Source organism: Miniopterus schreibersii (genome assembly GCF_964146895.1).
Source record: "Miniopterus schreibersii genome assembly, chromosome: X".
NCBI lineage: Eukaryota > Metazoa > Chordata > Mammalia > Chiroptera > Miniopteridae > Miniopterus > Miniopterus schreibersii.
In genome coordinates, this window is record NC_138104.1 from 32919384 (window position 1) to 32991472 (window position 72089).

The 72089-nt window shown below is 39.0% G+C and overlaps 1 pseudogene across 1 annotated transcript; it reads right to left on the reverse strand.

Moving 5' to 3' along the window:
- Positions 1-9328: 9328 nt before the first annotated feature.
- On the reverse strand, positions 9329-9745 carry LOC308551239 (TATA box-binding protein-like 1 pseudogene; annotated as a pseudogene). The gene has a single exon. The product of its transcript is annotated as a TATA box-binding protein-like 1 pseudogene (transcript).
- Positions 9746-72089: the final 62344 nt, after the last annotated feature.

Sequence of the window (72089 nt, forward strand, 5' to 3'; positions counted from 1 at the left end):
CTTTTACAGGAATTATCTCATTGAATCTTCACAGCAACTTCAGGTTGAAGGTACCAATGTTTGTAGTTGGAGAAAACCAATTCTCAGTGAGGTTAATCTGCTCACCTAAGGGCATGTAAGGCGAGGAAAAAGCTGAAGCTTGAGCAGGTGACAGTCCAATGTTAAGTGCACTGTCCATGGTAGCCCAGCTTCTTTAAAAATTGAGTACCTGCAGAAGCATCTATTCAAATGGGACTCCAATTGGGGAACAGAGAGCAGGGGGAAAGTAACACAGTATCCCATTAGTACCAGAAAACTAGAGAATGAATGACTTTCTCAGGCTCGCTAGCTGTCATCCAGGCCAGAGCAGCCCCTGAGTTATGGAAATTTTTATGTGAGAGGAAGGAAACGGCTTGAAGAACAGATTCAGATTTTGAAAACTAACAAACAATCATTAACACAGACTAGAAAAGACACATTAGGAAATATATGCTCATTAAATATAGTCGGTATCCCTAAGATATTTTACTCCCATAAAAAATTACTTTTAATTAGAAATAGACATTTTACTTCTTTTATTTTGCTCTGTTTCCGTCATTTAGACGAGCACCGGCTATATATAAACATGTTAGAAAGATGTACACTGGGCATGTGTGTATGGATCTTGGATTGTGTGTTTTGTGTTTTGAATTATATTTTGAATATTAGAGGGGGTTAGAGTAAAATTCACATGTGCTGTTTCCTCGGAAAGAGCTCTGAATTTCTCTCTCTCTGTCCTATATTCTTACCACAAAGAGTTTAGGCCTTTGCATTTTATTTCTGATTTCCTTCTGATGAAACACTGCTTTTCGTTGCATTTCCTTTCTTACTCCTGCTACAAAATTACCCTCCAATGTGGCTCTGGAACACCTTCTCCATCCATTTCTGCAAATGAAATTAGTTTGCTTTAGGTCCCACATCAGTAAGTCCCGTGCAGTTGTTTAGCTATGATTGTAGCTCCTCTTTGCCCCAGGTGCTTAGGTCGCCCACTGCTCTGGAATCCCTTTCTTTCTGCGCTTCCTTCTCAATGTATCGTTTGGAGGACACTTCAGTGTCGAAAGACTGATGCTCAACCAGTTCGTTTCCTCCCACCAAAGCAGCACAATGCCTCCTGCTTATCTTGGCCTCATTTCTTTTCTTTGGAGATATGTGTTAGAAAACAACCTACTGTATTTTTCACAGTTGCAGATAAACTAACCCTGCTTTTCAACATATTTCATGTTGTCATTTTATTTCTCTTCTGGAAAGAAATGAGATTTTGTATTCTTGTTAAAAGGACAGAAGATCAGTCTGTGCCTGAATCCTGATCCGAGTTCTGTTTCCATTTCCATCTGGCCATTTCTATGAAATACTTCAGAGTGGGTGACTTGATTTTTTTTTTTTTTGAACCCTCTCCATTTCTCAACTTGCAAAGTAGGTAGAATAATGTGACTGTATATGCATCTCAGTGGTATATGAAAAATAGTGAGGGTTGCTATTATTTAGCATAACTGAAATTTCCTGTTAGAGGAGGTCCATATTGCTTGTATTACTTATAATTAAAGTTGAAACTTTACACGTCTACATGTACAAAATCAAGTGAATAGATAAGTCCAATTAAATATCTCATAAAGCTCAATGTAGCATTTTGTAGTTAAGAAATCACTTTCCCATTAATTATCTTTTAAAAATAATTTCATTAACCTACCCATTTCACATGTACCCGTATCCTTGCTCTCCAAACATATTCATGTACAACTCACAGATTTTTTATAATAGGCTCAGGTAATTAAAGCAAAGGTGAATGGTTTGGATAATTGTCTCCATTTTACATTTCAGATTGCATGGGTGCACATACACTTAAAGTATTCTTTTTTTCTTTTCATTTAAGCTATATTTTTGTCAAATTTAAGTTCAGTCTACTCCAAGTCTTTATAGTAGTTTACCTTCCATTCTTAATTTGATGATGTGAGTCAGTAATTTTTTGTTGTTGTTAATCCTCAACTCTGAGGATTTTTTCCATTGATTTTAGAGAGAGTGGAAGGAGGGGAAAGAGGGGGGAAGAGAGGAACATCGATGTGAGAGAGACATATCAATTGATTGCCTCCTGCACGCACCCTGGCCAGGGCTGGGGATCGAACCTGCAACCCAGATACGTGCTCTTGACTGGAATTGAACCCTCTACCCTTTGATGCTTGGCTGACGCTTGGCCGACGCTTGGCCGACGCTTGGCCGACGCTCTAACCACTGAACCACACCGGCTAAGGCAGAGTTGCTGTTTGCTGTATGGAAAATTTCCAGCTACTGAGCTACCTAGTTTTTCCTTAGCAAGATCCTTCCCAAGGCTGCAATCGCTGTGCAATTAGCGGTTACGATGCCTTCAGCTTTAAGGACCAGAAAATCTAGACAAAGGTGGGATAAGCAGTGGAGACATTTATTTCCCCCACCATTAAAAACCATCAGAGTAGACATAACCTCTGCAGGTCATTCCATTGGCTCGGTGACAGCATCAAGGACTCAGGATCTTTCCATTATTCTGTTCTAGCTTAGTCTTCAGGCTCTTTTTCCTCAGGGCCACTAGATGGCTGCCCCAGAATGGTCAATGTCCAGTGGGTTAAGGGGCAGGTTATTATTATTTTTCGTTATATCTCTTTTTAAGAAGAAACATTTCTTTGCCATAAGCCTCTAATGAATCTTTGTTTATATCTCATTAGCCAAAAGGGAATCACACACTGACCAGAGTTAAAAGGTCACTGTACAGTTGACTCTTAAACAACACGGTTTCCAGCTGCACAGGTCCACTTATACAAGGATTTTTAAAACTAAATATTGTAAATGTATTTTCTCTTATGATTTTCTTAATAACATTTTCTGTTCTGTAGCTTACCTTATTGTAAGAATACAGTATATAATACATATAGCATACTAAATATGTCTTCATCGACTGTTTATGTAATTGGTAAGGCTTCCAGTCAACAGTAGTCTATTAGTAGTTAAGTTTTTGAGGAGCCAAAAGTTATATGTGGATATTTGAATGTGCAGGGGGTCAGCACCTCTAATCCCCATGTTGTTCACGGGTCAATAGTAATTAGATAAAATGCTCAGTACTTACCCCTGAATCACATGCTGGAGGGATAGGATTTTTGTATTATACTGTGGTTCTAGCAGCAAGTCAGAAGGGAACACTGTTAGGTAGACTATCAACAGCGTCTGCTCTCTAGGAACTTGCAACCTCCCTCTAGGGTTCTTCCTAATAAACTTCCATGAGGATATTCCTGGCAGCCTGTTCACTTATTCTTTGAAAATGGAGTTTTCTTTGAGAATTTCTTATATTGCTTTTGGGGTTTTTTTGTTTTTTAAATTTTTTAATTTAATTTAATTTTTAAAATTTGTCTTTATTGTTAAAAATATTACAGATATCCCCCCTTTTCCCCCCATTGGTCCCCTCCATCCCACATATACTGCCCCCCAGGCCTTCACCACAGTATTATCTGTGTCCATGGGTTATGCATATATGCATATAAGTTCTTTGGTTAATCTCTCCCACCCCTACCCCCTACCCGCCTTCCCAATGAGATCCCTCAATCTGTTCCATGCTTCTGTGTCTCTGGATCTATTTTGTTCCTCAGGCTATTTTGTTTATTAAATTCCACATATGAGTGACATCATGTAAAACCGAATCAGGAAAAATCAGGCTGAATAGGCTAATAACAACTGATGAAATTGAAGCAGTAATTAAAAAACTCCCAGAGGACAAAAGCCCTGGTCCAGAGGGCTTCACAGGGGAGCTTCCTAATTCTTTAAGTTGTAGGGTTAGATAGTTGATTAAAAATGTTTCTTGCTTTTTGAGATAGGCCTGCAGTGCTATGAACTTCCCTCTCAGGACTGCTATCTCTGTGTCTCATTGATTTGGGGTTGTTGTGTGATCATTTTCATTTGTTTCCAGGAAGTTTTTGATTTCTTTCTTGATCTTATTGGTAACCCATTCATTGCTTAATAACATGCTATTTAGCCTCCATGTGTATGAATGTTTTTGAGTGTTTTTACTGTAGTTGATTTCTAATTTCATGCCATTGTGATCCAAGATGCTTGATATGATTTCAATCTTTTTGAACTTGTAGAGGCTTGTTTTGTGTCCCAACATGTGGTCTATCTTTGAGAATGTCCCATGTGTGCTTGAGAGGAATGTATATTCTGCAGCTTTGGGGTGAAATGTTTTGTAAATATCAATTAAATCCATCTGATCTAGTGTGCCATTTAGAGTCACTGTTTCTGTGTTGACTTTTTGTCTGGAAGATTTATCCAGCGAAATCAGTGGCTATATTGCTTTTGAAAGTAGGCCTAAAACAGGGCCCTGACATTTGTCTTTATGTCACCCATATTACTTGACTTTGATTACTCATATGCATCTAATAAAAAGCACTAGTGAGTGGAGAAGCATATGAGAAATACATAAAATCTATTGAGAAGTAAACATGGAACCCCCCTAAAATAAAATAGTATGAAACAAACAAAATGTTAGCTATTATACATTTCATCATTATATGTTTAATTTTCAATATCCTGGATGACCAGTAATTGTTTGCATCTTCTCATGGGCTTATTGTTCATGCACATGTCTTCTACCGTGAAGTATCTTCTCAGAACTCATCCAGATTTATTTATTGTGCTGTTGATTGTCTTTTTATTATTAAGTTATAAGAAGTATTTATATATTCCAGATACAAATCCTTGACAGATATGTGAATTGTGAACCTTTTCTTCCAATCTCTGGCATGCTTTCTTCTTTCTTTTCCTTTCCTTTCCTTTCCTTTCTTTCCTTTCCTTTCCTTTCCTTTCCTTTCCTTTCCTTTCCTTTCCTTTCCTTTCCTTTCCTTCCTTTCCTTTCCTTTCCTTTCCTTTCCTTTCCTTTCCTTTCCTTTCCTTTCCTTTCCTTTCCTTTCCTTTCCTTTCCTTTCCTTTCCTTTCCTTTCCTTTCCTTTCCTTTCCTTTCCTTTCCTTTCCTTTCCTTTCCTTTCCTTTCCTTTCCTTTCCTTTCCTTTCCTTTCCTTTCCTTTCCTTTCCTTTCCTTTCCTTTCCTTTCCTTTCCTTTCCTTTCCTTTCCTTTCCTTTCCTTTCCTTTCATCATTAATTTTCTTTATTTTTTAAAAAATATGTCTTTATTGATTTCAAAGAAAGGAAGGGAGAGAGAGAGAAACATCATTGATGAGAGAGTCATGGATCGGCTGCCTCTTGCACGGCCCCTGCTGGGAATTGAGCCCGCAACCCGGGCATGTGCCCTGACTGGGAATTGAACCTTGATCTCCTGGATCCTAGGTCAATGCTCAACCGGTGAGCCACAGCGGCCAGGCTTTCGTTTTCTTAACAGTATTTCAAAGAGTTGAAGTTTTAAATTTTTACAAAGTACAATTTATTGTTCTCTTTTGTGATATGTGCCTTTTGTGTATTATATAAGTGCTCTTTGCCTACTTCTAAGTTGCAAAGAAGTCCTCCTTTGTTGCCTTCTTTAATGTGGTCAGAAAACTTTTTCCTTAAAGGGTCAGATAGCAAATATTTTAGGCTTTGAGATCTACATATGGTCTCTGTTGCATATGTTTTCCTCTCCTTTCCTCATCTCCTATAAAAATGTAAAAAATTATCCTTAACTTGAGTGTTGTGCCAAAACAGACTGTATGTCAAACATGATCCATGGCCATGGTTTTGCTTCCTTCTGTTCTCAAAGATTTGTGGCTTTAGCTTTAATGTTTGACCCACGATCCATCCATTTCAAAAATAATTTTTGTATTTAGTGTAGATAAAGTTGATATTCATGTCTTTTCTTTTTAAAATTTCTTTTTCTTTTTTAAAATGTTTTTACTGATTTCAGAGAGAGGAAAGAAGATGGAGAGAGAGAGAAACATAAATAATGCAAGAAAGTAATTGATTGTCTGCCTCCTGCATGCTCCCCACTGGGGATCAAGCCCACAACCTGGGCATGTGCCCTGACCAGGAACAGTATGACGCCCCCCAGTTCATGGATTGATGCTCAACCACTGAGCCACGCCAGCTGGGCTAAAATTTATTTTTCAATTACACTTGACATGCAATATTAAATTAGTTTCAGGTGTACAACATAGTGATTACACATTTGTATACCTTATGAAGTGGTCACCCCATAAGTCTAGCACCCATCTAACACCAGATGTACCTATTACAATGTTATTGATTATATTCTCTATGCTGTACTTTACATCCTTGTGACCATTTTAATAACTGGCAATTTGTACTTTTTAATCCTTTTCAGCTTTTTCACCCGTCCCCCTAACCCCTGTTTCCCTCTCACCTGGTGACCACCAATTTGTTCTCTGTATCTATAAGTTTCATTCTGTTTTGTTTGTTCACTCATTTTGCAAATCATACAGTATTTGTCATTCTCTGTCTGACTTATTTCACTTAGCGTAATACCCTCCAGGTCCATCCACGTTGTCGCAAATGGTCAGATTCTTTTGTATTCTCCTATGTATATCTAAGTTTCAGCGCCTGTAGTTTGGAAAGACTAGGATTTCCTTGGTGAATTACCTTGGCACCTTTGGCAAAAATCTACTGACCTTATTAGTGTGGATCTATTTCTGGATTCTCACAGCTGTTTCATTGATCTTTATGTCTAGTCTTAGTCGTATAGCATACTGTGCTGATTGACCTCTTTCACTGAGGTCAATCAGTTGAATCTTTCAACTATACATAGCACCTCTTTATCTCACTTGCATTATCTCTGTTCCATCCTTAAGACCTCCCATAATTGCTCCTTTTAAGCCTGGCCCCTACACATTCTCCCGGTACATGGATAATGTTGTAGTTGGTTAATGATTTGGGTAGTTTTAGCTTACTCTCTCTTTGATTTCCTTGCTTTTAGGATTGACTCCTAATTTTGAACTACTGTGCTGGCCTCCAGCTGTGTCTGCTAACACGAAGCACATAAGGATTTAGCTTTCTGCCACTGGAGCTACAGGTGACTGGGAATGTCTTTCTGTTACTATGTTATAATTTAATTCTATTGTGGTTAGAGAACATTGTCCTTATGATTTGTTATTTTATAATTAATTGAAATTTATGAGGCTCAATTTATGGCTATTTCATGTGAACTTAAAACAAATCTGTGTTCTTCCCCTGTTGGGTAAGGATTCTACAAGATTTCCATCTGTTCAAGTGGGTGTTTGAGTCGTTTGGGACCTCTTTGTTGTAGCACCCTGATTTTCTCTCTACTTGTTCTACTGATTACAAAAAAAAAAAAAAGGGAATTTGAGATTTGAGATTTCCAACCACAATTTGGGCTTTTTCTATTTCTCCATTTAGTTCTATCATGTATTTTAAAGCTCTATAATTAGGTGCATACACATGTAGAACTGTTACATTCTCTGGCTGAACTGACATATTATTATTAGGAAATATCTTTTCTCCTGGCAGTATTTTTTCCTTTGAAGTCTAACTTGTCTGATAAAGCCACTCCATTTATATTATGAATAGTGTTTTCATGGTGTTATCTTTCTGCATTCTTTTACATTGAAATTATCTGTTTTTATCTTTGAAGTGCCTGTTGTAGGTCAGACCAGTTGTCCTCTTGAATCCATTCCACCTCTGTCTTTTAACTGGAGTATTTAGACTATTTATCTTTGATGCAATTAGTAATATAGTTGGGTTTAAAACTTTCATTATGTTTTTTATTACATGTCCCATATATTTTGTCCTATGGTTTACGATATGTACATTTACATTTTTATAGGCTACCTTTAAATACTGTTATCCCACTTAATGCATAATATGAAATCTCTATAAAAGTATGCTCCCCACCCTGGCTGGGTGGCTCAGTTGGTTGGAGTGTCATCCCGTACACCAAAAGGTTGCGGGTTCCATTCCCAGTCAGGGCACATACCTGGGTTGCAGATTCGACCCTTGGTCAGGGCACGTACAGGAGGCAACCAACTGATGTTTCTCACATCAGTGTTTCCCTCTCTCTCTCCTTTCTTCTCTCTCTAAAGTCAATAAAAGCATATCCTGGGGTGAGGATTAAAAAAACACACATAGCTCAGCTGGGCAGGGCTCAGCGGTTGATCATCGGCCTAGGATCCAGGAGATCGCGGTTCAATTACCGGTCAGGGCACATGCCCGGGTTGTGGGCTCGATCCCCAGTGGGGGGCGTGCAGGAGCCAACCGATCAATGACTCTCTCATCATTGATGTTTCTCTCTCTCTCTCCCTCTCCCTTCCTCTCTCTGAAATAAATAAAGATACATTAAAAAAAACACACCACACACATAGAAAATAGTATGCTTCCCACTTCAACATATGGTATAAAAGCACAATAGTTTGATGCGATTTTTACTTTAAACAATCAGTTATCCTTTAAAGAAATAAATGTAGCTACTGTTTCCTTCTGCTTGAAAATTTCTTTCAGAAGTTCAGTAGTGACGATTTAGTTACTACAGATTATATCAGTGTATTTTGGTCTGAAAAGATATTTTGCCTTCAGATCTAAAGGCTATTTTTACTGGGTATAAAATTTTTCTTTCACGGTTTTCTATCTTTCAGTGCTTTGATACCATATCATTCACTGTCTTCTGATTGCTAAGATTCTGATCAAAAGCCTGGCCTTACTCTGACCTTTGTGCCTCTGGAGAGATCTTAGCTACAAAAATATCAAAGCAAGTTTCAATTACATGTCAGTTACATTAGTGGATATTTTTTCATGTGTCACTAAGGCTCAGTTCTATGTTTTCAGTGTTTTTTCCTTTCTGTGCTTCAATTCAGACAATTTCTGTTGCTATGTCCTCAGATTCACTAAACTTTTCTTCTGCAATGTCTGATTTAAGGCCATTCTGTGTATGTTCATTTTATTTTATTATTTTTTTCCTTTTCCAATCTTTTATTTGTGCACATTCAATTGAAAAAGATAAATTTTACAGGTTCTTTGGTGCCCATATTCAGCATACAAAAATGTAAAAGACTATTCACAAGTAAAACACATTAGCTCAAACTGGAAAAAAATAACAACAAAACAATTTAAGGTAGAGCACACTGTGACAGCTCTGCTTGTGGGGACATGAGAATTACTGGGAAAATAAATAGAATGTCCTTTTGTAAAGCAGCAGTGTCATGTCTTGTAAACTTCCTTTTTATATTACAGCAAAGTTTGAAATAAAATCCAAAGGGACTGGAGCTTACACTGTAGCCGTAAATGAATAAAAGAGTCTATTTCTTCAATTACTGTTGGTCCAGTTTTCCTCTGGTTTGGAGTCCAATGTGCAGCAGGTGTTAAAAGGTGCTCAGTTAAGGATTCTAACCAATTAAGTGATGAATTATAAAATCTCTTTCCTGCTTTCAAACACAAATGGGTAAATCTGTTCCACAGCAGTAGCAACAGCCTTTGCACTGGGCCCTGTCCCTGGGATACTTCCTGCTGAAAAAATCTGTAATGTGGCTCCTGGAGACTTTATCCCATAGCATGTAGCAGTATAAAGTTCAGGTTCATAACTGGCACGAGGTCTGTTGTTCTTTGTGACTTCTGGCAAATGGATTTCAAATGGCATGTTACACACTGCTAAAACGTTAACAACCTTAAAATCTGTAAATATTACCCGGAAACCTAGTTTCTGGAGACTGCGGGCTAAACGCCTGGCGCCAAATTTAGCTGCAGCTTCACTTGTTGCTCCAGTGCAAATGATTCTTTCCGAGGATCAAACTATAGCTGTAGTTCTCGGTTTTCTAAGTTCCATTAATACTTTTCCAACACCACGATGCTTATAAATTACATTTGCTCCCTCCAAAGCAACCTGCCAAATGGCACCTTGTTCTAAAAACACAGACTACATTTGTAATTGGAATGTCCAACGCAGCATCACCATCTGCATCCACCGGGGTAGTTTAAAAACTTAGCTTCCCACCATGAAGATCACATCCATGGGAAGAAGGGGTGGCGCTGGACGGGAAGAATGAGCTGCAGGACAGGGATGGTGACAAGGCCACGCGCTCCCCAGTCTCCCTGCAACTCCCGCGGCACCACGGCCCCCGCCGGTTGCTAGGAGCCCCCAGCCCCGGGCTCCCTCCTACGCGCTTTGTTGTTCAGGGTACGGGGTGTGTATCTTCATTTTAGATATAGTAGTTTTCATCTCTAAAGATTCTACTTGCCTCTTTCCCCTTCCATTGCTCCCCTAATAGTGATTATTTGTTATAGTAGTTACTGCACACTTCCTTTTTATTACGCCATCATGTATGTGATGTCAGCTTCTTTTGTCATTGATTGGCCCTTCTCCTGCTTATGGGTCTTATTTTCATTCCTCCTCACCTGCCTATTAATTTTGATGGGATGTGGGTCACTGTAATTTTACATTTTTGAGTGGTAGCTTTTATGTTATCTTAAAAAATGTTTTTGGGTTTTTGTTTTATATATATATCTTTATTGATTTCAGAGAGAGGAAGGGAGAGGGAGAGAGAGAAACATCAATGATGAGAGTCATTGATCGGCTGCCTCCCGCACCTCCCCTGCTGGGGATCGAGCCCACAACCCAGGCCTGTGCCCTGACCGGGAATCGAACTGGGATCTCCGGGATCCTAGGTCCATGCTCAACTGCTGAGCCACAGTGGCCAGGCTTAAAAAAATGTAGGACTTGTTATGGCAAGCAATTAAATTGCTTGTACAACAGCTTGTTCCTTTCAAGTTTGTCTTTTAAGCCTTTTTAGAGTGCTTCTAAATAGTCTTTAGTGCTGGTTTCGCCTTCTTACTAGAGGTTGGCATTCCTTTGGTCTCTACTGAATGCCCTAGCTATTCAACGAGGACTGTCCAATCTTGCTGGCCAAAATTTGAAATTCTCCCCAATCTGTGTGAGGTCCTCAGTTACAGTTTCTCAATGGTTATTTGCCTCGCCGCATGTTGTTTCTGTCTTTTCATGTGTGGCCTAATATTCAGCAGCAGACCCAAGTAGATCCCTATGCAGAATCTTGCAGCACTTTTCTGCGAGCCTGCTATCTGTCCAGTGGAGAGCCCTGTGAATTCCGGCCCCAGCAGCCTGCCTAACTCCAACTTCTGTCTCCTCAGTTCAGTGAACGTCTGCCACGGACCTCTGCAACGCTGTTACTTAGGTTTTCCTTTCCCACACCCTGGTTTAAGAAAGAGCCTCTCAGCGTAGAACCAGAATGATCATCAGGTATCATCTCTTTTGTTTCCATTCTCTCTTGAATTCTAGTCCTGCACCACCCTTTGACCAATTCTTAAATATCGTGGTTTCATATTTATGGTCCAGTTTTCTCGTTGTTTGCGTTAGGAAGGCAAGTGTGGTTCCTGTTGCCCCATCATGGCTAGAACCAGATCTTTCTCCTAGGCTTTGGCTTGTGTTGGAGCTCCTTGCCATGGAGCAACAACGCAGGACAAAAGAACACAACACACTTTCAGAGCTGAAGCTCAAGCCTGTATAGTAAGATTTCCCTCCACAACTTTTGATGAGACCACCTGGAAATAAAAACGCCTATAGGAAATAGTACGTTTATCATTGCAGTCAACAACAAAAGCGAAAGAGGAAGCATTTTTCAAGACTGAATTAAAACACGGGGAGAACACAATATATAGGCTTTTTCAAACCAAAATAACCACAATTTCTCACAGAGGGTGAAAACTGAGCCTGTGACACTGAAAGAGGAATTTAACTTGAATAGACTTTCTGTGTTCGTGAGGATTGAAAAACAGAAACTGGCTTTGTTCTTATTTTCCACAGTGTCATAATTGGAATTTTAGCTGCTTGTGTTACATGATTACTTATGGCATTTTCTAGTTCTGATATTTTGTAACTGTATGAAATATTTTTAAGTGCCCATTATATTGAAAACTGGCCTGGATGGTTTGTGGAACGGAAATGTACAGTCTGTGCCTTCCATGAGATTTTTATACATTAGTGTGGGAAGTAAGAGAAATATAACCGAATATGCAAACCTATGGTAAGAGGCAGAGTACTGTGAGTGACTAAAATACGAATAATGAAAGAGCCATGACAATTATAGAGATGATGTTTTTGTGAAGGAGCCTGGGAAGGTATCAATGAGGAATTGGCTTTTGATCTGGGCCTTCACGAGTGGATTAGCTTTTGTTAGATGGGTGTGAGTAACAGGGTCTTTCTTGTAGAAGAACTTGGTCAGAGCCTTTGATATTACGGTATTTCGTATGTATATTGCCAAGATGAGTGTTGCATCTGGATACATGCACTTGTATATTTTTAATGAAGTGATATTAAAAATCATTTGGGCCTGGCTGGGTGTGGCTCAGCTGTTAAGCGTTGACCTAGGATCCAGGCGATCAGGGTTTGATTCCAGGTCAGGGCACATGCCCGGGCTGCGGCCTGCAGCCGATCAATGGCTCTCTCATCATTGATGTTTCTAGCTTTCTCTCTCCCTCTCCTTTCCTCTCTCTGAAATCAATAAAGATATATTAAAAAAAAAAATCATTTGGGCTTGCCTGGCAGGTGGGGCTCAGTTGATTGAGCATCTTCCCATGTCCCATGCACCAGGAGGTCACCAGTTCAATTCCCAGTCAGGACACATGCCTCGGTTGCAGGCCCGATCCCCAGTAGGGGTCACGCAGGAGGCAGCCGATCGATGTTTCTCTTTTGTCAACGTTTCTATCTCTTTCTCCCTCTCCTTTCCTTTCTCTGAAATCAATAAAAACATATTTTTTTACAAAATCATTTGAGCATACAGGTGAAATTGGACTATTAAAATGTATCCCAAGAACTCTCTTAATAGAGATGTTAAAACAGGGCAAATGTCAGTGCTCTTTGATCTTGTATTTTGTTCAATTTTTTGCCACTCATTAAACTTTAACTGGGCCCCACCAGCATGGTTCAGCAGTGGAGCATCGACCTAGGAACCAGGAGATCCAGGTTTGAGTCCCTGTCAGGACACGTGCCCAGGTTGTGGGCTTGATCCCCTGTGCGGGACATGTAGGAGGCTGCCGATGAATGAATGACTCTCTCATCATTGATGTTTCTCTCTCTCTACCCCCCTCCTTTCCTCTCTCTGAAATCGATAAAGGCATATTTAAAAAAGAAACAAAAAACTTTAACTGGAAGACTTATCATAGAAAATAATCCCTATAAGGTACACACACTTTTATTTTTCTTAAAAAATGTTAATGTTAACAGTTTGATTCATTACAATGAAGGGTTTTCAATGTTATTTGGCTCTATAGAACCTGAAAGACTGTAAGAATTTTCAAAAACCACAAGAACAAATTATTGAGTGTTTCCTATATCCCAGCTGCTAGGTTAGACAGCTTATATGAATTCTCATCTCATTTAAATCTTCACAACAACCATATAAGATAATTAGTATTATGATTTCCCTCTTGTACATGAAGATACTGAGGCACAGAGAATTTCAGTGAACTGCGCAAGATCACAGAGCCAGTAACTGGCAGAGCAGAATTTTTCTGATTCAATAATCCACATTTTTAACTACTGCTGCACTACAGACTGATATGCTTGTATTAGTTAGCTACTAATATTCAGTTAATAACAATAATATTATTTGTCAAGAATTTACTATATAGCAGGCATTATTTTAAGCACTTTACATCCATTATTTTATTTAATTCTCACTACTAACTGGTGACACAGAGAGTATAATACCCATTTCAGAGATGATGGAAGTGAAAACTCAGAGATTTACCTAAGTTCATAGAGTTAGGGAGTTCTTCAGTAGCATTAAAGACTAGATCAGTCTCCTTCTAAGACTAGTGTTTTTAAGCACTTTTATTCATTGCCCCATGTTCTAGTATTTTGATTGACTTAATGCAATTTCTAATGGTACATAATGTATATAATGCAAAACTTTCTTATGGGAATTAAAAATGTCAATAAACCAGCATCTGAGGAAGGCTGGGGTAGAAAGTGTTTCCATCACTAGATCCCACCTCGGAGGAAGTCTGGGCATGTCAGACTCCAGCTGGTTGTGTTATGATATAATGATTGAAGAACAACTCTGTGAAAACCCTCAAGCCCAGTCTTGGTGAAACAAATAGGGGTCACTCCTAGAAATCATTTTAACAGTGTGCATTCTCACGCCAGAAATATTAATAAAATTATTCACATTTAACCATGGATATTAAGTCAAGTAATCTTATATGCATAACGAAGGGTTTGAAAACCAGGTTTCAGTTTATAAATAAATACTTCTTGCAAATTTTCTACAACAAAAATGAATTAAGATACAATTGCATTGGTAATCCCTAGGAATCACAGCCCCTAATTTTTAGGATATCCTAGAACACAGTTTTCTTCATCTGTTATGTTGACATTACGTATAGTTTTGGCACTTAATTCCATTCAGGTGTGCATTGATTTAGTATTTGTTAAACATTATGAGAGTTGTGTGTAAAGGGAAAATTCCCAGATGCAGATTTGCTGAGCAGGATATCTCAGAGATTCCAAAAGGTTCTGAACAAGCAGAGTTTTGAGTGTAAATTTTATTACCTTATATGACAGAATTTTTATTTTTGTTTGTGTTTAGACTGATTAGTACAGAATTAAAGAATTTTGTAAAGGTTTGTTTAAATGAGACCACAGCAGGGAGAAATTTTCGCCATTAGGCATGATGTTCTCTATTGAAATGTGCTTCTTTTCTATGTAAACAATGTAAATTTTACATCTATTAGGCAAAATATAATTACGAATACAATTTTTAGTGTGCCTTGAATAGATAATATTTAGCACATGTGTAGGTGTAGGATAAATATATATTGTAAGTTTAACACATTATTCCATGCCAACTGGAAAAAAAGAAAGCAAGTGGCTTATTTACATGAAAAAAATTAATATACTAGAGTCCAGTTTTAATGCATCCATTTTAATAATAATGCGAATTTTAAAAGGTAACCAGATAAAACACACATCAAGACTGTAACACAGTTCAAGAATTTGTCCCCAGATGAAAATTTTAAAATAAAAACTTCAATTTTATCATCACCTTCCCACCCCTCCTTGCTTCTTGCATGGTAAAAACTGTGACTTCTTGAAGATGATCACCAAGCTACTTAGAGCTTTCCATCTTCTGCGATTTTCCTTCTGAGTAGCTATCTTTCTGCAGAAACAAATTGACCCTTTTCTCACCATCAAAATTTATGTAAAAGTCATGAGAGGAAATAGAGTTAAAGAAAGGATCAACTCTGTTTACTTCATAGTTTTAAAATATATGATTCCCTGTGCTCTCCTCTAAGATCTGCATTGTTTTAGAGCTAAAGAGTTAGCGCTGAAGAGTGTAGGGATGGGAGGGGGCCGGGGGGCTGGGGAAGCAGAAACGGGGGAATGAATTTGTACCGAATTTGCATTTAGGCTGAGAAGGTTTTAAAGCCAGACAGTTAGTGTTATAGAATTGTAATTTATGAGCGGCCTGCTGTCTTTACACATTCTAGCAAGACACCTTAAGTCTGATTGATGAGAACATGCTTAAGAAAAACTTTGAAAAATCACAGGATAAAAGCAAAAGTAATAATGAAATATTGACTGCTTTAAAATAAACTTTGTTCTGACCCCCAGATATGCCATTTGGTACACAGGGTATTATTACAATGACTGGCAGGCAGCCAGTTGCACAGGGTAAGTTCACAATGCATCATTTTAAAGCTCATTAACATCTCTATATTAATATAGTTTTGCAGGCTCTCTCCTTCCTTCCATCATTTCATCTGGCACATTTTTGGTAAGGGGAAATTGTTTTAGTCACCGCTGTTCATATATTTATTTTGATGAGAGGTATATAGACTTAGTATTAGCTTCAGCATAAATAATGATGCAATATTAGCATCTCTTTGAATGTCATATGTTGAGTTGCAACCGGTACACAAAGCCAGGTACATAAAGCTTGACCAGCAATTTCTAGAGACTGGAAAAGATCCTTTTAGTAATAATTTTCAATTCCTCAGTTTCTACTGCCATGGGTGGTAGGAAATGGAATCCTTTTTTGTTCTTACAACAGTCTGTATTTTCTACATCAGGAGCTTATTTGCTTCCTTCGGTTAGAAATGATTTTATTCATCCACATTCATCAAAGATATCATTATTTAGTTATTTGTTGGCTTACTTGTTTATTGTGTATTTCTATCTTGCTCTATAAATTCCATAAGATCAGAGATCTCTCTTGTTCAGCGTTGAATCCTTAGCACATAGTATAATGATGCCACATTATAGACGCTGAATAAATATTTGTTGAATGAGTAAATGCATGGGTATCGGCTACAATGAGCAAAAGAGACAAGAGGGTTTCCAAAAGCAAGGTTGTCAATGGTAGCAATGTAGCTAGCCTGTAAATACAGATAAACAGTTACAATTAGTTCATATTTAATAAAATGTGTAGTCCAAACATAGAGATATTAATGTTTGCTTTTTTACAAGAGTGTAAAATTACACATACATGCACAAGGTGGCATAATAAAACATCCATCAACTTGGCTGCTTTTGTCTTTATCTTTTGTATAATAGTCAGCCTTTGATGAACTTACAACCTTCACTGAATGACCAGTACCTGGCGGACCCTATAATAATATAGGCTTTCTATGAAAATGAGGGGATAACTAGGAATTGTTTTTTTTAAAATATATCTTTATTGATTTCAGAGAGAGGAAGGGAGAGGGAGAGAGAGAGAGAGAAATATCAGTGATGAGAGAGTGATTGATTGGCTGCCTCTTGCACGCCCCCTGCTGGGGATCGAGTCCACAATCCGGGCATGCGCCCTGACCAGGAATCAAACCAGGATCTCCTGGATCGTAGGTCTCAGTGGCTCAACCACTGAGCCACACCCGGCCTGGCGATTTTTTTTAAATAATATTCTTTTTATTGAGCGTATGTAGTTTTCTCCCTTTCATTCAAATGCCTCATTGGAAATGTCAGTAAAGGAATCCAAAATGTAATAAATTCATAACAGCATCAAGAATGAGAGGACAAGGCATTAATGCACTTGAAATGCATGTGCATTTGTGGATTATGGAAGACAGATACATCCTACTGATGGATAAACTACATCAAGAGCTACTGCCCAGTATAGACACAGGAGAGAGCTATGGGACAGATGGCAGTGTGATAAAAAGGCTGCAAATTCAGCATAAGTAGGTACAAAGAGTGACAAGTGGAGTAATGATCAAATTGATTACTTTAGTACACTTAAACTAGTCGTGCCCTCCACATGTGAAGTTATGAAATTTAATCTTAGCTTAAAATCACAGATCTGAATTATAGAAAATAAGACAATCTGCCTGAAAATACTTAGTTCTCTTAACATGGATATTGGAATCTCACAGGAAAGCCTTCCTAATTTTGTAACGGAGTGGGAGTGCTTGCTCATTTTTCAGCCACAAACTCACATAAAAGCAGCTTGTCCATTATATACTCTCCCTGCACACATCGAGCTGTGATCTCTGTCACTCGAATGATAAAACGGCTGGGGAAACAGACATGTAAACACAGAGGAAATCTAGACTGCCTAGTCTTCGATTCACAAATATAAATGAACAACTAAGAATCAAGAGGTATTTGAGGAAAAACCCCTTTTCCCCTTTTTGGTAGAGCGAGCGTGAATGAATGAATGGAATAATTGATCTTAGAGGCATCACATAAAATCTAAGTAACAAATATTCCTGTCCTCAGAAATATTTGAGAAATAATACAATACATAAAATATGATCAGATTGCTATAAAAAGAATCAGATACAAAGCAGAGATGTCTTAGAAGTTAAAAAATTTAATTGCCAAACTAAAAAAAAAATCAATAAAAGAGTTAGAAAAATTGAGGCACAGAAAAAATGGAAAAAAAAGTCAGAGATGGAAAATATGAGTGCAAACATTCCAACATTTATTTGGAATTCTAGAGAAAACAGCTAATACAAGCAGTAACAATCAAATAAAAAATAGAACAATTTCTAGAAGAAATAGTCCTAGAATTAAAGCAGCATCTAAGTTTGCAGATTGAAAGGGACTATGGAGCAAGGATAAGATTTAAATATCAAGAATGAAGAGATTCTGGCTGGTGTGGCCCAGCAGTTGAGCATCGACCTAGGATCCAGGAGATTGAGGTTTGATTCCCAGTCAGGGCACAGGCCTGGGTTGCGGGCTCGATCCCCAGCAGGGGGCGTGCAGGAGGCAGCCGATCAATGACTCTCTCATCGTTAATGTTTCTCTCTCCCTCTCCCTTCCTCTCTCTGAAATCAATAAAGCTATTTAAAAAAAAAAAAAAAAGAATGAAGAGAATATCCTAAATATATGCCAAGATAAAAAATATATACAAAGGAATATAAATGAAATTGACATCAGAATTCTCGTTAGTTACACTGGAAGATAGAAGAGAATGAAAGAATGCATGTAAGTTCCGAAGGAAAATGATTTTGAACTTGGAATTCCATACCTAGATAAACTAGCATTTAGATACAGGCGAAAAGGAGATATTTTCAGACATATAACTTATATATGTCCTATGATGTTTCTCAGTCTTTTATGGAGTAAGAAAAAAATTGAGAGTTTAGTATCTTCCTAGGCACAAATTAGAAGTTAAGAAAGATTTGTGTCCTTTCTGCAAGAATTTAGAATGAGTTTTGAAAAACATTTGAATAACTGTGAGGCAGTATTTTGTGTGCTTGAGAATATAAAAACCAGTCTACTTGTGTTGTATTCCTGGTAGATTACTTCTTAGCTGTTTTTCCCTGTGTAAGTTACTTAATCAGACCTTCATTTCTACATCAGTAATATGGGGATATTAATAACCTGTTTTGAACACAATATTTTGACTATATACCTGCTAGGTTGTTGTGATAATTCAATAATGTGATCCATACAAGCTGATGAAATGAGTCTCTGACTCAAAGTAAATACTCAGTAGAGGTTAACTATTATTGTCCACTTTTAAGATAACCTCAAACTTCAAAATATAATCATCAACGAAATTATTTTTATCATAAAATTGCTATTTAGGAATTGAGCAACTATGATAATGTTATATTCTTATTTTTGTTAAATATGTTTTTATTGATTTCAGAGAGAGGAAGGGAGAGGGAGAGAGAGCTAAGAACATCAGTGATGAGAGAGGGTCGTTGATCAGCTGGGCTGCCTCCTGCACGCCCCCTGCTGGGGATTGAGCCTGCAACCTGGGCATGTGCCCTGACCTGGAATCGAACCGTGACCTCCTGGTTCATGCGTCGATGTTCAACCACTGAGCCACGCCAGCTGGGCTGCTGTATTCTTATTTTATTCTGATATGCTTGTAAGTATATTAGCTGGAAATATGTGTAAGTGTGGTAAATGCCTGTGGAGGGCCTCCTAGAGATAAGAGCTGCTTTCTTATATTTTGGTATTGGTTATCATTTTGTCCTGATATTTATCATTCAACCTCACAAGACATTGTATTACAGAAATATAGTCCTGTGCACTTCTTTGTTATTTTAATATGATAATTGATACATTTACAATTGATTACATTTTGTTGTGTCATAATGTTTCACAATGTTGTGCTTTTCAGAAATATTGTCTTGTTTAATTTTTTCAGTCTTGTATATGTTAAGAGACAGTGTATTTTGTAATTATTTAAATGTGAATCTACACCAATTATTTAAATTGCAAATTTTATTTTTTAAATATCAGCCAGAAACCTTGGGTTACCAAACTGCATCCTTGAAAGTCTCAAGGAAAGGCAATTAATATTCCAGGCAAAATTACAGTATTAAATCTTAGGTGAACTTAAAGAATTACATCTCATTTCCTCTTTCTGTAAAGAAAGACTTACATAAAATTGATCCAAAAATCACATTAAGTTGTTACTGACCTATTCTCAGAAAAATGCTGTTGTTGAAAAGAGGACTGGGAATGGATGGCTCTCGTTATTTTAAAAAAATCAATTTAATGACTTAGCTTATGAATGTCTTCAAATATTTCCACCATGTATATTTTAATTCTGCATGTGGAAGAGGTAAACTGTCAATGACAGTTACCAGTATATGCTCCCTCCACCTTTTTTTTTTTAATCCTCACCTGAGAGCGTGTTTATTGACTTGAGAGAGAGAGAAAGAGAGAGAGAGAGAGAAACATCGATCCGTTGCCTCCTGTACACACCCCTCCTGGGGATCAAACCTGCAACTTTTTTGGTGTACAGGGGCGACACTCCAATCAGCTAAGCCACCAGGCCGGGAGAGGGAAAGTACAGATGGTAGATGGGAGAAAGACAATGAAATAGTCAAATAGAGTAGCAAGATTGTACCAAAATATAAAGTGAATTTGGTGGGAGCTTATTTTTACAGGAAAAAATTGTGTCAGAAGTATATTTTAAGTGCGTATAGTCAAATCAGTACCAAAAGTTTAGGTGTGATCTAGTTGTTGGTCTAAAGAAAGCATTGATTCAGTTGGAAGGGTTGTATCGAAAACTATAATCTCGTACCGTTAACAAAAATCCAAAATAGGGCCTACACAGAACAAAGAGATTGGACTATTATTCAAAATCAGGATTAAATAAATCTGTTGTAGAAAAGACAGAACATACAAATTCTTATTTAGAGACCATGGGGACAAACAAAAACATGAATAAACATAAGTATCTCTACAGAGGGGAAGTCATGGTATAATAGGATGAGTGTTGATTACTGAAAAGAAATACAACACAACCTTTATTTATGAATATTTCATGAAAATAAAAATATAATTTGCAAAAACAATTATTAATAATATCAATAATAATAATAATACTTAAAAAGATGAGAAATCTCCAAATTTTTAACATAAATTAGATCTGGTTGATAGGAGGTTTAAGGGAATGAAATGGCGGGTAAATTTGTCATTTTACAATAGAAGAGAGAAGTACAGGTTAAATAAGTCTCAGGTTAAAAATAGCAAATGTTTATGTAATATCTGTTAGATCTGAACAAATACATGATCTGGTACATGTGAGATGCAGTGATTGAACAGGGAACTCCTAGGAGAAGAGAAATTAAATGGGAGAGGGCACAGATGGGATAAAAGGGTAAGAAATAATAAAGGAAACACATTTTAAGTAAAGACAGGTATATTTATACCAACGTTGATTTTTATTCTTTACAAAGAGTCTATATAATTTTTATTAAGCTTCTGAGTGAATGTGCAATAATCTTGAAAATTGATGTCTAATGTTTGCTGGAAACGGAGATATTTATTTCAATAACATTATTGATTTGAGACACATTGAGCAAATATTTTAATTTTCGTGCATTTTTTTGTTTTCTTTAGTATAGTTTTAATGACATCATACGATGACCTGTGGTTCCATTATCATATTTCATGAAATCTATGCTAGGCCACTATGATGGTGGCTGGGATGCCAAATATATAAGATTAGTAAAACATCCATGAATAATGTAATTGGAGGTAATAAACTTCTTGTTTACTATTTCAAATGAGAAACTTCATGTCATCACTGTTAATCACTTTTTTTTACCCTAGAATGTTAGTGTACTTTTTGCATTCTGAATAAGTGAAACGTTAATTTTTTACCTTAATATAATACCTGTTAGTATCATATATGCAGTTTTTACAGGTATCCTTAGGGACTTGACTTTTGCTTTCCTCTCTTGCCGCTATGTTTGAGATGATTTCCTCTCACCTAATGGTGCTGTCTGTTTATAGGGTTTTCGTATAGGCTTTCTCATTAGTGATGCTAGTATTAGTCCTAGCTTCTGTATCACTGAATTTGTGGCAAAGTAGACTTACAACTGGAGCTCTTTTTGGTAATTAAAAGACTCTTTCACCCCTGTCCCCCTTTCGCTTAACTTTCCTGGAAAGCAATTGTTTATGATAGGGAAATGCTTCAGTTCTCCCAGCTAATAAGTTGGCATAACCCATGAGTAGCAAATTCAGAGATTCTAATTAAACTTCATTACAATTATATAGTTAAATATATTACACTCAGCATTCTAGATTTTTTAAAATTAAGGCTATTATAACGATATATTGCTTTGTTCCAAAGAGCATGTGCCTCTACTTTATGAGTTTGGATGGAAGCCATCATAAAATGAGGAGTAAGATTTAAAGTTGGGTTTCAAACTACCTGAGAAGTGCCCTGACATTAGAGAATAAATTGGTAGTTTTGAAAACTAATAATGACTTCTGTTTTGGAAGATGATGCATGGCGATTATTTTAAAATTCAAGCAATCCGGAAGAGCATGTAGAAGAAAATATAACCATTTTTTGCAAAACCCCATCATCTATCAATAACTATTATTGATAGTTGATGAAAAATATTGCAGATAATACATCACATTTATGCAGATATACAGATTGAAAAGATAAAGGAAAAGCCAGAAATCTACATAAAATGATAGACATGGAAGGACAGAAGGATAACTGAATAGACTGATGACTGGGTAAGTGGATCAATATAACTGTTTCTCCAAAATGGGGGTGTCTCTCTCTCTCTCTCTCTCTCTCTTTCTCTTGCTCTCGTTCTCCTAATCTCTCTCTCTCTTCCTTTGTGATTTACCTATTGCAGGGGTATGCTCTAATCCCTAGCTCTTTATGCTTGGTGTATCTACTATCCATTTTTGCTTTGAGATTACCATGAAGCTTGCATAAAACATAATAGTTGGTTTTAATCTGATAACAACTTACCTTCACTAGTGTGTGTAAACTCTGCACTTTTATTTTCACTCCTCTATTGATGTGCTATTGATGGCCCACTTTACATCTTTACATCTTTTTATATTGTGCATCGAATAAATTATTGTAGCTATAGTGTTATTTTTAATATTGTTTTTAAACTTTTGTATTAGAGATAAAAGTGAATTATACAGCCTCATTACAGTAGTGGATTATTATGAATTTGACTCTGCTCTTACCTTAACCAGTTAGTTTTATACTTTTATACCTGTTTGTTGCTTAGTGTCCTTTTATTTCAACTTGAAGAACCCTCTTTAGCATTTCTAATAAGTCAGGTCTAGTGGTCATGAACTCCCTTAGCTTTTGTTTGACTGGGAATGGCTTTACCTCCCCTTCATTTCTGGACAGTTTTGCTGAATATAGTATTAAATATAGTATTATTAGTTAACAGTCATTATAATGATAGAGATATTAACCCTTTGACTGTGATATATTTTAGAAATTTCTTCCCAGTTTGCAAGTTATCTTTTGATTTTCAGTTTGAGTGTTTGTGATCCTTTACAAAATTTTATATAGTCAAATTTATCAGTCTTGTCTTTTATTGAATCTGGATTTTGAGACATAGGTGAAAAGTTTTCCCTACATCCAAAATTTTTGTAGTAATGGTTTCATTTTTTACATTTCGACCTTTGACCTATTTGGAGTTTATTTCTATGTATGGCATGAAACAGGCTGTCTCTTTATCTTCTAAAATGACTAAGTGGTTGTTCCAGCACCATTTGAAAAATTAATCTGTCTTTGTCCCAGTGATCTGAGATGCCACATTATCATATCCTAAATTTTCATGTATGCTTCGATCTGTTTCTGGACTTCTCATGCTGTCCCACTGGGCTGTTGGCGTATTCATACACCAGGACTGCATTATTTTTCTAACAGAGGTCCATAGTATGCTCGAAATGTATGGTCCTCCCTGATCACCCCTTTTAGGTGTGTTTTTTTCTCACCGTTTACTGTTTTTTTTCTGTCTGTGTGCTTCCATATGGACTTTTAGTATCAACTTTTGGGCACAAGGAAAAAAGAAGTTGCTGATTTTTTAAATTGAGATTTTTCTTACTTTAGGAATTATCTTAGAGAGAACTGACATCTTTATGTTGTTGCGCCATCTTATTCAAGGGAAAGGGATGTTTTTGCATATCCTTTGTTATATCTTTCATGAGTGTTTTAAAATTGTCCTCATGTAGGTTCTGCACATTTCTCGTTAATTTTATTCCTAAGTATTTCATCTTGTTTCTCTTCTACGTGGGGATCTCTCTACCATTATATTTTCTAACTGTTATTGTTTGTGTTTGTTGTAGAGGTTATTAATTTCTATATGATGATTTTATGTCTTGCTATCTTACTGAATTAGTTTATTGTTTGAGTTAGTTTTAATGTTGAGTCTCTAGACTTTTCCAGATGTCATCTGCAAACACAGGTATTTTTTCCTTCTTATATTTCAATTCTTATTACTTCAGATTAATTGTTCTTTTGTAATCGCGTTGGGTAATACCTTGTACAGTGCTGAATAGTAGAGGAAGTAGTGGGCATCTTTGCATTTTTCTTGATCTGAGTCAAAATGGTTATAATGTTTTCCTATTAAGTAAGATGCTGGCCTTAGGGCTAAAAAAGCAGAGATGGGGCCCGGCCGGGCGTGGCTCAGCGGTTAAGCATTGCCCTAGGATCCAGGAGATCGTGGTTCGATTCCCGGTCAGGGCACAGGCCCGGGTTGGGTGCTCGATCCCCAGCAGGGGGCGTGCGGGAGGCAGCCGATCAATGACTCTCTCATCACTGATGTTTTGATCTCTCTCTCCCTCTCCCTTCCTCTCTCCGAAATCAATAAAGATATACTTTTAATAAATAAAAATAAAGCACAGATGGAAACAAGAAGACCAGTTACAAGTCTATGGCAGTAGAGGTGACGGCAGTGGAGATGCAGAGAAGCAGACAGATTTGAGATATATTTCTAGGTAGCAGCAGCCTACTTAGAAGTGGATGTGTCATAGGAGAGGAAAGGGAAACGTTAACATTAAAGCTTTTAATTCAAGCAACTGGGTGTGTGTTTATATTGTCTTCTCATAAATATTGTAGGATCCTTGATAGTAAGCAGCTGTAGTGTAGTGGTTAAAATTTCATGCTTTGGAATCCAATTGCCTTGATTTCAGTTCAGCCTCTAGCACTTACTATATGGTCTTAAACAAGTTACTTAATCACTCTAAGCCTTGACTTTCTTCCCCATGTGCACAAAAGATGCTGCTGCTAATACCTAGAGCACAAGGTGTTTATAAGGATTAAATGAAATAAGAAAAAACAAGCGTAAATAGCAACAATAACAAGAAACCCTCAGCTTGCATATACAGCGCTTGGATACATAAGGCCTCAATAACGTAGCTACGAAGATGACGATGAAGATGCTGCTGATAGTTCTGTGTCATTAATACCACCTGGTGGCTACAGGTACTCCAGAAGTACCATCGGATCAATGATTGGGCTCAATATTGCCCCGTGATGTAAGAGTCCATCTTAGGTCATCGTCTCACATTGCAAATTCCTGTGAGCATTCTGCCTTATATCAGGTTAATGTTTACTTTTTAGAACAATGAAACTTTTAAAGTGCAGTAAACTAAAGGTATTCTTAAAAAATCTCAGGTTCTTTCTCTGGTGAGACTATATATTTGATAAATAGACCTGGTAAAAGCTACTGGTAAAACATAGGCAGGTTAATCAATTCCAAAGCTGTATTTGTGTTGGTGCACACCAGTTTGCCCGAAACAGATATAATTTGTATTTGAAAAAAAAAAAAAAAGGCAAAATTTCTCTGGCACCAAATCGACAAGGTGACTGCCTTTTAATATGTTGTCACTTGTGTGGCAGCCTGGGAGGTAAGAGTGGGTGTTATCATTCTGTACTTTTCTGTGAACTTGAGTAAGAATTCCATTTCTGAGCAGTGGGTTTCATATTGTCATTTACTTGGTTAAATTCCCATGAAGTAAAGAAAAATGCACTGTATGTCATTCAGGATGCTCTTGCTGGGAAGAATTTTAAGTAAAAACGCCATATACACTCTATTGTCTAGAAATAGCTCATTACTTATCAAAAAAAAAAAAAACCACAAAAAACTTAGTTGCTTCTACTCGTTAAATTTTTTTTAATTTATCTTTATTGTTGAAAGTATTACAGGTGTCCCATTTTGCCCCCCAATTGACCCCCTCCACCTCGCTCCCAGCCCCTCCCCAGGCCTTCACCCTGTCATTGTCTGTGTCCATGGGTTAGGCACATATGCATATAACTTCTTTGGTTAATCTCTTCCCACCCTCCACCTCCCTTCCCTCTTCCCTCTGAAATATGACCGTTTGTTGCCTGCATCAAATCTGGATCTATTTAGTTCCTCAGATTCTTTTGTTCATTAGCTTCTTGTTAAAGAAGACCCTTCAACATTTCTCATTAAATTTTGAATCTGAATATAGTTCTTATAGCAAGTTATTCTTTTTAAAAGAATAGATATTTTTATTGATTTCAGAGAGAGGAAGGGAGAAGGAGAGAGAGAGAAACACCAGTGATGGGTCATTGATCACTGCCTCCTGCGCGCCCCCTGCTGGGGATCGAGCCCGCAACCCGGGCCTGTGCCCTGACTGGGAATCGAACTGCGATCTCCTGGATCCTGGGTCGATGCTCAACCGCTGAGCCACGCCAGCTGAGGGCAAGTTAGTCTCTTAAAGGGTGGTGCTCCTGATGCCCCTGTAGCTTCAGACACTACATCCACACACAGTTCTATTTCATGTTGAATTTTTTAAGTATTCGCACATTCTTATGGCTAGAGATGCAAGGAAAGGATGCAAATTCACTTTCAAGTCGAAATGTCTTTATAAATTGTCTGTGTCATCCAGCTGCATGAAAGTGCGAGGCGATTATTTATTGCCTTCGGAGTGACGGTCATGACATCTGGTGTCGAGGGAAAGACAACGAGGCCCAGATCCTGCTGCGGTTTTGTCTCCGCTGCTTCCGAGCGAAGCCAGCGGGCGCTTGGTGCGTGAAATGACGACGGTCTATAAACTTTGATAATTTCATTCCGCGGGAGCCTTCACCTTTGTCGTCTGGAGTATAACAGCCACAGTGACGTGAAGAAAATTTTCAATACGCACTACGATTTTCAAGTCCCTTTTACCTCGTACATCTGTGTAACAAGATTATGAGTCGCGATTTCCCCTTTGATCGGAAGGGCATTAGTGATGGGCATCCTTACTGTTTGGCTTCTCCTGCCACATTGTGCATTTCGTTCTGCGTGGAATATAAACATTCTTGTATCGGTCATTGGGAGTCTTACGTCTGGGAGTTCAGAGCGGTTATCTCTGGCGAACAGAAAGCCATTTCCCGAGCTGTGATTATGCTTAATGGTTCATAAATGTCCGCATCACCATGCCCCCGGTTACTTTTCCTGCTTGTGCATTTTCATCCCTACTAGTTATTCTGTAACATCCCTTGCATGATGGAAATCCTTCATCCTGTATCCCTGAGCCGGAGTGTCGAATTTACATTAGATTTTCTTGCTGTCTATACTGTAATCAATTTTTAGATACTTTTTAAGAAGACCCGGTGGTCAGACGGATTCTAATACTGCATTTAAAAAGAAGAGCGTCTATGCATATGACCTTATTTGCGTTATGCTGATCATGGAAGATAAATCTAGTGTTAAAATGAAGTAAAAACAATGAATGTTATTCAAAAATAAATAGACAGGCCGTGCTCTCACAATACAGCCCCGTAAAAGCTGTTGTTCGTGTCCTTTGTAAAGCAAATACTGAAACCTTGTTTTTTGGACCTTGCTCCTGCTGAAAGGATCCAGAGAACAATGGTTTCTCCAAACAGAAATGGAAGTTTTGGCTTTAATTTCTCAGTTGGGGATAGGAGGATTTTTTTGAGACACATCATTACAATAGGAGTTAGATCCTAGCACAGACCTAGTAGGTTGTTTTCATAGATCAAGGACGTGGAGAGGGATGGGAATCGGGAAGAGAAACTTACATGAAACTAGCATATGATGTGAGGTTGATTTTGAAGCCCCGCGACTCAGGCATAGGGCTGAACACGTTACTAGAAAATGCAGAGACACCCAATTTGAATCAGGAAAGTGAGACTGAGCATCCAGATTTCTGGTACAAAACTCCTTTGCCATGAAATCTTTCCGTGTTCGGTAAAGACGATCTCATTTTCAGTTTCTGCCAATCAGAATTTTGTACCTTCTGTCCAGATTCCCTGGTTCAGGGCATGTGACCCAAGCTGGCTCAATCAGGGGGACATGCTGGGACAGAAGAATAGTTTTTGGTCTGTAAAATAGTAGCTATTTCACCGCCTTGCATTGAGAAAGTCTGCACGCTAAAAGGGGCAGAGCTTGAGAGACACGCTGATCAAATGGCACCTCGAGCCTCTCCTGCCTTTGGACTTTTCCTTATATGAACAAATAAATCCCCTCATTTGTTTAAAGAGTTTGAATTATGTTTTCTGTTGTTCAGAGCATTCAAAGCCCCAAACTGGTTGAGAAGGGTGTGAGTGAACCTCAGGAAGCTGGTGAATGCTGATTTTCCTAAAGATTGGATATGGGAAGGGCTGGAGCCACAGGAAGTCCAGTTTTCAGCAAAACTGCATCATCCTTTCAGAAAGGAAGTCTCTGGGGTCATTCGCACACTTTCAAAGCAACACCACCATCACCACAAATGAGTGGGGGGGGGGGGGACACTGGCATGAAAAGGAGGAACAAAACACTGGAAATGCTGTTGAATCAGGAAAGTCTGATTTTAACCTGAGAACTGTCCGCCCTCTCCCAATAGAAAGGATCACCTTTCTCTGCGCCTCTGAACAGTTTTCTGTTCCGGCTGCATCCTCTTGCTGGGTTTTTCTTTCAGTCTTTTTAGTTTTGTCTTTTAAGGGTTAAACAGCAACAAATCATTGCAAGGTATTTTAACAACTACCTTAAGGCACTTGGAAAGGGCATTTAAGTAGTGGAACATGAGTCTTGAGCAAGGCTTTTCCAACCCGTCAGAGTCACCTATGGAGCTTTTAAAACCCCAGACCTCACAACCTGGAAATCTGATGCAAGGAACTATTTCACATCTGGAAAAACTGACTTAAGGAAGGTCAGCCACTATTTCCTATATATTTTCATGGGTTTAGATTCCCCAAACCAGAAAATCTTCCTTCTAATAATATAGTATTTTAAACCAAGTAATGATATGCAGTTGTCATTTACATTCTCATTTAAAGTATCTGTGCAGCTGCCCTGGACAGTTTTGCTCAGTGGTTAGAGCATCAGCCCATGGACTGAAGGGTCCCGGGTTCGATTCTGGCCAAGGGCATGTTACCTGGGTTGCAGGCCCAATCCCCGGCCCCAGTCAGTTTGAGAGCAGGAGGCAACCAACCGATGTGTCTCTCTCACATGGATGTTTCTCTCTCTCTGCCCCCCCTTCCACTCTCTCTGAAAAGCAAAGGAAAAAATATCCTCAGGTGGGGATAAAAAAAAAATATATCTGTGCAGCTGGTTATATTAGGTCTTGATTCCATCAGTATGGCTTATACTACTATAAACTGATTTTTTTAAAAATATATATCTTTACTGATCTCAGAGAGAGAAAAGGAGGGGGAGAGAGAGAGACAGAAACATCAATGATGAGAGAGTCATTGATCGGCTGCCTAGCCCGCAACCTGGGCCTGTGCCCTGACTGGGAATCGAACCCTGATCGCCTGGATCCTACTTCGATGCTCAACCGCTGAGCCACATCCAGCCAGGCTATAAACTGATATTTTAAAGCTGCGTCAAGGGCAGGGATTTGACTTAAGATAGACCTAGATTCTAAACCTGATCAATTAATCAGTAATTTGATTCTACCTCAATTCCCTCATTTATAAAGTATAAATCCTATGACTTCTTCAAAGACTTTTGTAGGAAATAAGTATGATGAAGTTATGTAAAACACCACAGAATTTTATATAAAGTAGAGGCTAGTAAATTGTAGTTTTTGTTATTTGAATTATCTATTTAGTTCATTTACATATCATTTAAAAAATAAGACCTATAAAAATAGTATTTGTTTTAGGACGATTATGGAAAATTACCAGTTTAGAGAAACTTGGTGTAGCAAAGATGGGCCAATCAGTTTAAATTCTTTTTTTAAAAAAATATATCTTTATTGATTTCAGAGAGAGAAAGATAGAAACATCAATGATGAGAGTCATTGATCGGCTGCCTCCCGCACGCCCCCTACAGGGGATGGAGCCCTCAACCCGGGCATGTGCTCTGACCGGGAATCGAACCTCCACCTCCTGGATCCTAGGTGGACGCTCAACCGCTGAGCCACGCCAGCCAGGCCCAGACCAATCAGTTTAGTTCTTGCAGCCCCAGCCAGGTTGTCAGTGGAAGAAAAGCTAAAGGCTCAGTGCCTCAAAGCTCCTGAGAGTAGCATAGTGATCTTTAAAATTCTGCCGCCTGCTATGATTTATATTTCTCCTGAAACAGAAATTATGTGAGAAAGAAAATAAGGGAAAAGGTCATAGTTGCTTTGTGTTATGCGTATGTTGTGGACAAGGTACATCATTACTCACACTTAATGAAGTAATAAGACCGTGAACGTGGCAATGATCAATTAAATAACAGTGTAAGCATTAATACAATAAGGGTCTAAAGATTCTAGGTAAGTTATACAGTTAGATTTACTCTAATCTGTTGTATGGTATGTTATAACTATCATTCACCATATAATTACACCCTAGAGAACCTTAATTACAAAATTAAATGATTAGATAGAAGTGTGGTGCTAGACCAAAGAAATATTACGCTATAATAACTCTTCACCTCCTCCCTGCTAATTTGAAAACAGATTGAATGAGAACAAGAGTATTATGCTCAGTGTGGTGTTCTTGAATTATTTTCTCTCTTTTTTTAATGCCACTGCTATCTGTCCGGCGTCTCTGAAGCACCCTGAAGGTTTATGAGTTTTTTTTCACATAGGCAGAGGAAGAACTTGGGACTCAAGAGGACTATGTACAAGATCATAATATTAATTCAAATCTAGTGGAAGGGAAAGAGAAACTCGTATATTAGAGACAGTGGTTGTGTCTGGTCATTATATGACTGTTGAAAATCCATAGTGTATAGAATAGGTTTTCTTGGGAACCATTTTTTTTACTTATGAGGTCATTATAGAAGCAGGAAGTTTGGACATATTTTTGTTGACTGTTTCCAGAAAAAATATGTTGTGATCTCTGCTTTTCTGTTGTCATTGTTCACTTTTCATTAGGTTAGTGACATTAAAGTCAAACACCGCCTATTATTTTGTGCTTTCTTGTTGATGAGCTCTTAACCGGGATCCATTAAGATGTCAATTTATTTCACTTAAAGTTTGTTTTCAGCATCTATTTATATAATATATTTTGTCTCCTGTAACTTTTCTGTGGTTCAAAACAGTAGGGAACTTAAAATTAAAATGAGTCAGCACTCAATCTGAAAAACAGGAAATCACACTAGTTATATCAGGGAGAAAGAGATTTAACCCAAGGAGTAAGGGGCTTACAGAACCATTGGAAAGGTGGAAGACTGAACGTCAGAGGGGATGTCACTAGCACTCAGGTTCACTGCCACAGAGAATCAGAGTCACTACCATGCGGAATTAAGAAACTGAAGGAATCCTCTGCAGACTTCACAGCTCCTCTTCAATCCTAACCTATTGCAGCTTTCCCTCATACGGACAAAGGGAAGCTGAAGTCCTATCAGTTACTGTACCCATCTCTGGATGATCTTAATGCCTTTTCTAGTGCAGCCACATGCCACTTTTGATATCCTGCAGCCTTAAGACTAAACTATAAGGTTAACCACCAACCACTAATACTTCTTCTTCATGTGTTAGGGGAAGGAAAGAGACAAACCAACAACAACCAGACATTATGTCCACTGCAGTCTTCATTTCTACAACTCATAGTTGAAATTTCGAGCTTCCTTTCTTTACTACCCATTTCATGTTCATATGCTATCAACTAAGTCTTTTGCTGGCATGACTACTGGGTGGTGTGGGAAGCCAAGACTTCATTCCAGAGGAGTCTCAGCTCTTAGCGGTGCTGCTGGCGTTGGGTTTTTGGTTATCTTCCATGACCTGAGACCCCTGTATGGAAGTACTAAGAGTCACTCTATAAAATCCTTTGGTTTCCAGATGTCTCCTCTTGTCTTGAGGAGCAGCAACTCTACTTTCCCATTGAAAATCTGGATCAATCACTTCAGGCAGCATAATATTTCAATATGGTGATGCTAATTTTCTACAATGATTATCAAAGTACTTGTATTTTCTTCTTTTTCTTCTGATATTACATGATGCCAATATATCCATATTGGATGGTGAGGTTTTCTGTTTTGATTCCGGTATAAGTCATTTTATAGATCGCCTTTATTTAAAAATAGCTTCATTGAAATTTTCTACTGGAACAGATGGGTTAGCAAATTTCAAACTGTCTGAGATGGATGCGTAGGTTACCCTACTTTTTTCTACTCACCAACAAACAAAAAAATGCAATCTTGAGAAATAAGAAAGTACCATAGAGCTGGATATTTACTTCTTTGGGTAGCAATTTATATTATAGAAGACATTTTATAGACTTACCAACATGAAGTAGTCTGTAAGAATATAATTTGGTCTTTCAAGATGTGTTTTTGACATAAGCTTTGTATAGAAGACGGTAAGTTATTCAGAATAAGAATTTTTTTAACTGACAGGTATTATTGGGACCATTCCTTTGAGAGGAGTTTGGAACATGAATAATTGGGCATTAGCAACAAGCCTGTTGTTTCTGAACAGCCTCCTTTTTCTCAGAACTATTTACTTATCAACTGGTCATTTACATAAAAATGTTAAAAGTTAAAGCCTTCATCTAAAAGTTTTTTTTTCTTTATTGTTGAAAGTATTACGGATGTCCCCTTTTCCCCCCCACTGAACCCCTCCACCAGGCATCCACCCCTGCCCCCCTCAGGTCTTCTCCACACTATTGTCTGTGTCCATAGGTCATGTATATATGCATCTAAGTTCTTTGATTAATCCCGCCCCCTCCACCTTCCCTCTGAAATTCGTCCAACTGCTCCATGGTTTTATGTCTCTGTATCTATTATGTTCATCAGTTTATTTTGTTCATCAGATTCCACATATGAGTGAGATCATGTGATACTTGTCTTTCTCTGACTGGCTTATTTCACTTAGCATAATACTGTCTAGTTCCCTCCATGCTGTCCCAAAGGGTAAGAGATCTTTCTTTCTTACAGCTGCATAGTATTCTAAGGTGTAAATGTGCCACAACTTTTTTATCCACTCAGCTACTGATGGGCGCTTGGGCTGTGTCCAGAGCTTAGCTGTTGTAAATTGTGCTGCTATGAGCAATGGGGTACATAAGCTCTTTCTAATTGGTGTTTTGGGTTTCTTAGGATATATTCCTAGACGTGGGATCCCTGGGTCAAATGGCAGGTCAATTTTTGTCTTTTGAGAAAACTCCACACTGCTTTCCATAGTGGCTACACCAGTCTGCATTCCCACCAGCAGGGTACTAGGGTTCCCCTTTCTCCACACCCTCGCCAGCACTTGTCATTTGATGATTTGTGAATGGCAGCCATTCTGACAGGTGTGAGGTGATATCTCATTGTTGTTTTAATTTGCATCTCTCTGATGATTAGTGATGTTGAACATTTTTTCATATGTTTCTTGGCCATCTGTATTTCCATTTTGGAGGTGTCTAAGTCTTTTGCCCATTTTTTAATTGGATTGTTTGTCTTCTTTTTGTTAAGTTCTATGAGTTCCTTATATGTTTTGGATATTAACCTTTTATCAGATGTGTCGTTGGCAAATATGTTCTCCCATACAGTGGGCTCCCTTTTTGTTTCGTTGGTGTTTTCTTTCACTGTGCAGAAGCTTTTTATTTTGATGCAGTCCTATTTGTTTATTTTCTCCTTTTTTTCCCTTGCCCTAGGAGATGTATTGGCAAACATATTGCTAGGAGAGATGGCTGAGATTTTGCTGCCTATGCTTTCTTCTAGGATTTTTATGGTTCTGTGACCTACATTTAAGTTTTTTATTCATTTTGAGTTTATTCTGGTGTATGGTGTGAGTTGGTGGTCTAACTTCATTTTTTTGCATGTAGCTGTCCAGTTTCCCCAGCCCAATTTATTGAAAAGACTGTCTTTACTCCATTGTATGTTCTTGCCTCTTTTGTCAAATATTAATTGAGCATAAAGGCTTGGTTCTATTTCTGGGCTCTCTGTTCTGCTCTACTGATCTATATGTCTGTTCTTGTGCCAGTACCAGGCTGTTTTGATTACAGTGGCTTCGTAGTATAACTTGATATCTGGTATTGTGATCCCTCCAACTCTGTTTTTCTTTCTCAAGATTGCTGTGGCTATTGATGGTCTTTTTTGGTTCCATATAAATTTTTGGAGTGTTTGTTCTAGATCTGTGAAATATGCCGTTGGTGTTTTAATGAGGTTGTATTGATTTTATAGATTGCTTTGGGTAATATGGACATTTTTATGATGTTAATTCTTATAATCCATGAACACCATATATTCTTCCACTTGTTTATATCTTCTTCTATCTCTTTTTTCAATGTCTTGTAGTTTTCCACATGTAGGTCTTTTAGCACCTTGGTTAGGTTTATTCCTAAATATCATAATTTTTTTTTGTTGCAATGGTAAATAGGATTGCTTTTTTAGTTTCCCTTTCTGTGAGCTTGCTATTGGTGTATAAAAATGCCAGGGATTTCTGGGTGTTAATTTTGTATCCTGCTACATCACCAAATTCATTTATTAAATCTAGTACTTTTTTGGTGGAGTCTTTAGGGTTTTCTATGCACAATATCATGTCATCTGCGAATAATGACAGTTTTACTCCCTCCTTTCCAATTGAGATGCCTTTTATGTTTTCTTCTTGTCTGATCGCTGTGGCTAGGACTTCCAGTACTATGTTGAATCAGACTGGTGAAAGCGGACACTCCTGTCTTGTTCCTGTTCTTAGGGAAAATTGTTTTAGTTTTAGCCCGTTGAGTATGATGTTGGCTGTAGGTTTGTCATATAGGCCTTCATTATGTTGAGATATGATCCCTCTATTCCCACTTTGCTGAGAGTTTTTATCAAAAATGGGTGTTGGCTTTTGTGATATGCTTTTTCTGCATCTCTTGGTATGATCATGTGATTTTTGTCTTTCAATTTGTTTATGTGACGTATCGCATTTATTGATATGTGAATATTGTACCAGCCTTGCATCCCTGGAATAAATCCCACTTGGTCATGATGTATGATCTTTTTAATATATTGCTGGATCCAATTTGCTAGTATTTTGTTGAGGATTTTAACATCTATGTTCATCAGGGTTCGTGGCCTGTAATTCTCTTTCTTTGTAGTGTCTAAAAATATGGAATGCTTCACAAATTTGCATGTCATCCTCGAGCAGGAGCCATGCTAATCTTCTCTATACCTTTCTAATTTTTGTATATGTGCTGCAGAAGTGAGCACCATCTAGAAGTTTTAAAGTGCAAGATATGCAGATATTAGTACACACTTAAAAAGTTGACGTGACGGATAAGTAAAGTTCACCAGGTGAAAAGATATATAGGGGTGGGAAATCAGGAGAGTTTTCCTGGGAAAGCCACAACACTAGAATTGAAGGAAGCTAAGAATGTGTGGGGAACAAGGAGAGGTTATGAAGAAGAGATGTTGGAGAGGTAAATTAGACGCGCTCTTTAAAGACCTTGTAAAAAAAAAAAAAAAGAATTTGTACTATGGCAGGAGCATGGAGAATATATTAGAAGGAAGTAAGCCTGGGACAAGGGAGCTCAGTTGGGAGGTTGTTGTAGGTGTCCAGACAGAAATTGAGAGCAACCTGGACTGGGATATTGGGAGTGGAAATTCAGATAAGTAGACACATTTAAGAGTTTATTTAGAAGGTAAAATAGATGGTTGAATGGATGGAATGTTTAAGACATTCGCTTAGACAATGGTAGATGGAATACTGTAAGCCCAAAAGCATATTTATCTTTGATTTTGTTCTTTGGTCCATAAAGCTAATTACAAGAAGAACAAAGGATGCACAAGGAAAGGATATGTACCATATAAGAAAACAAACAAACAAGCCATACAAGAAAGCAAAAGATATGTACCCTATATTCTTTTTTTTAAAATGTATCTTTATTGACTTTGGAGAGAGGAAGGGAGAGGGAGAGAGAGAGAGAGAAACATCAATGATTAGAGTCATTGATCAGCTGCCTCCCACATGCCCACTGCTGGGGATCGAACCTGCAACCCGAGCATGTGCCCTAACCGGGAATCAAACCACAATCTCCTGGGTCATAGGTCAATGCTCAACTGCTGAACCATGCTGGCAAGGCACCATATATTCTTTTGTTCCCACTTCCTGATATGAATTCATGAACCCACGCTGCCCTTACTCCCATATCCAAAACACACAAATATTGCCCGGGAAACTTTAGCACTGGTTTTCAAATGCTAGTCTATCTACAGATAGGCCAATTCAGAATAATGCTGAAGGGAAGCATGAACTCAAAATACAGATTTCTGGATGCTGTATGCTAAATCAACATCCATTGTAGGAGGCCCTGAAACTATATTTTAACAATCACCCCAAGATATTTATACACAGACACATTTGTGAACCACAGTGGTGAATTCTATATTGGCCCTGGTCTTCTGCCATGCATTAATATGTGACTGCAATAAGAAGGCAGAAAAGTGTCCTAGCTGATGAGCTTGCAGAGGGTATTGGTTCCATTTCGAAGATTTTCTTTTCCAATCAAGAATGGAGAGACCGAATGAAGTGCTTTATCCCATTTATGGCTCTGCCTTAATTTATGCCTTATTAATAATTTTCCATTCTCTCTTATAGGAACCTCAACTCTTTTCTTCATTCTTTCATTAACTTTTGATACTACTAAATGTCTCACCATGAAATACTTTATGTATGATAATAATTCCATAATTAAATAATGCATTTAATGTGCTTATAGTAAGTAAAGCAAAAGAGAGAACCTTTCTGGGGAAGTTCAGAATTCAACTATTTTGTTTGCAGGGATTATAACATTTATCAGTTACTGTTGTTATGTGTTGTTTATTATGATCAAGGTTTGTGATTAATTATTAATGCATCTCACTCTTTGTTTTAGTTATTAATTAAAGTCACCTAATGTGATAATAAAATGCATTTAACACATAACACTTCTTTTTAAATGTATAAAATTTGATGTAATTATTGAAATAATTCTTACAGTATTATTACCACCCTTCACTGAGCATTATCATTTTATTAGTTACAGAAATTGTTTGTGTGTTCTTTTTCCAGCTCTCTTTGTGTACTCATTCCAATATTTGAAAATTAAGAATTACATTTGCTGATTGCAGGATGGGCACGAATTGAGAATGTGATGGGAAATGAGCTTGAGGAAATAATGAAATGCCCCAAGACTAAGGCTGTTATAGTGAGGTGGTTTTCCTGGCTTTTGAAGATCATCTTCTAAACACTAGCCTATACTTACCTGCTAAATTGTGAAGCTAAAGGTGTGCATTAAAAAAAGTCTTTCTTTATTCAATCATATTGTTATATAATTTTAAGTGCTAGGGTTTTCCCTTGATGATCTAAAATAACACAGAACACTCAAAGTTGGAAAGCACAAGTAAATGTTCACTATTAGCAATGTGCTTTAATAGTGTGAAGAAGTGTGTACTTATTTTGGTCTAACTATGAAATTCTTCCTTATCTACTTGCCATATAATCTAATCTTTGTTCTGTAAGTTTTAAAGTTTTGCTTCTCACATTTAGATCTCCAGTCTCTCTGAAATTAATATTTTGTGCATTGTGTGGCGTCACATGTTGTGCTTGAATCAGCTTGCAAGAGAAGGTTGGGTACACCTCTTCCCAGTTCTGCATTTCATGACATCATGGCAGTAGCTGGGTTACCCCTAGTGGGAATCTTTACACCACAGAAATTGGCAAATGCTAAAAATCAGTCTCCCAATCCCCATGCCCCAGAGAATGAGTTGTTAAACATTTCCTGTCACATCACTTGAATTAGAGATCAAATTTTGTCTTATTGCCCAGCCAGTGTGGTTCAGTGGTTAAGCGTCAACCCAGGAACCAAGAGGTCACGGTTAGATTCCTGGTCAGGGCACATGTCCTGGTTTCAGGCTCGATCCCCAGTAGGGGGAGTGCAGGCGGTAGCCGATTGATGATTTTTCTCTCTCATCAATGTTTCTCTCTCCCCTTCTCCCTTCCTCTCTCTCTAAAAATCAATAAAAACATATTTTCAAAAAACAAATTTTGCCTTATTTCCCATATGGAGAACCAGTTGTCACAGCATCATTTAATGAATAATTCATTGAGTTGTAATACCACCTCAGTTATTTACCAAAACTCGATTATGCACATAACTAGGTTTTGTCAGTTCAGATGAGCTGAAGAGAGCCGAGCTGCAAGGTGTTGGAGTAGCCGAGTAAAACAAGCCAAAATGAAAGTAACAGTCAAGACTTTAATCACTTCCTGCGACAGTAGAGGCAAGAGGCTATACCAGAGAAAGTGCCAATACCCTTGTTCTGTTTTCCTCCTATGGATTGGCATGCAGGTTGAGAGTCAAGTGATCAGCACAGACATAGGGAGCATCTCACTGTCGATGGAGCCCTGAACAAAAGGCTCCTGCAGCTTCTTGTACCTGGGGACCATGGGAGGGCAAGAGGAAAGAGCTAGGAGTTGAAAAAAACTGACTATTGAGTTAGAGTAGAGAGAAAGTGCTTCCACTTCACATCAAGAAGTTTTAGCAAAGACACCTGAGGAAGGCCTCTGCTGAAGGCCCTCCAGAAAGAGGCTTTGGGACACAGTCACCAGCACTAAGAATGCAGGCATGTGTAAGGGAATGTGGGGCCAGGGGTCCTGAGTTCGTTGACCGCCATCTAAGTCCCTTCAGTGGCTGTAATGGACTGGCTGGGCACCAAGTCTGGGCAGGGGACAACAGCTTTACTCCATGAGGCTTGCCAAGTAAAGCCATTGTAAATTGCCTATGGTTAGACCTGAAAAAGCACACATAGGATTTTTCACCTTGAGCTGGACTCCTTAGGTCTGCTTCGTTGTTTATTATTTTACTACTTAGTTCTATTTTTCTATCTCTGGGCCATCACTAGCAAACATAAATTTAGAAACTTTTATAAGTCTAGAGAGGTGATTTCCCTTTCCTCCCCCTCTTCTTACCCTTCATTTCATCATGAACGTGCTGGTATTTGGACTTATTTTCTTCTGTAGAAACATCATGGGGAAAGTCCTTCAGAGGGCTTTATGCAGTTAGATCTGCCCTGTATTACCCCAGACCAAGGTGTGTTGATTTCTCGGCCTGTAAGCCCCTGGCCTATGCAGGTAATAGAAATTAGGATTCTGAATCCAAATGAGGTAAAATCCTAGGTGTTTTGATTTGCCTGTAGGTACTTGTTTTGTTGTTGTTATACAAAGCCCAGGCTTCCCACTCTCTCCCTCTGTTGGCAGGTAGGGTTTTTCTAGTATTGCAGGTCCTTGACTGATAGCATTTCATTCAGTATCGTTTTGGTTATAATGTTGTTGAAATACGGTAGGGACTTCCCTCTTGTCTATGTCAATTAGCTGATGGTAAAATCAGCCTTATTATACATCATTTCTCTTACAGTCACATTTCTCTTAGAGTCACAGAATCTACCAACGGTGGTAAGGGAGGGCCTACTGTAAGCCTGTTCCCTGAGGATGCAGCCCTCTAAAAGGTCCCAGCTTTTCCAAGTATTTCACTTGGAACTTCCTGTCTGTCCTGGGCCCCTGCCCTGTCTGCTGCTCCTGCAACTGGGTCTAGAACACTAGTCATTCTTTGCATACTATTGTGTTCTACATTCTGTTTTAGTTTCTTAATTGCATGTGTGTTGTAGGTCAGGTTCCCTAAAAGCAGAGTCTCAAACAGGGATTCAGCATGAAACTAATTCACTGAGCGAAAACTCTTAAGGGGAAGCCTCAAGGGGGAAGGTGAAGTGGGATGGGAAAGGGAAAAACTGAGCAAGACTGTGTTCTCAGGTCAAGTGTGGCTGTGCCTTGATCCTCAGTAGCAGGCCTAGGGGATGGGAGAGGGGCATCTGGAGCATAAATCATATCACAGAATTGTCTGACTTTGAGGCAAGGGGACTAGAGTTTTTACCCCCCCGTATCAGCCATAGGAATATTGGGGTCAGGTGCATAACCTCCCAGGTGAAGCAGCTCTCATCAGCCAAGGACAGTTGTCCCAAGAATAGAGGCAACTCTTACAGCTGTTAGCCGTCACCATTCACAGCATCTGGGGTAATGGGTACATGGGCCAGGTAAAAGGTATCTGAATGGCGCAGTCACAACATTTGCAATAATGTATGATGTGCTTCACCAGTTTGGTGTATCAATAAAATATCTCTCAACTTGCCTTTTTTTTTTAAATTCTCACCTGAGGATATGTATGTTTTTACTGATTTTAGAGAGAGAGGAAAGAAGAGAGAGAGGGGGAGAGAAACATCCATGTGGGAGAGAAACATCCATGTGAGAGAGAAACATCAATCGGTTGCCTCCTGTACACCCCCGGCTGGGGATCGAACCCGCAACCTGGATATGTGCCCTGGCTGGGAATCGAACCTGCAGCCTTTTTGGTGCACAGGATGATGCTCTAACCAACCGAACCACCGGCCAGGGCTCAACTTTCATTTTTACAGTTGATTGCTCGTCTTTATGGATAAAAAGTTGATCTCCTTTCAGAGACCTCTTTTTCTGGCGAATCATTCACAAAGACTAAGGACTAATCAAAGGGCTCTTGCTTCCAAAAGCCACATAGCTAGAACTGGGACTTTGACTAGCCCCACTGTTTGATTACTGTCCATATATTGTCAAACTGCACAGTCCATTGGCCTACAGAACCCACTGATGGACTATCCATTACTGCAGCGATGTCCCTGCTCAGCCCTGTGCTTGCTAGTGCTGTTGTGTGCCCTTTCTCATACTCCAAGGTAGCATCTCTTTTAGCCCTCCCTTTGTGTTTTGTCATTGTTCCCAAAGCATGTCATTCTACACCGGTGACTAGATCTAAAGAGAATTCCAGGTGGAGCAATGTGGCATACTCAGCCTACTGGTCTACCTACCGGCCTTATATTTATATGACTACGTGAGGTAACTCAATTGAACTTTCCCTTGATAACAAAAATCTGATTCTAAAGTGATTTTCTGGCTCTACCTCTAGACCAGGGTTTCTCAACCTTGACACTATTGACATTTTTACTGGATAATTCTTTGTTGGAGGGGAAGCTGCCTCGTGCGTTGTATAATGTTTAGCAGCATCGCTGGTATCTACCCACTACGTGTTAATAGTACTACCCATCCATTCTTCAGTTGTGACAACCAAAAATATGTCCAGACATTGCCAGATGTCCCCCGAGGGTCCAAATTGCCCTGGTTGAGAATCACTGTCCTAGATGTAAAGAAGGCTGCACAATTATAAAAACTACTTAGCAGCCATCCCATTATACATATCTTATTACTCCCCTAATTATGTAGCCACTGCAGGCAAGTGTCTGTGTTCCGGTCCCTCATAATCCTTAGCATAGTACCTTGTACATACCAATTAATTACTTCTTTGCATATATTAATCTACTATTTATTCTTAACATAAACTCAATCCACTTGATTTTAAAATTCATTAAACATGTGCTGCTGAATGAATTGAGAGTGCAGTTCAGTCTGGAGAGAATCTGTTATTCAAATGTTCTCGTCCAAATTTCTTAAGTATAATAAGATGTGTGTTTCATAGTTTTCTGCCACATAGGTAAATTTAACCAAATTAAATGTTTTTAAATCAAAATTTAATTTCTATACAGTTTTTCTTTCATGCAATGAAAATACGGTTGAGTATGTTTATCTATATAAGGCAAGCATCTAGTCTTGCTTTTATTCAGTTGATTAATTAATTTTTTAGTGATCAGGGAATATTAGAAACTATGCCCCAAATATTCTGGCGTTGCTCTCTCTTGGCAATTTAGGGACAAGGCCAACTTGTTGGTCATCATCAAGTAGTTGAGGGGAGTGTTTATTGAAAGAGATGGTTTTGAGAGGCATGGATTTCAAAGTGGAGGATGAGTGGAGAAAAGGAGAGAAGGTAAAGGGTGAGAGGTCTATGTGCCATTTATAAAAAGATGTATAATTTTTTTCAGGTCATAATCTTTGAGGCATCATCTTCAGCTGAAGGATGGTTATATCGGAGCAGCAAGTTCTTATACTAATGAGTGTTTTGAATAGGAAATAAAACACAATTGCAAATGTATTAAGGCAATTAGAAATAATGAACAAAGCGATGAAAATTCACTATTCAGAATTTCTCTCTGTTTAGAACTCAGAAAGATGGAAAGGCCTAAACTATAAAATACAAGTGTTTTTTCAAATAGCCTTTAAATTTGATCAAGTCTCTCTTAAATACTGGAGCACTCTGTGTAACTGTAATTTATATTACGTATCTATAACAAGTGTAAGAAGAGTCTATGATGGATTGTAATCATTATGTTTTTTTCCAAAGGCAAAGTCTCACAAAATTATAGCAAAAATGTTTAATGGGTGGCAGAGGTAAAGTAATTTACAGACAATTGTAACCAAATGCGGCAACATTTGATGTGCTTGATTAGGACAGAACTTTTAAATGAGACTCTTGAATCTCTTGACTTAATGAAATATTCTGTGCAGTATTTTATTTGGATTCTGCCATCGGCATTGGGACTCTAATATGGTAGAAAGAAGATTTGACCAACACTAAGAAAATAATTTCTGGTCCATATAGACACTCATTTACTAATTGGATGACATTGGACAAATTACCTTTTTTACCCCCTTCCACAGGACACCTATCAGTTAAGGTCAGTGACTTTTTTTCTTAATATATCTTTATTGATTTCAGGGAGAGGGAGAGAGAGAGAGAAACATCAATGATGAGAGAGCCATTGATCGGCTGCCTCCCACGCGCCCCCTTCTGGGGATCGAGCCACAACCCAGGCATGTGCCCTGACCGGGAATGGAACTGCGACCTCCTGGATCCTAGGTCGATGCTCAACCGCTGAGCCACACCTGCTGAGCAGGACAAATTACCTTTTATGCCTTCGTTTTCTCATCTGTAAGCTGAAACATAAATTCCTTCTATGAACTATATTTGACTAAGAACAAAACTTCCACATATTAATTATACTCTGTCTTTCATCATTTAAGATCAACATTTATTTAGAGCCTCCTATATAATGATTTATTCCATCCACCTGCTAGGAACCATGGTGCCTTAGTCAACCTTGGCTGCGATTCAGAATCACTGGTGAACTATTTTAAAACCGCAGATTCCCGAGCCCCACTTTAGACTCTTTGAACTCGAAAATCTGGGCGTTACACTGTGGGATCTATATTTTAAACAAACATACAATTCCCCAGGTGCTTCTCTCTCATCTTTTACTGAGTCGAACATAAATAACTTCTGTAGGGCATGAAGAATAATGAATAAATTATATAAAAAATCTTACAACCTAGCTGGTGATATGTTTGTACCAAAGACAAAGCAAGGGTTAAAATATATATAAGTACTGTATCCATACAAAAATAAAAGAAAGGCCAAAATAAGTAAGTAGAGAATGTAGGTTTTGAATTGGGTCAAAATTGGTAAAGTGGGGGGGGAGGTGATTTTTCAGGAAGGAAAAATTAGAGTAGAGATGGGACAAAGATGAAACGAGAGCAGTTGGCTTTTACTGCAGTGAGGTCTGGCCAGGTGAGCGGGAAGGACTGGCAAAAACTAGATGTTGGCTTCCTGGCTTCTAACTTCTTTGGTCATTGATCAGCTTTTTTTACAAACTAATTTAATGTATTACTTTGGTTACATATAGTGGTTTAATCACATACGTTATAAGTAATATATTACGATGTTTCCTTTTCTATTTCATGAAATGTTATTATAATCCTTCACAGGTATCCTTGACACTAGTCCTTGCCATCATCACAGCCACTCTTTGAGTCATTTAACAGAGTTTTCCAGAGCACCGCTTCTGTTCTGTATAAACAGTTTGAGGAACTGCTTCCTGAATTATGCATGCTGCTATCAATTTTTCCAAAGCACAGATACCATTTGCATAACATGAACACAATTAAAAGTAATCTCGTAGGTGTAGATTTGTAATCTCCACCATTTTCTGCTTAATTGAATTGCCTTTTACCTTTTAAAAATATTTTATTGTGAAACATGACACAGATGTTAAAAGAGCACAAAATATCAGTGCGCAGTTAGATGAATCATCATAGAATGAATTTCAAACCAGTTGCGACCAGTGTCAGGAAATAGGACATCGCTAGCCCCTGCCCTGAAAATTCCTGTGTCCTGAGCTGATTATAACTGCCCCCCTAAGAAGTAACAACTGTTATGGTTTTTCTGACAGTTATTCCTTTACTTTTCCTTATAAATTTGACATTAATATGTGTGTCCCTAAAAATTTATATTTTAGTTTTGCTTGTTTTAAACTTTATATGAAAGCTATCGTATGTACTCTTTTGGATGAATGCTCCACAGAGTATTTACCTGTTTTCCTGTTGATGGACATTTGAATAGTTTCCCTTTTTTTTTTTTACTATTTCAAGCAATGCTGCTCTTAACTTTATTTTACATGTCCCTGCTACAGGAGGGGAATTGATGGTCCACAGGATACGAGTATCTTCAACTTAATAGATAATGTCAATCTAGATTCAAAAATGGCTTTTCCCCTACCATGAGCAGTATGTGAAAATTCCACAACAGTGCTTGGAATTCTGGGTCTTTGTAATGTTTGCCAAGTACGTGTGTTCATTAGGGCTTGAAATCCTGGTTGACATTTGCATTCCCTTGATGACTAATAATAAGGTTGAGCACCTTTTCAAATGTTCATGTCCTCTCTTGAAAATTGCCTGTTCCAGACTCTTACCCATTTTTCTGTTGTGTTGTTTGTCTTTTTCTTCTTTGTAAGTGTTTCTGTGTATCCTGAATATGAGCCTCTTGTTAGTCATAGGTGTTGCAAATATGTTTTTCCCAGTGTTGGTTTAACCTTTTACTCTCTTAATGGTGTCTTTTGATGAGTGGATATTTTTGATTGTAATGTATCATTTATCCATCTTGCCCTTTAAGGCTTATAATTCCTGCTTAAGAAATACTCTCCTGCCGGGCTGGTGTGGCTCAGCAGTTGAGCATCGATCCAGGATCCAGGAGATCACGGTTCGATTCCCGGTCAGGGCACAGGCCCAGGTTTCGGGCTCGACCCCCAGCAGGGGGTGCGCAGGAGGCAGCCGATCAATGACTCTCATCATTGATGTTTCTCTCTCTCTCCCTCTCCCTTCCTCTCTCTGAAATCAATAAAGATTTATTTAAAAACAACAACAAAAAAATACTCTTTTACCCTAAAGTCATGAAATAATCTCATTTGATTATGACCGTTGTTTTACTTCTCACATTTAGATATCCAGTTACTTCCCAGCTTTGATTGTTAGCATTATCTTTATCTGTAGCCACTGAGTTCCTACTCTAATTGTCCTAAATACTTACTGTTAAAGAAAACCCTTTGAGGCCAAAAGTTGTCCTAAAGGAGAGTTTCCTGAGCTATGCGCTAGCCAGAAGAAGGACCAGGTCCTAGGGTAAGCAGTCTAAACCACCAGCAGCAGGGCTCGGTGGAGAGGCTGAACATGTCCACTGCCCTGGAGCTATTGGGGCCCTTTTATACTGTGGGTTTGGGGAAGAAAGATGTAAGTTGTTTAGAAGGAATTTACACTGGCTAGACAAGGGCGGTGGGGGGTGGACAGGAGAAGATAAAGCAGATAAAGTTCTAGGATGGGTGGATAGTCTCTAAGGACGATGTATTTAATGCCTATGGATTGGTTGTGGGCAACAGTCTGGAATTTCACACATAAGCAGGAGGTGGTGGTGTCTGGAGGTCAGCTATTTTTTTTTTTTAAATATATTTTTATTGATTTCAGAGAAAGAAAGGGAGAGGAAGAGAGAGAGATAGAAGCATCAATGATGAGAGAGTCATGGATCCGCTGCCTCCTGCGCGCCCCCTGCTGGGGATCGAGCCCACAACCTGGGCATGTGCCCTGACCCGGAATCGAACCGCGATCTCCTGGATCCTGGATCGATACTCAACCGCTGAGCCACGCCAGCCGGGCTTTTTTTTAGATAGCCACCTGGAAGTCGATTCAAAGTTTTAATATATATTCAGGAATGTGAGCAGTCTTTTGTTGGTTTCAGCTTATGCTCTCTGTTAACTGATTAAACTCTTACCTCTTCCTTCCACCCTCCAGCCTGCTGCAATTTAATTTAGGACAGCTCGGAATTTCTCACGTGTCAGTACTTTTCTAGGGATGAATTCCAGTTTACTTGTTTTATCTCCCTGTCTTCTCACTTTTCATTCTCACTCTGAAGAACTCAGTGTAAAAATTCGCTTACCTATTTGAATTGGCCAACCAGTTCAAGTGAAATGTTTAATTTGGTATTGGCCATTTAGACCCAACTTGGAAAATTTTTTATTTAATTCCCAAAGCATGTAAAATAAGTAACTTTTCTATTTCCTGGTCACGCGATACTTCCTTTTAATTTAATGAAGGAAATAGTGGTACTTAGTAAGGATTATGTATTTTAAGTTTTACCCTGGTGCCAGGGATGAATGACTAACAGTAATTGGGATATTTAATAAGTTTGAGCTTTCACAACACTCCATATGTGAATTTTAAGCAAAATGATTCCCTCAGTATTTGTACTGAGCTACTATCCTAATGGCTTGTAGATTTTGTGTATGTGTTTAATGGATAAATGACCGTGTAAAAACCCTCTGCATGCTCCTATTACCCTACTCATTTGACCTATTGTCATAATACCAGTGACTTTTCCTTTGGTATGGCCTTAAACAGAGCTTATGAATATATGAGAATATTGAAAGCATTAAGAATTAAGGGGAAATAAGCCTTTCCAATTGCGAACTGGGAGAGTATTGGCTTGATTAGCTCTCTTTTGCTCTGTTTTGTTTTGATTGTGTAAAAACTACCATCATCCAAATTTCTGTTCCATTTCATGAGGGGGCAGAGATTCCCTGTAGCATCCTTCATGCCATTTGTGCATCCAATTGATTGCAGCTGTATCCAGAAGAAAGGGAACAAATGTTTTGCTGATTCTACTGCCAAGAAGTAGATTAAATTTGGAAACATATCGTTGATGGACAATTAAAACTCACAACCGTGGGATTCGCTAACTTAAAGCCAGGGAGCAAAGATAAGAGACCTCACTGTGTTCTCAGTCATGGTTCCTGCTAAGGTGACCGGCGCCTGAACATTTAGATTTAACATTTAATGAAAAAAAGGCTTATTTCTGCATTACTTTCGTTCATCTTCCAAAGATTTGGTTCCTTCCTATAGCAGCATTTCTAAATGCTCCTCTTTGTCAGAGCTATAATTTATACGCATTTAAAGCAAGAACCATCTGTTTGAAAAAGGCTTACATCCGAAGCCTACATGTGCACACAGTTGTATATAAAAAGCATGTTTGGTGAAATGACAGTAGAGAGGAGCTTTTCTGAATAAGGTTTTGTGATCTAAGGGAGAAAATCCGTTTTCTTTGAAATACATATATCAGAATGCTGTCTGAAAACAAAAACCATGATCTCGTTTCCTCGTTAATTTAAGCACTTTGAGTGCCCTTCGTTTCAGGATAACTAGGTGTCAGCCACGGGACAAGTCCCTGGAGCCTGTTTTCAGGTCGTGTCCTTGCCCCGATGCCCTTCCTCCCTGGTTGATGTGGCCCAATGGGCGGGACGGCCGGCTCTTCTCCATCCCGGCGGCTTCCCGGGCGGGAGGCAACCTGCAGCCGGCCGCGGGCGCTGGAGCTCGCTCAGGGGCGCTCAGAGGCGCTCCGGCTTCTCCCGCATTTCTGCGGCGCGGCGATGGCAGATGGAGGAGCATTTTAAGCAGCGGCGGGGGACGCCCAGCGCCAGAGCTGCAGAGCTGGCAGCCTCCCAGCGCTTGCGAGCGAGCGTGGGGGTGGGCTTGCCGGGGCATCCAGCTCCCGCAGCAGCGCCGGTGTCCTGGGAGCGCATTTTCCTCCAGGCTGCAGCGCCTCAGAGCAGAAGCCCCCCGCAGGCCCAAGCCACAGTGCACCGACCGCAGGATCTGGAAGAACTGGGGGGGGGGGGGAACGACACACAAGCCCATTGGGGAGAAAAGGCATTGAGCCTGCGGCGACCCCTCTTCCTAGGTAGAGCCAGGGGATAGAGTTTTGGTACATGCCCCTCCTCTAAATTAGAGCGAGGGGATAGCTCTTTGGTATGTGCCCTTCCTCTAAATTAGAGCGAGGGGATAGCTTTTGGGTATATGTCCTTCCTCTAAATTAGAGCGAGGGGATAGCTTTTGGGTGTATGTCCTTCCTCTAAATTAGAGCGAGGGGATAGCTTTTGGGTGTATGTCCTTCCTCTAAATTAGAGCGAGGGGATAGCTTTTGGGTATATGTCCTTCCTCTAAATTAGAGCGAGGGGATAGCTTTTGGGTGTATGTCCTTCCTCTAAATTGGAGCGAGGGGATAGCTTTTGGGTGTATGTCCTTCCTCTAAATTAGAGTGAGGGGATAGCTTTTGGGTGTATGTCCTTCCTCTAAATTAGAGCGAGGGGATAGCTTTTGGGTGTATGTCCTTCCTCTAAATTAGAGTGAGGGGATAGCTTTTGGGTATATGTCCTTCCTCTAAATTAGAGTGAGGGGATAGCTTTTGGGTGTATGTCCTTCCTCTAAATTAGAGTGAAGGGATAGCTTTTGGGTGTATGTCCTTCCTCTAAATTAGAGTGAGGGGATAGCTCTTTGGTATGTGGCCTTCCTCTAAGTTAGAGCAAGGGGATAGCTTTTTGGTATATGCCTGATTTGTTCTCTTAGTAGCTTACTTCTGACCTCTCTTTTCTTTCCCAATACTCCAGCTATTTTTCAAGGCCAGACCAGCATAACAGAAGATAATTACATATTTTCCCTGAAACCTGTGTTGTAATTTGACGTTTGTGGATTGACCCTGGTATCTGAGTCAAAGAATAGGACTCCAAAGACACCGGGGCCTGCTGTCCATAGATCAGAGTTCATTTGCAGAATGAGCCCCTTATTTCTTTTCCATCGCCCCTTAAAACCTTTTATCAAAGCGAGATGGGAAATTTAGGTGAATCCCAAGATAATTCAGACAGCGCAACCCCAAACACCTAACTTCTGCCTGAACTACTTGACTAAATCAAGAGAAACTTAGTATTATTTTTATTTTTTGCCTGAGTTGTTCATCTAATTGCTTTAATTATGCACCTAATTATTTTTACTTCCAACAAAGATCTCTGCCCTCTTTCCCCCTATTTTACTCCCACCCATCTTCTCATCGTTCTGCACTTTTACTTTCTTCGCAACTTATACAAAAAATACATATTGCAGATATTTAACCATGAGAAGCTTGCTTTTTATTTGTTTGCATTAGTGTTACTTTTTCAAAGTTAACTTCCTTTTAACTTAATTTTTGGTTCTGAAGAATCTTGTCTAATTTGGCATAAATATTACATTTTATATATGATGTTGCTCCTACCTATTAAGAATGTTTATTTGAAATATATTATAGTCTGTTCCAATACCTATTGTGCCACTGAAACTCAGAAATAGTAGTAACTGCCCAGCCGAGGTGGCTCAGCGGTTGAGCATCCACCTAGGATCCAGGAGGTTGCGGTTTGATTCCAGTCAGGGCACAGGCCCAGGTTGCGGGCTCGATCCCCAGCAGGGGGCGCGCAGGAGGCAGCCGATCAGTGACTCTCTCATCACTGATGTTTCAATCTCTCTGTCCCTCTTCCTTCCTTTCTCTGAAATCAATAAGGATATATCAAAAAAAAAAAAAGAAAAAAAGAAAAAGAAATAGTAGTAACTAAGTATAAGAAGGCAACTACACTTAAATCTTTTACTTGTTAAACACTAATGAAGCCCTGTCACCAGGCTGAAGTTTATCATATCAATGACTATGTTTTCCAAATTAATGTATTGTAGTAGCATAGGAGGCAATGAAGATAAGTGCTCTAGAAAATCTGAGATGCTGTAAGATTGAGAAAACACACACTTATTTGTTACACCTGAATCTCAAAAAAAAAAAAAAAAGTATATTCATACACTAATAAACTCAGGAAACATTAATCAAAAATGAGAAATTATCTTCTATAATAAGTAGGAAATAAATGCCAAACAAGTTAATAAGAAAATCAGGACATAGATCATTTGTATTTGTAATAATTTGAAATCATATAAAATATTAAAATGATATAAGGGAATGAAAATCTACTATAAACCTTACCCAGACTTCATCCTCAACATATATACTCTAAGGAAAGTGCAGGACTTAGGTGAAAGTCTCAACAACATTTAGGGAGTTTTAACACAATTGAACCTGGAAGATAATAAATTAATGATAATGACAGATATAGAATTAGTTTCTTAGAAGTACTAATGTTCTTTACTAGCAAAAATAACTACCAGATATAGACCATGGCAAATGGGATTTTAAGGTGGTCCACTGTTAGATGAGGCTTGCATTAGATTTCTTGAGGTCAAAAGAGCCAAATAGATTTCCCTTGTTTGGTATATAAAAACAGAAGTTACTTTGGAGAATTGAATATTTTTGTCTATAAAAAAGGGATTTATTAAATATTAATAAAATAATTAAACCAAGACTAAATTTTGACCTTAGTGTGATTGTTAAAGATCAGCACAGCCAATGTTGAGTAATAAGCAATAAAATCTAGGGATGAAGTCCACCCCCGCAAAAAAATCTGCACTTAAAAGTAGATCACCATCGACCAAAATCAAAGCTGTCTCTGAACAGTGAGCTCTCCAGGTATTTAGAAGAAAGTATTTGTTTGCAGATAATCTCTAAATGACATAAAATTTAGAACTTGCTATAAAACTGTATATGTAATGGTAGGATTTCTTCAAGCCATTTAATTTATGGAATTCAAACTAATGTCTCATTAAATGTTTTCAATTTTTTCTGAAGTTTATAATATTTTGTTCAAAAAATTTTAAATAGATGTAGGAAGGATACATGGGAATACTGGATAATTCCATTTTTTTTCACACCAAGTCATAAAATTTCAGAAATGGAGGAGACCTTAGTGGATACTTCAACAACCAATTTTAGAGACAAGAAAATTGAGGACCAGAAAAGTTAACTAACATTTGAGTTAATTGGCCATGTGTGCAGTGGAATGTATGTTACTCATAGTGACTCTTGTCCTTTCCATCACATGTACATACCATTTAGATATGAAGAAAATCTCCCCTTGGTAAGGACTACTAAACAGTTCCAGTGACCACTGGAACAAAAGATTGCTTCATAGTCTATTGCACCCAGTGGTTATGATTGTGCCACCTCCTTCCATAGTGCACAGAAGATGAAGAATGGTTTTCATGCCCAGCCGGCGTGGCTCAGCAGTTGAGCATCGACCTAGGATCCAGGAGATCGCGGTTTGATTCCTGGTCAGGGCACAGGCCCAGGTTGAGGGCTTGACCCCCAGCAGGGGGCATGCAGGAGGCAACTGATCAATGACTCTCTCATCACTGATGTTTCTCTCTCCCTCTTTCCCTCTCCCTTCCTCTCTCTGAAATCAATAAAAATATATTAATAAAACAAAAAGGAATGGCTTCCACTCCAACTCTGTCATGTTCCTATGCCAGCATTAGTGTCCAGCTTGAGTATTCTGCGTAAGTGTTCAATTAAGTTTGAGAGCTGCAAGGATACAGATTTAAGGAATGGAGAACATAAGGGAAATTTGTAGGCATTTAGTAGGTAGGTAAATAGTAGGTTTAAAGCCAGGACAGCAATGATACGGTGTATGCGAGTAGGAACCAGGAAGAAATTAGTTGGGAAACACCGAGGAGATTCAACAAATACAATTAATTTAGCTGGTTATCAACTGTCTGAATCAGAGGCCCCCTGGAAAGCGCTGATCGCATTAGATGAGAAGATAAGAGAGAAAAATCTGGTCACCATTGTAGTGCTCTCAGCCGGTTCAGTCAAAATTTATATAACTGTTAGGTCAGAATAGGGGTATCTCTTAAGGAATTTTAGAATTAGGTGGACCTACAATGAAATTCCTTTTCTCCCTTTATTTTTTGCGAAGCCTCAGACAATACATTTCATAAATGTGGGGATTTAAATAGAACACTTATGTAAATTATGAAATACTTTGAATACAAAAGTGCAGAATATAATACAGCAAACGTCTCTGTACTCTCCACCCCTGTTTGACAAATGTTAATGGTTTTTGATATTTGATTCAGATTTATTGATAATAAATAATATTTTACCCCACCCTAATCCCATTTATGTCCTAATCATTACTGCCCCGGAATTGGTATGTATCCATCCCATGCATGTGCTTATACAATATTTTTATTGTAATAAAAACACATCAAATTTATTATCGCACCCATTTTGCAGTGTACCCTGCAGTAGTAAATATATTCACATTTTTATGAAATAGATCGTGAGAACTTTTCATCTTGCAAACCTGAAACTCTGTATCCATTAAACAGTCCTTTTTCTTTCCCCTTCCCTCCAGCCACTGGGTACCCCCACTCTGCTTTCTGTTTTCAGGAGGGGACTAGTTTCGATACCTCGTATAAGTGGAGTCATACAGAATCTGTCTTTTTGTGACTGGCTGATTTCACCAAGCAGAATGCCCTCAAGGTTCATCCATGTAATCATGCGACAAGGTTTCCTTTCTTATCAAGGCTGACTAATCTCCTATATGTATATGTCACATTTTGTTAATTCATCTGTCTATGAACACTTGTGTCGTTTCGACCTCTTGACTGTCTAAATAGTTATTACTAAAAATATGATATGCAAATATCTCTTTGAGACCCTTCTTTCAGGCCTTTTGGATATATCCCCCAGAGTGGGATTGCCTGATCATATGGTAGTTGTATTTTTAATGTTTTGAGGGATCTCCTACTCTGTTCCTGGGTTGTACCACCTTACAATCCTCCCGACAACGTACCAGGGTTCCAATTTCTCATAACCTCACCAACACTCATAATTTTCAATTTTTTAAATAATAGCTGTCCCAATGGGCTATATCTCATGAGGTGATAGCTCATTGTGGTTTTGATTTTCATTTCTCGGATGACTAAGATGTTAAGCATATTTTCATATGATTATTGGCCATGTGTACATCACCTTTGGAGAAATGTCTCTTCAAGTATTTTGCCCAGTATTTAAATCAAGTTAGATCATTTTTGTTACTTTGTAGGGGGCTGATGCCCTAACCAACCGAGCTACTCTGCCAGGGCTGCTGGTACTCTGTTGAAGATGTCTGCACCCATGTTAATCACGGTGATTGGCCTGCAGTTTTCAGTTCTCGTAGTGTCTTTGCCTTTGATATCAGGGTGATGCTCGCCTCATAACATGGGTTTTCAAGTATCCCCTCTTCTATTTTGTGGAATTGTTTGAGAAGGATTGGTATGGATTCATCTTTGCACGTTTGGTGGAATTCACATGTGAAAGCATCACGTCCTGAGCTTTTCTTTTTTGGGTGGCTTTTGGTTACTGATACTTATTTGTTATTGGTCTGTTTATACTTTCTATTTCTTCTTGATTCAGTGTTGACAGGTTGTATGTGTGTGGAAATTTTCTTTCTTTCTTTCTTTCTTTCTTTCTTTCTTTCTTTCTTTCTTTCTTTCTTTCTTTCTTTCTTTCTTTCTTTCTTTCTTTCTTTTTCTTCTTTCTTCTTTCAGGCTGTCCAATTTGTTGGCATATAATTGCTAATAATAGTCCCTCATGATCTTTTTTCAGATCCATGGCATCTGTAAAGGCTGTAAAGCCTGTAGCTTCCTAACCTACCATTTTGCTGATGTCATCTTGTGTTTATACATTTTCGATATATACATACATGTACATGAAAAATTTAGTATTGCTTTGTAATTTTGCATTTTACATGAGTGGTATCTCATATACATACACAAACAGATATCCTTCTGAAACAAACTTAAAATACATCATGTTTTTTTATATGTATCCATGTAAAATATATACATATAGATCTAGTTCATCCAAATTTATTGTCTTATAGTATTTCATTGTAAGACTATGAAATTTATTAATGGACATTCAAGTGGTTTCCTATCAGTCATTATTACAAACAATGCCGCAATGAGAATTGTTCATACTTGTGACAGTTCTGTAGGTTATACACTGAAAAGTAGACTTGTAGTGTCACAAACTATGCATATGTTTAAATATACTAAATATCCCAAAATTTATACCCCAAAGGGTATACAATTTACACTCTCAGGAGAATAGTCTGATAATTTCCCTTCTTCTACCTCCTCTCCAATATTTGGTATTTTGCATTTAACTTTTATGAATCTGAAGAGTATAATATGATGTCTCAATTTGCATTCATATCACTAATAGTGAGACTGAGTGCATGTTTCTTGGCTATTGGTATTTCTTAGTCTATAAAATTCCTGTTAGCACAAATTTTATAGCTATGAAATTTAGGGCAATGATATCTTACTTAAAAGGTTATATCAATGCTCTATGAGGTAATATATGTATAACACAAATGTCTACGGTTTCTTCAACTTTCTGGATTCACCCTTTCCTTTCCTTTTATGTTCAGACCAATTGAGTTTATTTCCACATTTCTTGTATTGTTGGAGTATCATCAAGCTCCACAATATTTCTAAGGATTCCTGAGGGGTGTGTGTGTGCGTGCGGGTGTGTGTACGGGAAGAGTTCTGTTCTCCTGTTACCTCTCTCTCCAAATCATTGGTCACAATTTGTTTCTACGTCTCTGGTGTCATTCTGCTTCCTGAAACTGTTCTACAGTTTCTGTTCTACATCATTTTAATTGTGGAAAATGATCTTTTTATTTTATTCGTCAAAGCAAGTCTATCCAAAGGCTATTGTATATGACAAAATGTATGGGATGATTTGGGGAAATGATAGGCAATTTGGGCTCAGAAGAGAAAATTTCTATTGAAAGTTACATATCATTGTTTCAAAACTTTTATCAGCAGTTCCCTGCCCCTGGGAAATGTATTATACCTGCCATTAAACAGGTCTGCTGGCATTTGCTAGAACCCTGGAGCCATCTCTTACCTCGTTTCTTGACTATCCCTCTGATTTTCTTTGAACTTCACTTTCAACTTCTTGCTAATCCAACTTTCTGGTCTGCAGTACACAGAAATACATTTCTCTGTGTCTCAAAACTCGCAGGTTATTGTGGAAGAAAGAATCTGGGCCAGGGGTGGTTTTGGTTTCAACTAAAAGGGCAAATTGTGAAGTTGTTTTGAGTGTTCTGTTTTTGTTGTTAATTCTCACCTGAAGATTTTTTCCCCATTGATTTTTTTAGACAGAACGGAAGGGATGGAGGGAGTGGGGGGAAGAGAGAGAGAGAGAAACAGTGATCTGAGAGAGACACATTGATTGGTTGCCTCCCACAAGCACCCTGACTGGGCCAGGGATTGAGCCTGCAACCCAGGTACTTGCCCTTGACCCGGAATCGAACCCGAGACCCTTCGGTTCCTGGGCCGATGCGCTAACCACTGAGCCACGCCAACCAGGGCCTGAAGTCTTTTTAAAACAAAATGTGACCCTGGTGGGGTAACTTGGTTGACTGGAGCATTATCCCAATACACCAAGGTTGCCGGTTCCATCCCTGGTCAGGACACATACAAGTATCAACCAATGAATTCATAAATAAATGAAATAGCAAATCTCTCTCTCCCTCCCTCCCTGCCTCTCTCTCTAAAATCAATCAATACATTTTAAAAAATTTTTAAACAAAATGTGGTATTCAACCTGACTGTATGCAGCCCTAGTCCCTTGACACATTCCAAAAGCGCTGGAAGAAGATAAGGAGGTACAATATTTATTTGTACAAGAGGCCCGAGCCAGTGTAACAAGAAAAAAGTATTACAAACCATAACGATGTGAAAGGATGAAGTAAAACTGTCTTTCTTGACACACATTTTGTGTAAAAGTTCCTACTAAAATATGTTTAAAGTTAAAAACATGACTCATGCAAATAATAAATACAAATTAAATGTATATATTTTTAAATATGTCTTTATTGATTTCAGAGATAGGAAGGGAGACGGAGAGAGAGAGAGAGAAACATCAATGATGAGAGAGTCATTGATCTGCTGCCTCCTGCACGCCCCCTGCTGGGGATCGAGCCTGAAACCGGGGCCTGTGCCCTGACTGGGAATCGAACCATGATCTCCTGGCTCCTAGGGAGATGCTCAACTGCTGAGCCACTCCAGCTGGGCACAAGTTAAATATTTTATTCAACTCATGAATTAAAGAGGTATCCAGTATGATGTTAACAGTGGTGCAAAGGGAAATTTGAGGACTGAAGATTTATATCATCAGCCAAAATGTTCCTGAAACACTTTTGCTAATAAATGCAAAACTAGTTAAACTAGTTAATATCCTACATAAAAGTAAGCTGTAATATTATGCATTTATCTTTTCTGCTAACAGAAATCAATTGCATCTGATTAAATAAAAATTATTTGCATTGTCATGAATGAAAATCATTTGCATTGAGTCCAGGCCATACTTATTTTCATTGTTATTAGTTTTCTGCAAGTTAACTTCTACCTTTATGGAGATATAAAATAACTTAGCCCGGCTGGGCGTGGCTCAGCCGTTGAGCATCGACCTAGGATCCAGGAGATCTCAGTTCGATTCCTGGTCAGGGCACATGCCCAGTTTTCGGACTCGATCCCCAGCAGGGGGCGTGCAGGAGGCAGCGGATCAATGACTCTCTCATCACTGATGTTTCTCTCTCTCTCTCCCTCTCCCTTCCCCTCTCTGAAATCAATAAAGATATTTTTTTAAAAAAAAAGAAATGGAATAACATCAATGAGTCTCATAGATACTATGTTGGGGATAAACCTGAACACAAAGTATACATACTAGTTGATTCATATGTAGTTCTATAACGGGTGAAAAAATACAGTAAAAAATGATGCGTGGTTGCCTCTAAGTGAGGTGGGGTGCAGTTGACTACAAAAGGGCCTAAGGAAACTCTGAGGTGATACAAGTAGGCTGTATCTTTTCAGAGGGTTGGGTTACATAGGTATAAATTTTACATACATGGGTGCACACACACCAAAATAACTATTCAATTTTAGTTAGTAAATTTGCCTTGCTCAGTGGTATATTTTAGACTTGAGCCAGTGAGTAGATATTTTGAGCATAAAGGAAAACAGCTTTTTGACAGTAGCATAAAACACTTGGAAAATAAATATTATTAATAAAGAAGGTTGGTATGGCCATAACGGGGTAGCACAGAGATTACAAATGTGCAAAGGTGGAATACTAGAGTATAGCTTGTGGTTTGGGGATTGGGTTTGGAGGTAGTGCATTTGTAGGTAGTACCTGTTACTTACGTAGGCCTGGAAGCAATTCTACACCAATAGCAATGAGCACAACTAAGGCCCAAATCTTCATATATAAATACCATTCACTATTTAAATGACCAGGATTCCTTGGAGAATGGCTGATTACTGCACGGAGGCACAGAAAGTACAAGATGAACCTAGAATATCTCATTGTTCCAGAAAGTAAGGGCATGCCCAGAGAATGACAGAGACATATCAAAATGACACAGAAGCTAGCAGGAAGCATTTTCCACTGGCCAAATCTGGAATGATTTGAAAATTAAAACTAATAATGAGGTTATTAGTTTCTAACCTACTGAATAAAATAAAAAAATATATGAATCAATACTGATAAATATCAACAATTGATAGAAGAGTTAGAAAAGCTCTTTATTACAGTAGAATGCCAATTCATTAGAAGTAATTATCAAGTGAGAAAATCGTCACTAAGTGCTATAAGTTATTGGGCAAAAGTTTAATGAGGAACAGGATATTTGCTTAATTTCAACACATCTCTCCACAAATTATTCATTAATTTTAAGTGAAAGAATAGTAAATTTACAGTGGAGAAACTTGGCATTTATTACCTTTACTAAGGGTTGAATGTTAACATCATCAGTGATGGGACATTTCAACATCTTGTACCTCCACTCTGATGCACTGAGAAGGATGTTTCCCTGGTGAAGTACTCCTGCTGAAGGTCACAACTAGAATGTATTCATGAGGACCCATCTGGCACTCCAGAATTTAGGAACATTATACAAAATAATGGTCCCATACTCTTAAAAAATATCAAGGTCAGTAAAGGTAAAGAAGTGCTGTGGGACTGTTCCAGGCTAAAGGGTACATGGCAAGTAAATATAATGTTTGGCCTTGATTGGACCCTGAACCAGGAAAAATCGATATAAATATGTAAATGTATAAATTGTCCCTAGACTGGGACAACTGTCATAATGTATTGTAGCTATGTAAAAGTATGTTTGTGTTTTTAGGAAAAACACTGAAATATTTAGGGACAAAGTGGTACAGTGCATCCACAACGGCTCCAACTTTCTCTTAAAAATTATGTAAATAGCCCGACCGGACGTGGCTCAGCGGTTGAGCTTAGACCTGGGATCCAGGAGATCGCGGTTCAGCTCCCGGTCAGGGCACAGGCCCGGGTTGCAGGCACGATCCCCAGCAGGGGGCGTGCGGGAGGTAACCGATCAATGAGTGTCTCAGCATTGATGTTTCTCTCTGTCTCCCTCTCTCGTCCTCTCTCTGAAATCAATAAAGACATATTTTTTTTAATTATGTAAGTAAATGAATAAGTAAATAAATAAGTGTGTGTGTGTGTGTTTGTAAGATTATTAGTTTACCAAGCATGAGTTTGTCCTGTTGCCAACACTAGAGGATTTCACTCAGTTTTCCAAATCTTGTTAATTACTTTAGCTAAAAGTCATGAAAAATTATTTTGTAGCATGTCAGTGCTTTCCTAAGAAAACCTTTATTGTCATGTTTACATTTCAGCAGGGCACTTTTATTTAAATTCTCATTTAAGGTACAGTTTTTGTTTTTCCCATTTATCACACGCACCCCATCAATGCTAAGTAGCACAGAATATTGCACATCACCCATTTCTCTCATAGCATTTACCATCACAGATGAGTGACAAGTGTAGCCCTTTCGAATCACATGCAAGTGACTGGTAGCCCACCTGTATCCGTTGTCTACCAACTGTTTAGTTGTCACACACATAACAGCACATCTGACAGCCTGAACGGGCCCGGTGTTAATGAAAAGGAACACCTGGGCCGAGCAGAGTCTCGGAGTCTTGCCCCATCAGTCGAAACAGCTGTGATCTACAGCCTGCCAAGAAAAGGTCAAGCAGGCCAAGCAAGCTTTGCAGACAGAAAAAAATAAAAACAGGACACAGCTTATGGCTCTCTAAGCAAGCTGGTCCCACAGGATATGAGAGAAAGGCTGTGAAAAGGCCTGAGAGATGACTCTGGATATCAGGTTTAAAAAGAAACTCAGCGCTCTGAAGACATGAAATCTATTTTTGAGTAGAGAAGGTCCAGCCTCTATGTAGCTACGACATCAGCATAATATTGATGGCGTACCGTGTTGCGAGGTTTCAGAGAATTAGCCCTGTTCTGCATTAACAGTGTACTGATAACCATCTGTGAGTTCGTTTTGTGGCTGCTAGCTAACACTGTGCTCAAAATTCTGCATGATGGGTGTGCATGTGATGCAAACACATTAGGAGGTTTGTTAGAAAACTGAGTGTGCCACAATGTGCGGTGATTTGGATATGCCATTAAATCAAAATGAAATGGAGGCTAAGCTGGGTGCTTTGTGAAACTAGATGTATGTGCATTGAAAAAAGACTGGAAGGAAATATAGCCAGATGTGAATGACGGTTCTGTCTGGCTGGCGAGACTGTTAATCTCATCTCCCAGTTTTTCTGGTTTTTTCCAAGTTATCTATAAGAACAATGTATACCAAAGTCCTTACTTTTATAATTTCAAAAGATGACAGTCAGTGAAAAAGGGCGCTGAAAAGGTGGATATTTCATGACTGCTAAATCAGGGGCAGTGCCTTCCAGAGGGCAGTGTGCTTGTAGACAAGCAGGGGCGTCATCATGTAGGATGTTAGACTCGTAACCTAGACCTCCTGACAGAATCTGCAATCTTGCAAGGTCCCCAGGCGATGTTTGTGCACAAAAAAACTTGGAGAAGCATGGAGGGTGGTGCATTTTCTCATTAGTTTTAGGAAAGAGAATTACCCCTGCTAAATACGTTAAATTCCTCTATCGGGTATTGCATTCAGACACATTCTACTGAAAGGCGAATTTTCAAATTGGACCAATTGACATAATTTAAAGAGATCCATAGGTAAAGGAAATTAGAGAGGCTAGAGTAGAGAAGATTTATTCAGGAGGGAAACCAGACAAAATGCAGATTGCTTCTCACTCACTTTTCTTTCTCGGTAACATCACTTTGACTTGCAGTAGTCCAGCACCTGGAAATGAAGTCCGCTGGCAACCAAAAGTGATGGTAAACTTATGGAAATGGCAGGAATTCCCACAGTGCCCTCCTTTCTGCAGTTTCCCGGGAAATTGCTGCCCGAAACCTTGGGTTGTCATCATTATAGCTGGTGGCTTTTTCTAAGGCCGCGGCCGTTCAGGAATCATTTGTAATTGCTAATGTGCTTCTTATCAAAGTGTGAAGCACAGCAAGGCCAGACCCGCGCCTCTACTCTTTCTCTTTTCATGCTCTTCTATAAGCTGCTGTAAAATGCAATATGTTTTTCATTTTTATCCGAGATATTTTAGTCAGTGAGCACTTAAGAAGCCTAATAGGTGATATGATATGTATGCTATTTTAAAGAGTCCAGTTTACCCATGAATTCAATATCTGCATAGGTTGTTAGGAAAGGAGGTGTATTGCAACTTCGAACATTTTTAGTACCTGTACCGCTTTCTCTCCCCATGCCCCACTCTGCGTGTGTGTTTGTCTTGGGACTAATGAGAGAAGCAGAAGGAAAGCAGCGTTTCTCCAATTTAATGTGCACGTGAAGCACCTGTGAATGTTGTTAAAATGCAGATTCTGAATATCTCCTTAGCAAGGTCAGAGTGACGAGCATCCAGGCCAAACAAAACAAGAAAACAAAGGTAGCTCAACTGATTGATCTTGCGTAAGTGACTGCAATTCTACGGTCACTTCACTCTTAGATTTCCTCATCTGTAAAATGGGGCTAAAAATGGTGAGGATTCAAAACCAGAATGTTTGTAAGGCACGTGGGGGAAACTCAATAAACAGTAGTCATTGCATTAGCACCATTAGATTGATGGCCTGGCATATACAGTAGATTGAAAGAAAAGTGGTGTCACATGAAACAGCTAACATATGTCATGATGTGAAATCTCAAGCTTGCTTATGTCTGGCCCTTTTCAGCTCCTTTAACTGTAAGAATTGCCCCCTGGGCCATGAACTGACAGGAAAGAAAAATGGGACACTAACATCCTTTCAGCATTCCCATCTTTTGTCCTAGCCACTCGTCTGGATTGCATCACCAGCAGATTTCGATATCATTTTTGTTCTTCTCTTAGCAATGGGTAGTAGCACCTAACCTTTTGGACTTTGTCACCTTCTTATTTTCGTGGTTATAGCCTCACACCCTTTTTTGGGGGGGGGGGGATAAGAATTGGAATTCTCCTTCCAGCTAAGTTACTTTAAACTGCCTTGCAGTTCCAACAACACTTCAGTTCTATTTCAGGCTAATCCTGTGAAGGTCCTTGGGTTTACTCCAGTACTTAGAGAAAGAACCAGATTGCTTTAGACCTGCCAATAAAAATATTGGAATGAATTTTAACAGATTTATTAGTCAAATATTTCAGTCTCTGGTTGCACACATAGATCCTCACACAAAATCCCCTGCACACACACAAAATTATTCCCTCATGCACGCTCTGATTATATGAAAATAGAACCACACGCTCAGCAGGCAGGAAGTCTTAGAGAGGGAGTTTCAGCCTTGCCTGTTGGCGGTTTGTTTCCCAGGAGTTCCATTTCCTTGGGTATATTTTATGCAATCCAGGATTAGTTCACAGGTAACCTTCTCACATCAAGGTGTGCTGAATTAAAACTGCTTTTTTCTTAGTCAAGGTTGAATGTCTGATTTCTTCATTGATGTTCTGACATCTCACCCTCAGTGGATGGTTCTGAAATCTCATCAGCCAAGTATTCATTAGCTCCAGAGTAGACTGATTTTTCTTAGCTCTTTTTGAACTTATTTCTGTTAAGTTGTGTTAAAACTTTTCTTATATTCATCCTATTTTCTAAGTCATGGTTTTCATTGTCGGTAGTCACACAAGCTTCATTTTATTTCTAATTGATTTACTGGTAGAAAGTTATTGTTACCAGCTAGACAAGGAGACCTCAGTTTTCGTCTTCTCAAGGGAAAGAATTCAGTCAAAAGACAAAGTGTAGAAAAACAAGAAAGAATTTATTGACCATAGCAACAATATCATGGGGTCCCTTAGAGGTTAGGGGACACGTGCCTGTGGGGGAAGGGAATGGCACGGGCATGCTTCCTGGAGGGAAAGCGCACTGGGACTGAGCTGCCTCTGCCCATTGCTCCCCTGGTTGCAAGTCTCATGGGGTCCCTTAGAGGTTAGGGGATATGTCCCTGTGGGGGAAGGAGAGGGGGAAGGGAATGGCACAGGCATGCTCCCTCAAGGTAGAGCACCTCGGACCTTCCTTTTTAGGGGTTTTAAAGGCTGAGTGTCTAGAGGAGGTCTTAGGGGCGCATCAATAGAATATTCATCAGCTTTATGCTGATATAACAAAATGAGGTTTATTTCCTTAATTTGTCTGTCCTTGGGTGTGGTTGGCAAATGGCACTTAATTGGATTTCTGCTATCTGTCTCCCTGAGTACGGTGATTTAAGCTATTTACCCTCTGGTTGGGGAGAAATGTAAACCATTTACTCTTTAAGTGTCCTTGGTTTAGGAAAGATAGGATTTACTAGGTGGCTGCAAACTTTTGTTTGACTGTCTTAGTTCCTTTATTTTGCATGTCCTGGAATTTTCCTAGCTTCTTACTATTCTATAACATTATCATTCAATGTATGATTATTGTAGTGTCTCCATTTAAAATTTATCAGGGCTTAATAATCACTATTCTAAACATCACTAACATTATCAGTACTAACGCAATTGCTATTGCCTTATCGCTAATCATGAACACTATCATTAATATACTGTTATTATTAATAATAATGTATGATATCTCATGGCATGAAATATTCAAAGTGTATAGATTTTAATCATAATGTTAATGTAGTTACTTTCTTCTAAAATTTGTCTCTAACATTAACAGTTTTATTCCAGTGTAGATCTTATGGTCTGTCTTGATTAAATAATGAGCACCTAATATGTTTTCGATCCAGAGCTAGATGCCAAGGATGTACAGTGATATGAGAGTCTAGGTCTTTGAGGAACTTGTAGCCTAGTTGGGAGAACAAAGCACATTACAGATCAGAGAAACTCTGGGTGGGGGAAGGTACCTGTCTTGATCTGCTCCAGTTGCTTTAACAAAATACTATAGCCCAGCCGGGCGGGGCTCAGCAGTTGAGCATCAACCTAGGATCCAGGAGATCGTGGTTTGATTCCTGTCAGGGCAGATACCCGGGGTTATAAGCTCGATCCCCAGTCGAGGGCGGGCAGGAGGCAGCCGATCAAGGATGACTCTCTCATCATCGATGTTTCTTATTTCTCTCTCTCACACACTCTCTTCCTTTCTCTGAAATCAATAAAGATATATTTAAAAACAAAACAAACAAAAACCCCCAAAATACCATAGACTGGTGGCTTAAACAACAGACCTCTTCTTTTTCCCAGTTATGGAGGCTCGGAAGCCCAGGATCAAGGTGCCAGCCAATTTGGTGTCTGGTAAGAGCCACCTTGCTGGCTTATAGACAGCCTCCTGCTCACTGGGTCCTCATAGGAACTTCCCTGAGTAGGTGCAAGTGGAAAGAGGTCTGTCTTCCTCTTTCTTATCTTCCTTTACTTATAAGGGCACTAATCCTATCAAGAGGTGCCCCTCTCTCATGACATAATCTAATTCTAATTACTTCCCAAAGGCCCCACCACCTAATACTATAACCTTGGCGTTTAGGGCTTAAATATAGAATTTTTAGGGAACACAAGCATTCAGCCCATAACAGTTGCTGAAGTTCCAGTTGTTTAACCGATCTTTAAGTCCTCTCTACAACGCCATAAACTAGTTATACTGTCTCATTAAATATTTCCTATAGCAGAAACTTCATTATCTTCTGAGGCAGCAGCCCATTCTGTGTTAAGTCAGTCCTGACTATTAGAAAGTTCTTTTTTGAATTGACTTGAAAGTAATCTCCCAATAGTTGTTTTTTTTTAAAAAAAAATATGTGTTTATTGGTTTTAGAGACAAAGGAAGGGAGAGAGAGAGAGAAAACAAGAGAGAACAAGAGAGAGAGAGAGAAACATTGATGTGACAGAGAAACATGGATCAGCTGCCTTCCCCTACCCAGCCCACAACCTGGGTATATGCCCTGACCAGGAATTGAACCAGCAACCCTTAGATGGATGGGACAATCCTCAACCAACTGGGTGACACCAGCCAGGGCTCTCCCAATAGTTTTTAACCATTGCCCTGGTTCTATCATTTGGAGCTCTACTAGAACCATTTTATTTGCACCCCATACAGAAATATTCAGAATATTGAAAGAAAATTAGTGTATCACCTCTTGCCTATCCCCAAAACTTGTCTTCTGCAAGATAAACATCCCTAGTCTTCTGGGAAATTCATCCTTTATAAGGTCATGGTTTTAATCCTTTTAATCTCCTAGATGCTGGCCTTTGTACATGCATAAAATATTAAATAATAATGCAATATTGTGCACATTAAATGCCTAATAATACAGGCAATGAGAGTTACAGGAGTTCAGAGAAGGGAATATTAACTGAGGTCCAAGTGATTGGGCGGAGTTTACTGGATGAAGCCATGCTTGCACTGGGTCTTAGACTCCTGAAACTGAGAGAGGGCAATGCGAAAAAAAGGCCCCAAAGTTGCATGGTATGTGGTTACTTCTGGAAGCGTGTTCACATCAGTTTACCTCTGTGCAGGCATACCTCTCAAGCAGGAGGATCTCTTGATGAAAACACCAAATTATCTAATGTTTAGTTTCAGTGGAGTCCAGTCAATCAAATACCCAAACAAATGTAGCATTTTCTGTGAAACTTTCACTGACTCTCCCAGGCTGGGAGTGCGAAGGACTAAGGGAAGGAAGGAGAACATGGCACAGGATGACTAAGGAAGGACACATTCATGTACTCAGGAGATAAGCTGTGTACTTATGAGATACATGTACTATGCTAGCCTATGTGGTGTTCAGAAGATAAACTGTGTTGCATGTAGTGGCGTGGTATACTATGCTTCTGATGTATGTGGCAGTGCTCAGGGTAGTTTCATCTACTTAGTCTGGCTGCATTGGGATGGGTGAACTATTGGAATGAAAACCTAAGAAGTAGTTTCTCAAAAGAGCCAAGTTCTAGGTACTGATAGTGTGTGAAGCTTCCCATAATAAATCCCTTCCTATAGCTTGAAAGCATATATTGATTTTCTCATTAGTCGCCAAATAATAACTGACCATCTTTTATATGTCAGCGCCATAATAGGCCCTGGTGATGGTCAGCAAAAATAGACAAGTCTCTTTTTCGAGGTCCTCATCGTCTAGACAGAGAGCTAGACATTAACTTAAAAATAATGTGTATAACTATCCGTTAACCTAACTGTTCCAAGGGAAAGAACAGGCTGCTATGAGAGAACAACACGGTGACAGGGTTTGTGTCCTTCGGTGTGTTCATGTTTTTTCTGTTATACCTAGCAACACTAACCAGACGCTGCTATTGGCCTCAGTGGCATTAATAGTGGGAAAGGGCACATAATAAGAATAGAACCACAGTTATTTAATGATTATAGATAAGAAGTTTTCTTACAGACCCTGGGAAACTGGAGGATGTGTTGCAAGAAGAAAAACAGGGCTGTAAAAAGAAATACATTTTGAGAACAGGCCAAGGACAGGACATGCTTTGATTTGGTTGCTGTGCCTGGACCCTGACCCCCTCCTGGAGTTTGCCTCAGGAACGCTGCTGACCATTCTCCGGTCCCAGGAATGAGCCGAGCTGATTGTAACATCGTAGATTAGCCACCTGGTTATCGGACTTTTAGCTCTGGAAGGCGGGGCTGCAGACCCTGCCCTCCTCTTTCCCTGTTACACTTGTAGCTCGAAGCAGCATGTAGTCATCTTCTCCCTCACTGGTATATAATCAGCCAACTGGTGATGGGGGTCAGAGCAGAATTTCCAGGGTGACCGACTGCTCTCCGCATAGTGCTGGCATTATTGGAATAAACGCTCATATATGATTCAACCCTGTCTCTGCTTAAATTGGCTCAAGTAGTGACAGGTGGCCTTGGACCCATTGTATCCAGTTTCAGCATGACCCTCAAGAGGCTGTTTCTTCATTTGGGCCCTTACAAGACTCAAGTCATACTTAACTTATGACACTTACTGGATGTCACTGTAATTAGTCTATTATACTTCTGTGTACCCAAGTAGAATGTGAGCTCCTGGAGAGCAGAAACTTATTTGACTCAGGACTGTATCTCTAGCCCACTGCTTGACACACAGTATGTGTAACAAATATTAGCTGGATAACTAAATACATCCTAGTACAATATAGCACAAGTTAAAATTATATCCTGGGCAAGCATTTTTCAGCAGTAGTTCAGAACCACAAGACCTTTTTTTAAAAAATATGTTTTAATTGATTTTAGAGAGAGAGGAAGGGAGAGGGAGAGAGAGATAGAAACATCAATGAGAGAGAAACATTGATGGGCTGCCTCCTGCACACCCCCTAAGGGGGATTGAGCCCGAAACCCTGGCATGTGCCCTGACTGGGAATTGAACTGATGACCTCTTGGTGCACAAGACCACACCCAACAAACTGAGACATACCAGCAGGGTCATAAGACCTCTTTACCTCAATTACGTTCTGATTTTCCTGCATATCAGATGGTACTATTTTATTATAGAATTAAACTCTGTAAGTTTCATTCTTTTAAACTATAGGCTCAATTTCAAAGTATGCTTTTGATGCTTAATTAGAGATCTATAAATCAAAGTTTTAAAAAAAGGATATTATTTAGAAAATAAGCAAACTTTGCATCAGAGAATCAAGTCCAATTAATTATTGGTTTTGGAGTGAAGCTTTAAAATGCCAAATAAAGTCCAAATGTCTTCAGTGAATGTATTGAGCAGATTGTGATGTTGCTGAATCTAAACTTGATTGTGACTGTAGTGATGGGTTTCAAAAATTTTCACCATTATAATCTTTTCTGGGGGGGAGGGTGTAAGTTGCTTTTAATAAGCAGCCAGTTTACTGCTTCATCAGCCCTTTTGCTTCTCAATTTTACTACTAACCTTTCTGCTAAAACCCTTTCCAGAGGCTAAAATATGTCTGCATATATCCAGTATATTTAACTTATACTGCAGAATGAGATAGGGATATTACAGAAGCAGGACTGTGGGAAGAATTTAGAAAGGTAAATTTTTCCTGGTTGGGCTGCCATAATAAATATGGATAAGTCAGCAGACAACTATAGTGCACAATAAGTATTGTAAAAAATAACTCGGAGTCAAGCAATGACATAGCCTTTGAGAATCTCTTGACCCTCGTGGTGCAGGCCTCAATTCATTAGCCAGCTTAAATTTGGTCAAGGAAAGGATCAGCCCACACAAAAGTGAAATTCTCCTTAGTGAGCTGTTAATTGTTTACTTGCACACTGAAGTTGCCTGATGATATTTCTTCTAATTTTACTAATGTATTCCTAGCCCTGCTGCTCCAATGGCCTCAGGCAAACTCTATCATAAAAATGCAGGTGTGCTTAGCAGGTATAATAAAAGTATAATAAAAGTGCAGATGTGCATAGCAGGTTTGTCAGTCGATATGCTCATATCAGCTTAAAAGAACTTCACAGTTCTATAAATTAAGAAATGAATCACTAGTGCACTGATTCTCTGATTGCCCTCTCTTCATCATTTTCTCTGCAGGCCCAGACTGACTAGGCTATTTTACAGGAGCTGGAGATGACTCATTACCCCACATTACTTTGTCTCACAGATGGCATCGTTTCATCTTATGCACAAAGAGACTGACAAGTGACATTGTTGCATTGATTTTATTCTATTAGGCCATGGAGAGCACTGGCTATGATGAATATATAATCTGGGACAAAAGTTTGCATTGGGGACTTGGGGCTTTGGTAGGATAGACAGGGAGATAAAAGGAGATTTTTTAAAAGGGCATATAGAGGTTGGAAAAAGAGGAGTGTTAAGAGAGAGTACATTCACTATATAAGCAAGATATTATTTTCTATACATGAGAGGATACTGAAGACCCATAGATGGTTCTCAGGCTAATCTAGTCATTTGGCACTGCAAAGTAGTTTTGAAACTGTGCTAAAACTGTTGACCCAAGGCTTTTCAATTCCTGCCCATAGTTAGACTTGCTGGTAATTTGCATTAACCAAGGAACCTAGGGATGCTGTAGGGCTGAGCTAACGACTGGCTTCTTGCCAATGCTGAAATGATAAGGCAGCAATTTCCACCGTGAAGTCAAGTATGAGAGTTAGGAATCCTTCAAAATGTGTGTGTGTGTAGTGTGAGTCGCTGTGTATTTGTGTGTATGCTTCCCTGTAGTGGTGGTCACCGCATGCAAGTGTGGAAGGAGTGGGAATATGCGAAAATTCTGGAATAAGTGGAAATATAAGTTTTATCTTATGTAGGATAATTTTGTAGAGTTTCTTCTGACAATATTTAGGGGAAAAAACTGTCAACTGGGTAGAATCCTCTATTTCTTCTGTCAGAAATGAAGATGCTTTGTTATAGGTACCTGCTATTGTGAGAATGGAATTATCAAACCTTGTATTTATTTATTAATTTATTTATTTTTAATATATCCTTACTGATTTCAGCGAAAGGAAGGGAGAGGGAGAGAGAGAGAGAAATATCAGTGATGAGAGAGTCATTGATCGGCTGCCTCCCGCATGCCCCCTGCTGGGGATCCAGCCCCCAACCCGGGCCTGTGCCCTGACCGGGAATCGAACCGAGATCTGCTGGATCCTAGGTTGATGCTCAACCGCTGAGCCACACCGGCCAGGCTCAAACCTTGTTTTGTAAAAAAGGGTAGCTCAGTTGGTTAGAGCGCCGTCCCAGTACAGCAAGGTTTTGAGTTTGATCCCCAGTCAGGGCACATGCAAGAATCAACCAATGAATGTATAATAAGTGGAAAAAATCTGTTTCTCTCTCACTCTCTCTTTCCCTTTCTATCTCTTTGACATCAATAAAAATTAAAGATTCAAAAAAATTTTTAAAGGTTTCATTATACTCAGCAAAGTCTGCAGATACCAGTGTAATTTACTATCATAGCCAAATAACAAAGTTCTCCTTCTTAAGGAGCTTAATGCCACCTGTTAAAACTCAGAATTTCTAGATTAAAACCAGAGATGCTTTCTTGATAGTGTACCAGGTATTAATTTTACTCTATCCCAAACTGTGGATACAAGAAATATCCCATTATTTTCTAAATTAAATCTGACCTGAAGTCCCTTTTATGGGGGCCCTTGGGAAGGACTTAATATCATTTATTATTGGGTCTTCCTTCTCGCTTCCCCAGCACTGTCGGAAGGCAGTGGGGGTTTTATGCAATCCAGAATTTGAGAAAGTCTCTCAGTGACTTGGTCCACAAAGGCCCCTGTTGATGTGCTTATTAGCCAAGGCTTAGTTTCCCACTGGGGTGATGGTACCGCTTCCTCTTGGACTTGCTTGGACACAGTGTTTGGGGTTGGGATGGAAGGTCTAGCACATTTACTCTCTAGATGGTACCCACCTGAGGTTCCATCACTTCCTCACCAATTCCCAGGGCTTAAAAGCATGTGTCCCACTTACTTGGGGTAACAAAAAGCACAATCACTTTTCCAATCTTGGGGACCTTCTCAGAGACCCAGGGTCAGCTACTTTGCCTTCCTATCTCTCCAAGCACTTCTCTCCATCGTGTCTCTCTTTGGCATGATTTTTCATAATCCCTTTGCAGTGGACCACGTTTGCCACTCTCTCCGGTGGGAAAGTGGGACAAGAAATACTGAAATCAGTCTATTTTATTCAAATTAGCTCATAACAGTAGTTTCATGAACTAAAGAACAACTGCTCTTGCACAGCCGGTGTGGCTCAGTGGTTGAGCATTGACCCAGGAACCTGGAGGTCATGGTTCGATTTCCAGTCAGGGCACATGCCCAGTTTCAGGCTCGATCCCCAACAGGGGGTGTGCAGGGGCAGCTGATCAATGACTCTCATCACTGATGTTTTTCTCTCTCTCTCCCTCTCCCTTCCTCTCTCTGAAATCAATAAAAACACATTAAAAAAATAAAAATAAAAACCTGCCCTTATCACTGCGAAGTAAATACATGGTCCATGTCTTTACTGTCTATTAGTGATTAACAAATCCTGAGGACAGAGAGAGAGAGACTGTGTCTTAGACTAAAAGCTGTTCTGGACTAATCTTCCCAAAGGATGGTTCCATTGCAAAACTTTCTTCCCTTAAAATATTAGTGCTGCCTGGCTGGGGGCGGCTCAGCAGTTGGGCATCGACCTAGGATCCAGGAGATCAGGGTTCGATTCCCGGTCAGGGCACATGCCCAAGTTGCAGGCTCGATCCCCAGCAGGGGGCGGGCGTGCAGGAGGCAGCTGATCAATGACTGTCTCATCATTGATGTTTCTATCTCTCCCTCTCCCTTCCTCTCTCTGTAAAAATCAATAAAAAATCTTTCAAAAAAATAAAATTTTTCAATTATACTTGACATACCATATTATATTAGTTTCAGGTGTACAATGTAGCGACCTGACATTTATACACCTTATCAAGTGGCTCATGCTGTTCTGACTGGAACACCATCCCTTCGCATCTGCCTGTGGAGACTGCTCATTACTCAGAGATCAACCCAGATGCTATTTCCTTCAGGGATTCTTTCCTGCTTCCTTTCATCTGAGATTATTTTTTTGTCCGTCGAACCCCAGAACATTTCATTTGTCCTTCTCTTTATATGATTGTCAATTCTGCCTTAGACTGTAGTTATTTGTATTTTCGCTCTAGCTTTTCAACTAGATTGCACAGTTCCTGAGGTCAGGCATTGTGAAAAATCTCCTAGCATAGAGCCTGAAAGGCCCGACATTCAACAATGAATCTTGAAGTGAGTAGATCATATCCCAAGCCATTTTTAGGTCAGACATTGTTTTTTCCCCCCTTTCTTCGCACAGTGCCTCCAGATGTTTGGGGCTATATCTGTTTTTATACATGTGACTTTCTCTCTCCAACAGCTCTTACACCTTGGCTTCCCACAGAGTAAACACGCACCTAGCTGTTTGTTCCTGGATGTTTTAGTTTGAGTCTCCCTTGTACTTTCTTTTCTGATTTATTACTGACAGCCTATTTCTTTTTCCCTTTTGCTATGTGGCTCTTGGAGTTAAATTTAACTGCATGGGAATAGAAGAGGTAACTCTAGATTCCCCATTTCCTTAACTTTTTAAAAAATTGATAAAACTCTGGGCACCGGGTGAATAATTAATTCTAAAGCAAACAAGCTAATAAAATAACATTTTCTTTTTCTTTTCTTTCTTTTTTTAAAAATATATCTTTATTGATTTCAGAGAGAGGAAGGGAGAGGGAGAGAGACAGAAACATCAATGATGAGAGTCATGGATCGGCTGCCTCCTGCACGCCCCCTGCAGGAGGATCGAGCCCGCAACCCGGGCCTGTGCCCTGACCGGGAATCGAACCGTGACCTCCAGGTTCATGGGTCAATGCTCAACCACTGAGCAACGCTGGCCGGGCTAAGCCTTTTCTTTTTAAAAAAGTAGGAGAGGGAGTTGTGTTTGCATACTTCGAAAATTTTCAATGTGCCATTAGACACACTAAAAGTTTGCTTTATACAAAACTAAAAGTCACATGTCACAATCCTAACCTACTGAAAAGGGAGGGAGGAAGGGAGAGAGTGCTAAACATAGTTACTATGCAAAAACTCACTTTCTAGAACAGAATAATGAACATTTATGATCATCTGGAGACGGAGCCCCTGGTGAGAAGGAGATCATGGTAAGTGTAAGCTAAACAAATTATAGGTGCAGATATTGATTTAATAACATTTAAAAATATACCTCTGTGATGACAAGCAAGAGTCTAAATATGAAATATCATAAACATGTAAGAGAGGGAAAGGCTTGTTTGGAACTGCATTTACATTAGAAACACGGAAGATCAGTATTTCAGGAATGAAAATCTTGTTTACCTCTC